Source organism: Arachis ipaensis, chromosome B7 (assembly GCF_059453495.1).
Source record: "Arachis ipaensis isolate K30076 ecotype BB chromosome B7, ASM5945349v1, whole genome shotgun sequence".
NCBI classification, from domain to species: Eukaryota; Viridiplantae; Streptophyta; class Magnoliopsida; order Fabales; family Fabaceae; genus Arachis; species Arachis ipaensis.
In genome coordinates, this window is record NC_142442.1 from 124,646,402 (window position 1) to 124,718,490 (window position 72,089).

The 72,089-nt window shown below is 36.7% G+C and overlaps 3 protein-coding genes, 1 non-coding gene and 1 pseudogene across 4 annotated transcripts; 2 read left to right on the forward strand and 3 right to left on the reverse strand.

Moving 5' to 3' along the window:
- Nucleotides 1-19,962: 19,962 nt before the first annotated feature.
- On the forward strand, nt 19,963-20,070 carry LOC148554009 (small nucleolar RNA R71). Its single transcript, XR_015893057.1, has one exon. It is a non-coding gene; the product is annotated as a small nucleolar RNA R71 (small nucleolar RNA).
- Nucleotides 20,071-43,566: 23,496 nt separating this feature from the next.
- Nucleotides 43,567-44,646, reverse strand: LOC107607603 (uncharacterized). Its single transcript, XM_088494943.1, has one exon. It carries the CDS (start codon nt 44,644-44,646, stop codon nt 43,567-43,569), a length of 1,080 nt encoding a protein of 359 aa, XP_088351069.1.
- A 5,983-nt stretch (nt 44,647-50,629) lies between these two features.
- Nucleotides 50,630-51,076, reverse strand: LOC107607605 (endochitinase pseudogene; annotated as a pseudogene).
- Nucleotides 51,077-51,137: 61 nt separating this feature from the next.
- Nucleotides 51,138-57,770, forward strand: LOC148554010 (uncharacterized). Its single transcript, XM_088494944.1, has 5 exons — nt 51,138-51,143; nt 54,524-55,894; nt 56,156-56,361; nt 56,393-57,245; nt 57,513-57,770. The coding sequence occupies exons 1-5, from the start codon at nt 51,138-51,140 to the stop codon at nt 57,768-57,770; spliced, it is 2,694 nt and encodes an 897-aa protein (XP_088351070.1).
- Nucleotides 57,771-59,182: 1,412 nt separating this feature from the next.
- LOC148554011 (uncharacterized) lies at nt 59,183-60,950 on the reverse strand. The gene is made up of 3 exons (XM_088492772.1): nt 60,191-60,950; nt 59,709-60,118; nt 59,183-59,644 (listed from the first exon to the last, which is right to left on the reverse strand). The coding sequence occupies exons 1-3, from the start codon at nt 60,948-60,950 to the stop codon at nt 59,183-59,185; spliced, it is 1,632 nt and encodes a 543-aa protein (XP_088348898.1).
- Between the last annotated feature and the right edge of the window lie 11,139 nt (nt 60,951-72,089).

The window sequence follows — 72,089 nt, forward strand, 5'->3', positions numbered from 1 at the left end:
TAGCCAATAATAAGAACATATTTCCTCGCAGTTCCTTGAGAAGACGACCTGAGGTTTGAATACTCGGTTAACAATTTCTAAAGGGGTTTGTTACTTGTGACACCCAAAACGTTTGTACGAAGGGATTTTTGTCGGTTTAGAAACTATACTTGCAACGAGGATTTATACGCAAATTTCTAGACCACGCAAAAGTTCCTCTCGTCAAAATGGCGCTGTTGCCGGGGAACTGCTAACGTGTGCCTTATTATTGTTTATTGTATATATTTTTCTTTCGCTTGTTTATTTATTTTTGTTTTTCCTTTTTATCTTTATTTGCTACTATGAACTCTCACCCCTCTCGCTTTGAGTTTGGTTCTAATATTGTTAAAGGAAATAGAAGTTACAGCAGGAATGTGCATCAAGGTCAGACCAATCAAGGATGGATGGAACCAAGAGGATCTAATCAACCCTTTTGGCAGCAACACCCTCCGAGATATCCTGGACAAAGACCATTCTACAGTGCATACCCAGCTGAAAGACATGGTGGACAACCTTGTAACTACCAACAAGCCCCACCCCGTGCACATAAACCATCCTTTCAACATAACCTCGAACCACCACACTCACAAGTTTCTCTTCACCATTCGCCACCATATGATCCATCCTTACCCCAATACCAATCCAATCACTCCCAATCACCACCACTTTCCTTTGTATCATGTCCAAGTCCAACAACCCGAGAAGCAGAGGATCGCCTAAGGGAAACAGTAATTAAATTTCAAACAACCATTCAACAACTGGAGCAAGTGATAATTCAATGGGCTTCTAAGCACTTAAATACACAAGGATCAGCCACAGCTCCATGTGGACAGCCCAATGAAGAGCGTAGCAGGAAGGAGATACCAGAAACTTCAGTTGACAAGACAGAGAATGAATTTGTACTAGAACAATTAGAAGAAGCTGTCTTTGTTCAAGAAGAAGAGTTGGTTGAAGACCTAGGAGATGCTGAACTTCCATGGGAATCCAAAATTGAGGAAAACACCGTCAAGGAGACTACAGTTGATGCTAAGGAGGATATTTCTCCAAGGCAAGTCGTTTATGAAGAATTAGACGGAATAATCCAAGAAGCAAATTCCCTTGATGATGATAATCACAAGTCTAACTCTCTTAGTGATGAACTTGCATCCGCAAGTGAATTCTCTGAGATCGAAGAATCTTCCCCAAGTGAATATGAAGATGATGCAGAGGTAGATTTCTCTCAACCTCCAATCTATGACTCAAGTGATGAGGAAGACATAGAAGACTTTGACCAGGACACAGATACAATTGAAGATCTTTGCAAGAAAGTGGAGGAATTCACAGAAGAGCACAAAGAAATGGAACTTGCAGAACCACCAAAAACACCTACCCCAAGGCCATTACCACCTAATACAAGCTTCAAGTGGGTACAATCCTTAACTTACAATTTTACTTATTCACTTGAATATGGTTTGCTTGAAACAGATGGCCAGCTTAGAGCTCTCTTCGGCTTTAAGAGTAACAGGGAAATGGCTCGTACTCAGAGCTGGTGCACAAGGTTCAATAAGGTTCCACGCTTCACCTCGAAGTACACAGATTGGTATCATGCTAAATTGCATGGATCACGGAAAACGTTTGGTCACCACGGTGAGATTCTACTTTTTAAACCGCCCGGATGGAGACATGTAGATCAAGACGGAGGCGGATTTAAAAGCAAGGCTTGGACCCCTGGACTCTATCCCGACATTTGTCACCCCGGGAGCCTAACAGTCTGTTTGAAGCTACTCAGAAGCTTCACATGCCTAGTTTGGGACCCCGGAGGCTATTGGCATTCCAAGTACTGGTGAAGATTTTTAGACGAATTTAAACATAAGCCACCATAACAGGATACTCCTCCAATGTCCAACTTAAGGACTTTAACTAAAAGTGCTAGATGGGAGACAACCCACCATGGTATGGTCGCTTCTTTTTCAATTTATTTCTTGTTAATTGCTTTCATTTTTCCTTTTTCATTTTAATATTAAACCTAGAATCATGCATAGCATTCATGTTAATCATTGCATTCTGCAAATATATATAAAAAAAGGGGTGCACGACGCGACCGCATGCCCCATGCGATTGCGTCATACTGCGAAAAACACCACCCGCGCGACCGCGTGACCCACGCGGCCGCGTGATATATATATCGGCGTAAGGATCCAACGAACAGAAAGTTAGGCTGGAATCGTGCGGCCCTTGTGCGTTTCGCACAAACTGGCCCACGCGATCGCATGCCCCATGCGATCGCGTCACTTGCACAATACCAATCCCACGCGACCGCGTGAGCGACGCGATCGCGTCGCATAGATTTCACATCACCCCAAAAGGAGACAGAGAGTTGCGCTAAAACGGCGCTGGAGTCGTGCATTTAGCACGAATTCCAGCGACGCGATCGCGCGACCCACGCGATCACGTCATCCCTCTTTCCCCCTCCCATGCGATCGCGCTCCCATTTTCATCCCAACCACGCGACCGCGTGCCCCACGCGGCCGCGTGGATTCGAAAATATAACCCCCCCAGCCCGCGAACCCTATCAGTCGCGCAGCCCCCCACCCCCAACCCTCTTCCCCCTCTCTGCTCCTCCTTCTTCCTTCTTCCTCCAGCACCACCCAATCGCCACCAACGCCACCACCCGGACGCCACCGCCGTCCAGACGCCGCCGCCGCAACCCCCTCCCCTCCCTTCTTCTTCCTTCTTCCTCTCCCCTCCCCTCTCCACCACTGCCCACCGCAACCACCGCCCACCACCGCCGGCCATCAGCCGCGCCCCCTCTCTCCGCCACCCACCGGCAGCCCCCCTTCTTCTATCACTAACCCTAAACCCTCTCCGCCACTGCCCCCCTCAGCCGCCACCGCGACGCCGTGCCCCGCCACCGTGCCGGATGCCGCCGCAGCCACCTTCTTGCCCGTTCCACCCCTCCCGCCTACCAGGTTCCGTAAAACGCAACCCCCTTTTATCCGTTCGTCGTTTTTCTGTAATTTTTTCCGTTTATGTTCATAATTAGGATAGATAGATATGCATGTTGTAGTGGAATTTTTAGGTTGTTAGGTAGCTTAGGCTGTGGTTAGTGGATCTAGGTCTGTTTACCTGCACTGTTCCTATTTATGTTTTTATTATAACTGCAATTCTGCTGTTCCTGTGACCTCGTTCATATGCTGAGACTTCTTGCAATTGCTGATTGTTACTCTCAATTTTCCTGTTTCTATTCATTACTGGTAACTGCAGCATGTTTTTAATTCATATGAACTGCTATGTTTGCTGTTTATTTTCCGGGACATTTCAATTTTAGCCAGAATGCTGCCCAAATTTTTTTTTAAATTGTTTTCATTCATGTTTTGGTTTGGCATTTTTGCACTCTGTTTTACTCTGCTTTACCCAAACCGTTTCATGAATGCTATGGCAGACTTTGTATTAGACATCTTTTGAACCATCTTTTGAACATCTTTGGACGCCTGGTTCTTAGATCAGAGGGGCTGGCCATTCGGCCATGCCTGGATCTTTCACTTATGTATTTTTAACGGTAGAGTTTCTACACTCCATAGATTAAGGTGTGGAGCTCTGCTGTTCCTCAAAGATTAATGCAAAGTACTACTGTTTTCTATTCAATTCATCTTATTTCGCTTCTAAGATATTCATTCGCACTTCAACCTGAATGTGATGAACGTGACAATCATCATCATTCCCTATGAATGCGTGCCTGACAACCACCTCCGTTCTACCTTAGATTGAATGAGTATCTCTTAGATCTCTTAATCAGAATCTTCGTGGTGTAAGCTAGAATGATGGCGGCATTCAAGAGAATCCGGAAAGTCTAAACCTTGTCTGTGGTATTCCGAGTAGGATTCAATGATTGAATGGCTGTGACGTACTTCAAACTCGCGAGTGCTGGGCGTAGTGACAGACACAAAAGGATAGTAAATCCTATTCCAGTATGATCGGGAACCTCAGATGATTAGCCGTGCTGTGACAGAGCATTTGGACCATTTTCACAAGAGGAGGGGATTGTAGCCACTGACAACGGTGATGCCCTTGCATAAAGCCAGCCATAGAAAGGAGTAAGACTGATTGGATGAAGACAGCAGGAAAGCAGAGGTTCAGAGGAACGATTGCATCTCCATACGCTTATCTGAAATTCTCACCAATGATTTACATAAGCATTTCTATCCTTCTTTTATTAATTATTTTCGAAAACTCCATAATCAATTATTATCCGCCTGACTGAGATTTACAAGGTGACCATAGCTTGCTTCATACCAACAATCTCCGTGGGATCGACCCTTACTCACGTAAGGTTTATTACTTGGACGACCCAGTGCACTTACTGGTTAGTTGTATCGAAGTTGTGACAAATTATGAATTGAGATTAGAGCACCAAGTTTTTGGAGCCATTACAAGAGATCACAATTTCTTGCACCAAGTTTTTGGCGCCGTTGTCGGGGATTGTTCGAGTTTGGACAACTGACGGTTCATCCTGTTGCTCAGATTAGGTAATTTTCTTCTTATTTTGTTTCAAAAGGTTTTCAAAAATTTTTCAAAAATATTTTCTTCTTTTTCGTTTTTTCCAAATATATATATATATATATATATATATATATATATATATATATATATATATATATATATATATATTTTCAAAAAAATTAAATAAATAAATGTTTTCAAAAACATACTTTTCTTCAGAATTTTTAAGAATGAATTCTAGTGTTTCATGAAGCATGTTGAAGCCTATCTGGCTGTAAAGCCATACCCAAACTGCTTTGGGATTGGTCTTCAACTAATCACCTCAATGGAGTCATGCCCAATTCTTCTGGATAGGGTATGTCAGGCGTGTCATGTCTGAGTTACATACTAAAGCTTGGCTGGCTATTAAGCCATGCCTGACCCTTTGATTGGAGCTTTAGACTAAAAAGTATAAGATTCCTGGAATTCATATTAAAAATTTTGGAATCCTTATTTTTCTCTTTTCTAAATAATTTTCGAAAAATATAAAATAAAAATCCAAAAAAATTAGAAAATCATAAAAATAAAAAATATTTTGTGTTTCTTGTTTGAGTCTTGAGTCATGTTATAAGTCTGGTGTCAATTGCATGTGCATCTTGCATTTTTTTTTTCGAAAATTTCATGCATTCATGGTGTTCTTCATGATCTTCAAGTTGTTCTTGATAAGTCTTCTTGTTTGATCTTTGCATTTGCATGTTTTGTGTCTTTTCTTGTTTTTCATATGCATTCTTGAATTCTTAGTGCCTAAGCATTAAAGAATTCTAAGTTTGGTGTCTTGCATGTTTTCTTGGCATTAAAAATTTTTCAAAAATGTGTTCTTGATGTTCATCATGATCTTCATAGTGTTCTTGGTGTTCATCTTGACATTCATAGCATTCTTGCATGCATTCATTGTTTTGATCTAAAAATCTCATGTATTGCATCATTTTCATGTTTTTCTCTCTCATCATTCAAAATTCAAAAATCAAAAAAATATCTTTCCCTTTTTCTCTCATCAAATTCGAAAATTGAGTTGACTTTTTCAAAAATTTTTAAAAATCAAGTTGTTTCTTATGAGTCAAATCAAATTTTCAATTTGAAAATCTTATCTTTTTCAAAATCTTTTTCAAAAATCAAATCTTTTTCATTTTTCTTAGTTATTTTCGAAAATTTTAAAAATATTTTTCTTATTTTTGTATCATATTTTCGAAAATAACATCATCAATTAATGTTTTGATTCAAAAATTTCAAGTTTGTTACTTACTTGTTAAGAAAGATTCCAACTTTGAGTTCTAGAATCATATCTTGTGATTTCTTGTGAATCAAGTCATTAATTGTGATTTTAAAAATAAAATCTTTTTCAAAAATAATTTCAATCATATCTTTTCAAAAATATCTCTTTATCTTATCTTTTTCAAAATTTGATTCTAAAATATCTTTTCTAACTTCTTATGTTCTTATCTTTTCAAAATTGATTTTCAAAATTTGTTTCAACTAACTAACTAACTTTTTGTTTGTTTCTTATCTTTTTCAAAACTACCTAACTAACTCTCTCTCTCTCAAATTTTCGAAAAATATCTTCCCCCTTTTCCAAAATTTCTTTTTAATTAACTAATTATTTTAATTTTTTATTTTTATTTTCGAAAATTTCTAACCTTTTTCAAAAACTATTTTGGAAAATCACTAACCCTTTTTCAAAAATTATTTTCGAAAATCCTATCCCTCTCTCATCTTATTCTATTTATTTATTCATCTACTAACATCTCTTCCTCACATCACTCACCAAATTCGAACCCCCTCTATCTGTGTTCGAATTTTTTTTCTTCTTCTTTTTCTACTAACAATAAGGAACCTCTTTACTGTGACATAGAGGATTCCTCTTCTTTTCTTTTTCTCTCCTCTTTCTTATGAGCAGGGACAAAGAAAAAGGCATTCTTGTTGAAGTTGATCCAGAACCTGAAAGGACTCTGAAGAGAAAACTAAGAGAAGCTAAATTACAACAAACCAGAGACAACCTTATTGAAAATTTCGAACAAGTAAAGGAGATGGCAGCCGAACCCAACAACAATAATGCAAGGAGAATGCTTGGTGATTTTACTGCACCTAATTCCAATTTACATGAAAGAAGCATCTCCATTCCTGCCATTGGAGTAAACAACTTTGAGCTGAAACCTCAGCTAGTTTCTCTGATGCAGCAGAACTGCAAGTTTCATGGACTTCCATCTGAAGATCCTTTTCAGTTCTTAACTGAATTCTTGCAGATCTGTGATACTGTTAAGACTAATGGAGTAGATCCTGAAGTCTACAGGCTCATGCTTTTCCCTTTTGCTGTAAGAGACAGAGCTAGAATATGGTTGGACTCTCAACCTAAAGACAGCCTGAACTCTTGGGATAAGCTGGTCACGGCTTTCTTAGCCAAGTTCTTTCCTCCTCAAAAGCTGAGCAAGCTTAGAGCTGATGTTCAAACCTTCAGACAAAAAGAAGGTGAATCCCTCTATGAAGCTTGGGAAAGATACAAACAGCTGACCAAAAAGTGTCCTTCTGACATGCTTTCAGAATGGACCATCCTGGATATATTCTATGATGGTTTATCTGAGCTATCAAAGATGTCATTGGATACTTCTGCAGGTGGATCCATTCACCTAAAGAAAACGCCTGCAGAAGCTCAAGAACTCATTGAAATGGTTGCTAATAACCAGTTCATGTACACTTCTGAGAGGAATCCTGTGAGTAATGGGACGCCTCAGAAGAAGGGAGTTCTTGAAGTTGATACTCTGAATGCCATATTGGCTCAGAACAAAATATTGACTCAGCAAGTCAATATGATTTCTCAGAGTCTGAATAGAATGCAAGCTGCATCCAACAGTACTCAAGAGGCATCTTCTGAGGAAGAAGCTTATGATCCTGAGAACCCTGCAATAGCAGAATTAAAATACATGGGTGAACCATATGGAAACACCTACAATCCATCATGGAGAAATCAACCAAATCTCTCATGGAAGGATCAAAAGCCTCAACAAGGCTTTAATAATGGTGGAAGAAACAGGTTTAACAATAATAAACCTTTTCCATCATCCACTCAGCAACAGACAGAGAACTCTGAACAAAATACTTCTCATTTAGCAAACTTAGTCTCTGATCTATCTAAGGCCACTGTGAGTTTCATGAATGAAACAAGGTCCTCCATTAGAAATTTGGAAGCACAAGTGGGCCAGCTGAGTAAAAGAGTCACTGAAATCCCTCTTAGTATTCTCCCAAGCAATACAGAAGAAAATCCAAAAGGAGAGTGCAAGGCCATTGAAATGACCATCATGGCCGAATCCAAGGAAGGAGGGGAGGACGTGAATCCCAAGGAGGAAGACCTCCTGGGGCGTCCAGTGATCAATAAGGAGTTTCCCTTTGAGGAACCAAAGGAATCTGAGGCTCAAATAGAGACCATAGAGATTCCATTAAACCTCCTTATGCCATTCATGAGCTCTAATGAGTATTCCTCTTCTGAAGAGAATGAGGATGTTACTAAGGAGCAAGTTACCAAGTACCTTGGTGCAATCATGAAGCTGAATGCCAAATTATTTGGTATTGAGACTTGGAAAGATGAACCTCCCTTGTTCACCAATGAACTGAGTGATCTGGATCAACTGACATTGCCTCAGAAGAAACAGGATCCTGGAAAGTTCCTAATACCTTGTACCATAGGCACCATGATCTTTGAAAAGGCTCTGTGTGACCTTGGTTCAGGGATAAACCTCATGCCCCTCTCTGTAATAGAGAAACTGGGAATCTATGGGGTGCAAGCTGCTAAAATCTCATTAGAGATGGCAGACAATTCAAGAAAACAGGCTTATGGACAAGTAGAGGACGTGTTAGTAAAGGTTGAAGGCCTTTACATCCCTGCTGATTTCATAGTCCTGGATACTGGAAAGGAAGAGGATGAATCCATCATCCTAGGAAGACCTTTCCTAGCCACAGCAAGAGCTGTGATTGATGTGGACAGAGGAGAATTGATCCTTCAATTAAATAAGGACAACCTTGTGTTTACAACTCAAGGATCTCTCTCTGCATCCATGGAGAGGAAGCAGAAAAAGCTTCTCTCAAAGCAGAGTCAACCAAAGCCCCCACAGTCAAACTCTAAGTTTGGTGTTGGGAGGCCACAACCAAACTCTAAGTTTGGTGTCAAACCCCCATATCCAAACTCTAAGTTTGGTGTTGGGGAGTCTCAACAAAGATCTGCACATCTGTGAGGCTCCATGAGAGCCCACTGTCAAGCTATTGACATTAAAGAAGCGCTTGTTGGGAGGCAACCCAATGTTTATTTATCTAATTTTATTTTTGTTTTTTCATGTTTTATTAGGTTCATGATCATGTGGAGTCACAAAATAAATATAAAAATTGAAAACGGAATCAAAAACAGCAGAAGAAAAATCACACCCTGGAGGAAGACCTTACTGGCGTTTAAACGCCAGTAAGAAGCATGTTTTGGGCGTTCAACGGCAGAACAGAGCATGGTTCTGGCGCTGAACGCCAGAAATGAGCAGCATCTGGGCGTTTGAACACCAGAAATGCACCCTGGAGGAGAGCTGGCGCTGAATGCCCAGAACAAGCATGGTTCTGGCGTTCAACGCCAGAAATAGGCTACAAATGGGCGTTCAACGCCCAGAACAAGCACCAACCTGGCGCTGAACGCCCAGAGTTGTGTGCAAGGGCATTTTACATGCCTAATTTGGTGCAAGGTTATAAATCCTTGAACACCTCAGGATCTGTGGACCCCACAGGATCACCTCAGGATCTGTGGACCCCACAGGATCCCCACTTACCTCCACTCACTTCTTCTCAACCCTCTTTCACACAATCCCATAAACACTCTTCCCCAAAACCCTTCACCAATCACCTCAATCTCTCTTCCCCATCACCTCTTCACCACTCACATCCATCCACTCTTCCCCATAAACCTACCTCATAAACTCCACCTACCTTCAAAATTCAAAATCAATTTCCCACCCAAACCCACCCTAAATGGCTGAACCTTAACCCCCCCTCCCTTCCCTATATAAAGCCTTCCATTCTTCCTCATTTTCACACAACACAACCCTCTCTTCTCTTCTTGGCCGAAACACACCTCCCCCATCTTCTCCATCTTTTCTTCTTCTTCTTCATCTTTTCTTTCTTCTCTTGCTCGAGGGCGAGCAAAATTCTAAGTTTGGTGTGGTAAAAGCATAAGCTTTTTGTTTTTCCATTACCATTGATGGCACCTAAGACCGGAGAATCCTCTAGAAAAGGAAAAGGGAAGACAAAAGCTTCCACCTCCGAGTCATGAGAGATGGAAAGGTTCATCTCCAAAGCCCATCAAGACCACTTCTATGATGTTGTGGCCAAGAAGAAGGTGATCCCCGAGGTCCCTTTCAAACTCAAAAGAAATGAGTATCCGGAGATCTGACATGAAATTCAAAGAAGAGGTTGGGAAGTTCTAACAAACCCCATCCAACAAGTCGGCATCCTAATGGTTCAAGAGTTCTATGCTAATGCATGGATCACTAGGAACCATGATACAAAGTAAGAACCCAAACCCAAAGAATTATCTCACCATGGTTCGGGGGAAATACTTAGATTTTAGTCCGAAAAATGTGAGGTTGGCGTTCAACTTGCCAAACATGAAAGAGAACGCACGCCCCTACACAAGGAGAGTCAACTTTGATCAAAGGTTGGACCAAGTCCTCATGGACATATGTGTAGAAGGAGCTCAATGGAAGATTGACTCAAAAGGCAAACCGATTCAACTAAGAAGACTGGACCTTAAGCCTGTAGCTAGAGGATGGTTGGAGTTCATTCAATGCTCAATCATTCCCACTAGCAACCGGTCTGAAGTTACTATAGACCAGGCCATCATGATCCATAGCATCATGATTGGAGAAGAGGTGGAAGTTCATAAGATTATACCTCAAGAACTCTACAAAGTGACTGACAAGTCCTCCACTATGGCAAGGTTAGCCTTTCCTCACCTCATCTGCCACCTATGAAATTCGGCTGGGATTGACATAGATGGAGATATCCTCATTAAAGAGGACAAGCCCATCACTAAGAAAAAGATGGAGCAAGCAAGAGAGCCCATTCATGGAGCTCAAGAGGCGCATAAAGCTCATCACCATGAGATCCCGGAGATGCCTCAAATGTATTTTCCTCCACAAAACTATTGGGAGCAAATCAACACCTCCCTAGGAGAACTAAGCTCCAACATGGGACAATTAAGGGTGGAACATCAAGAGCACTCCATCATCCTTCATGAAATTAGAGAAGATCAAAAAGCAATGAGGGAGGAGCAACAAAGGCAAGGAAGAGACATAGAAGAGCTCAAGGACATCATTGGTCCCTCAAGAAGGAAACGCCACCATCACTAAGGTGGACTCATTCCTTGTTCCTATTTTCTCTGTTTTTCATTTTCTATGTTAAGTGCTTATTCATGTTTGTGTCTTCATTACATGATCATTAGTAGTTAGTAACTATGTCTTAAAGTTATGAATGTCCTATGAATCCATCACCTCTCTTAAATGAAAAATGTTTTAATTCAAAAGAACAAGAAGTACATGACTTTCGAATTTATCCTTGAACTTAGCTTAATTATATTGATGTGGTGACAATGCTTCTTGTTTTCTGAATGTATGCTTGAACAGTGCATATGTCTTTTGAAGTTGTTGTTTAAGAATGTTAAATATGTTGGCTCTTGAAAGAATGATGACTAGGAAACATGTTATTTGATAATCTGAAAAATCATAAAATTGATTCTTGAAGCAAGAAAAAGCAGCAAAGAACAAAGCTTGCAGAAAAAAAAAGAGAAAAAAAATAGGCGAAAAAAATATATATATAGAAAGAAAAAGAAAAAGCAAGCAGAAAAAGCCAAAAGCTCTTAAAACCAAGAGGCAAGAGCAAAAAGCCAATAACCCTTAAAACCAAAAGGCAAGGGCAAATAAAAAGGATCCCAAGGCTTTGAGTATCAGTGGATAGGAGGGCCTAAAGGAATAAAATCCTGGTCTAAGCGGCTAAACCAAGCTGTCCCTAACCATGTGCTTGTGGCGTGAAGGTGTCAAGTGAAAACTTGAGACTGAGCGGTTAAAGTCAAGGTCCAAAGCAAAAAAAGAGTGTGCTTAAGAACCCTGGACACCTCTAATTGGGGACTTTAGCAAAGCTGAGTTACAATCTGAAAAGGTTCACCCAATTATGTGTCTGTGACATTTATGTATCCGGTGGTAATACTGGAAAACAAAGTGCTTAGGGCCACGGCCAAGACTCATAAAATAGCTGTGTTCAAGAATCATCATACTGAACTAGGAGAATCAATAACACTATCTGAACTCTGAGTTCCTATAGAAGCCAATCATTCTGAACTTCAATGGATAAAGTGAGATGCCAAAACTATTCAAGAGGCAAAAAGCTATAAGTCCCGCTCATATGATTGAAGCTATGTTTCATTGATAGTTTGGAATTTATAGTATATTCTCTTCTTTTTATCCTATTTGATTTTCAGTTGCTTGGGGACAAGCAACAATTTAGTTTGGTGTTGTGATGAGCGGATAATTTATACGCTTTTTGGCATTGTTCTTAGTATGTTTTTAGTAGGATCTAGTTACTTTTAGGGATGTTTTCATTAGTTTTTATGTTAAATTCACATTTCTGGACTTTACTATGAGTTTGTGTATTTTTCTGTGATTTCAGGTATTTTCTGGCTGAAATTGAGGGACCTGAGCAAAAATCAGATTCAGAGGTTGAAGAAGGACTGCTGATGCTGTTGGATTCTGACCTCCCCGCACTCAAAGTGGATTTTATAGAGCTACAGAACTCAAAATGGTGCGCTTCCAATTGCGTTAGAAAGTAGACATCCAGGGATTTCCAGCAATGTATAATAGTTCATACTTTGGCCGAGTTTAGATGACGTAAAAGGGCGTTTAACGCCAGTTCTATGCTGTTGTCTGGAGTTAAACGCCAGAAACAAGTCACAAACCAGAGTTGAACGCCAGAAATACGTTACAACCTGGCGTTCAACTCCAGAAAGAGCCTCTGCACGTGTAGACTTCAAGCTCAGCCCAAGCACACACCAAGTGGGCCCCGAAAGTGGATTTATGCATCAATTACTTACTTCTGTAAACCCTAGTAGCTAGTTTATTATAAATAGGACCTTCTACTATTGTATTATAAATATTTGGAATCATCTTTGGACGCCTGGTTCTTAGATCAGAGGGGCTGGCCATTCGGCCATGCCTGGACCTTTCACTTATGTATTTTCAACGGTAGAGTTTCTGCACTCCATAGATTAAGGTGTGGAGCTCTGCTGTTCCTCAAAGATTAATGCAAAGTACTACTGTTTTCTATTCAATTCATCTTATTTCGCTTCTAAGATATTCATTCGCACTTCAACCTGAATGTGATGAACGTGACAATCATCATCATTCCCTATGAATGCGTGCCTGACAACCACCTCCGTTCTACCTTAGATTGAATGAGTATCTCTTAGATCTCTTAATCAGAATCTTCGTGGTGTAAGCTAGAATGATGGCGGCATTCAAGAGAATCCGGAAAGTCTAAACCTTGTCTGTGGTATTCCGAGTAGGATTCAATGATTGAATGGCTATGACGTACTTCAAACTCGCGAGTGCTGGGCGTAGTGACAGACGCAAAAGGATAGTAAATCCTATTCCAGTATGATCGGGAACCTCAGATGATTAGCCGTGCTGTGATAGAGCATTTGGACCATTTTCACAAGAGGAGGGGATTGTAGCCACTGACAACGGTGATGCCCTTGCATAAAGCCAGCCATAGAAAGGAGTAAGACTGATTGGATGAAGACAGCAGGAAAGCAAAGGTTCAGAGGAACGATTGCATCTCCATATGCTTATCTGAAATTCTCACCAATGATTTACATAAGCATTTCTATCCTTCTTTTATTAATTATTTTCGAAAACTCCATAATCAATTATTATCCGCCTGACTGAGATTTACAAGGTGACCATAGCTTGCTTCATACCAACAATCTCCGTGGGATCGACCCTTACTCACGTAAGGTTTATTACTTGGACGACCCAGTGCACTTGCTGGTTAGTTGTATCGAAGTTGTGACAAATTATGAATTGAGAATAGAGCACCAAGTTTTTGGAGCCATTACAAGAGATCACAATTTCGTGCACCAGCAAGCGAGGAGATTCCTCCCAGTCCATCATTGCTCTAATGCACGATTCTTCATGGCGGGAGAAGAACTTCACACAGCAGGAAAAAGCTGACCAGCTGCTCCCTGCAAATGATCCCATAAAATTTGTAAATCGGTACTGTGAGCTGAAGTACCCGACTTTTGCAAACTCCAGAAATCTATACCTAGAACGAACTCTGAAGATTCCAGAAGCCCTTCAGCAGTACACCACTAAGCAAATCAAGCAAAGGGGCTGGTTCTTTCTGGAAAGAACACTGACAGAGGTCAATTCCTCTTGGGTACGGGAATTCTACTGCAACTACTATCTCACTACCCTAGATGCAGTGCACCTGAGAGGAAAACAAATTCTGGTCACTGAAGAGGCCTTAGAGGACATTCTCCGGCTCCCAGCCAAGTCCGATCAGCCTGATGGTTATTCAAAGGCTGAGGAGGACATGCGTCAGATGCAATTTGATTGGGATGCCGTGAAGGCACGGATAGCTCTCGACCCGACAGTTCCTTAGGAGATGGGTTAGGACACTAACATGCCTAGAGGGATCAAGAGAGCGTACCTAAATGATGAGGCTCGGTTATAGCATCAGATCTTGAGTAATTATGTGATGCCGAGTACTCACGAGATGGAGATCCCGGCTGCTATGACCACCCTCCTTTGGTGTGTGCTGGAGGGTAAGGACCTTTATCTGCCACGTTTCATTCGGCACTATATGGCCAGGGTCTACGTCCGAGGCACCCTCCCTTTTCCATATCTGGTTACACAGCTTGGCCGTCGAGCTGACGTGCCATGGGAGGATGCCGATGAGAGACCACCAGCGGCGGATTGCAGGAAGATCATTCCGCACAGCCGGAACTTCTTAGCCCTAGGCCACAGACCACCACCATTCACTGCTACTGATGAGTCAGTCCCACCGTCTGCTGGACCCTCTTCCTCCACTGCTGCACCACCTATCACTGCACTTCCACCTGCCACAGAGCCCGTCTATCATCTGGTGCACTGCTTGTTCCGACGACTTGACCAGATGGAGCGTCGCAACAAGCGGCGCTATGAGCACCTAAAGCTGATGATACGATCCGGTGACATCCCCTCCGAGCCCGACACACCATCCGAGGCATCTGAGGAGGAGGCGGATGCGCCCGAGACAGAGACCCATCCCCAGGAGGCAGCACCAGCCGCACCACAGGCAGCGGTCCCACATCAGATTGAGGTTGCGGATCTTGAGATCCCGACCCAGTCAGCACCTCCTCCACAGCAGCCAGACCCTCAGCCCACCACCACCACTGAGACTCCAGCTACTATCCCTCCCAGTGATGACACTCCCTCACACCCGGTTTGATTGAGCATCGGGGACGATGCTTCCTTTTAAGTGTGGGGAGGTCGCCATCTCTGGCGTTTATTTTGGTGAACCACTACATACTTTTCCTTTTATTTTGGATATTTTTTCTGTATTTTTCTTTTTACTGTTATTTTCTGAGTACTTATACATTGCTTTTATGTATTTTTACTCTATTTTCTGCATTTTACATCTTTAGTTCATATTTTAGCCATTTAATTTATTTTAGTTATTTAGTTTAGTTTGCAATTCTGATTTAATAGTGGATTAATTAGTATAGTTTACCCTTTTTAGCATAAGATAGTATAGTTTAAATTGAAAAATATAAAAAGGAAGTAAGCTAGAAAATTGAACATATCAGATTTAAATCCACAAACCTTATATATAGCATTACATGATGTAGTTAAGCTGACAACATTTTATCAAGGAGGAACATCAAAACTTTAAAAGCTACCCTAAATAATTTTTTTATGAGAATAATGGGAATTTTTAACTAAACCTGCATACAATATATAAATGATATATGATGCTTGAGTTAGAGAACACACAGCCTGTGAGTCTTGAGCTTAATTATATGGTTGCATTCAAACCATAATTTTGTTTCTGTGTGTTTCATTTCTTTTTATTCTGATGTTCTTTCCTTTGCTTAAATCTATATGTCCAATTATAGAATATAGAATGTAGACACATACCAAGAGAATGATTGAGGCCATCATTTGATTTTAGCTCACTTACCCCAAAAAAATAGCCTGCCTTTTACAGCACCCTTGTTAGCCCTCTTGAGCCTTTTAAAACCCCTTTATTCTATTTATCCAAATTACTAGCCTTAAGCAGAAAAACAAAAGAAAATCCCAAGTGAATCCTTGGTTAGCTTAAGATAGAAAACTATGAATAGAGTTAAATGTGGGAAACCTTTTGGGAACATGGATGATAGAAACAAAAGGTAGAAAAGTTAAAAGAAATAAAATAAAATTTGGGAAGCATGCTCATGAGAAAAATCTAGGTGATTCAACTACCATGTGCATTAAAAAAAAAAAGGTTTTATTTTTCAGCATTTAAATAAAAGGGGATACAAAAGAAATTCCCCAATGCAAAATAAAAACAATGCACATGGGATAAAAATAAAAAGTGAAAACATGAGCATGTAACAATAAGTGGGATAATATGGGAGAATAGGTAAAGAAGTTTTATCTTGCTAAATATGCATGTTAGGTGAGATCTTAATCTAATTAAGGATTCACTTATTAGCTCACTTAACCCTATACATAAATCCTTACCTTTACCTTGGCCCCATTACAACCTCAATTAAAGACCTCATGACTTTTTGGTATGACTATATTCTATAATTGTTGATTGGTTAGATGAAGAACAAAGCTATAGAAAGTAAGAATAAAAAGAAAAATAGAGTGAATAAACCCAATAAACACTGAGTGACTAGAGAGTAAACACAAAATCCAGTGAGGGTTCTATAACTCATCAACATATATTTGTGCTTATATTTACTAATTGTTTTGCAAGTTTGTTCAATGTTCTTTCCCATCTCATTTGCTAAAATGCTTTATTATTTAAAGGGTTGGCTATATACATATATATATACATGACTCCTTGAGAATGTAAATTAACTTGACTACATGTAAGCTCTATATATAAGTGAATAATTTAGAGTTGCATGATGCATCATCCATTTAGGTAGTTGAATTTAAATTAGGTTGCATTGCATGACATTCCATCACTTTAACCTTAATTATTTACCTTGGATTTAGCATGAGGACATGCTAGTGTTTAAGTGTGGGGAGGTTGATAAACCCATATTTCATGAGTTCTTTTGTGCTTAATTTGAGTTATTTATACAATTCCTCACCTACTTATTCACATTAATTGCATGGTTTTACTTTTCCTTCCTTATTATGTGATGTAAATGAAAAACATGTTTCCTAAGCTTTAAAATTAATTAATTTAATTACCTTTATTTCCATTCGATGCCGTGATTAGTGTGTTGAGTAGTTTCAGATTTCCTAAGGCAGAATGACTTAAAGGATGGAAAAGAAAACATACTAAAATGGAAGGAGAAAGCAAAACGGAGCTTTAAGGAAACTGGTATCCACGCGATCGCATGGATGACGCGATTGCGTGCCAAGCACGAATCAGCAGCGACGCGGCCGCATGACTGACGCGACCGCGCGCCTTAAGCAGAGCGCATATGACGCGGTCGCATGACTGACACGACCGCGTGGCAAGGAAAAGCTCCAAATAACGCGACCACGTGACCCACGCGGACGCGTGACAGAGGCCACGCACCAGAAATTGCAGAAAACGCTAATAGCGATTTCTGAAGCCCTTTTTGGCCCAGATCCAAGTACAGACAGCATAGACCAGAGGTTATAAAGTGTGGGAATGCACCCATTCAAAGAGAGCTCGCAATTTTTGTTACTTTTCAATGATTTAGATTTAGTTGAGAGGGAGATCTTCTCTCTCTCTTTTAGGATTTAGGATTTCTTCTTGTTTTAAGAGTAACTCTGGATCCCAGGTTTAATGTTCTTTTATTTTAGTTTTACTTTTATTTATTTATTCCAACATTTGAATTGATTATTATAATTTGATTTATGAATTATTCCATGTCACAGACTGTTATTTGAATTAATGATAATTGAGGTATTTTCAGTTTATGATTGTTCTCTTTGATTTAAGTTATGATTGCTTCCCATCTAAGGATATTTTTATTATTCCAGCAATTTTACTTTTTTCCCTTTTGGTCCTGGTTAAGACTTCAGTAACTCAACAGTTATTAAATTCAACATAATTGATAATCGTTATCTTGCTAATTGAGCTGAACTTAAGTAATCCCAACCTTTTCTTAGGAAATAAATAGGATTCAAAGGTCAATTTAATTAGTCCCTTGACTTTCCTTTGCCCTAGTACAGGTTGATCAAGTGGAGTTTAGATTCAACTTTCATTATAGTTGAGAGAGATAACTACGTTGGACCTCCAACTTCTCTTACCTTGCCAAAAGTCTGCTTTACAGTATTTATTTATTCTAATTTCCATTTACTTTACTTGTCATTCAAATTACTTGCTTCTCATCTTCTAAACCCCGATTACAACCTTTATAGCCAATAATAAGAACATACTTCCTCGCAGTTCCTTGAGAAGACGACCTGAGATTTGAATACTCGGTTAACAATTTCTAAAAGGGTTTGTTACTTGTGACACCCAAAACGTTTGTACGAAGGGATTTTTGTCGGTTTAGAAACTATACTTGCAACGAGGATTTATCCGCAAATTTCTAGACCACGCAAAAGTTTCTCTCGTCAATGACGGCTTGTCTGAGTCATTTTGGGGCATTTTCAGGATATAAAAATCAATGGGAAACGTGAGTCCCTTAATGCCCACTAATACATCTTCAGCAACTCCAACCACTGTAATAATGCTTTTATCTGCTAACACAAAACGAGCTGCCGACCTTTTTAAGGGAGGGAGCCTCAAAATATCATATATAGACAAAGGCATTATACTCACACATGCTCCTAAATCACACATGCAATCAGAAATTATCACACCACCAATAGTACAATTGACTATATAAGGACCTGGGTCACTACACTTTTCAGGTAAACCTCCCATTAAAGCAGATATAGAACTTCCTAAAGGAATAGTTTCTAATTCATTAATTTTGTCTTTATGTATACATAAATCTTTTAGAAACTTTGCATACTTAGGTACCTGTTGAATAACATCAAATAGAGGAACAGTTACCTCAACCTTTTTGAATATCTCTACCATTTTTGGATCAGGTTCCAGCTGCTTCCTGAGCTTCCTTGCAAGTTGTGGAAATGGAATAGGAGTGGTGTCTTCTGCAGTGTCTGGGCCTTTTAGTGCTTCCGCTCGTGGTTGCACTTCTTCTTCTTCTTCAGCCATGTCCTGTATGTCCTCTTCCTCTTCAACACCTTCTATTTCCACTACCTCTTCAGCTGAAGCGTGTTCTGGTGGGTTTGGCTCCTCTTGATTCCTCTCCTACAGTGTGGTTCCGGACCTCAGGGTGATGGCATTGATGCCACCCTTTGGATTGGGTAATGGTTGAGAGGGGATTCCACCGGAGCTCAAAGGTTGATTATTGGAGTTGTTCATTGATCCAATCTGGGAGACAAGAGCTTGCAAAGTAGCGGTCAGACCATTTAGAGTGGCATTAATGTTATTTTCCATGGTCTGCTGTCTCCGATCAATAGATTGTAGTAAGTCATCATTAGCAGATGAAGAAGGATAGGTAAATTGAGAGGTCTGCTGTAGGGTATTCTGTGGTCCTTGGGATTGCCTTAGGGGAGGTACTCTGTAAGGCTGATTCTGATTCTGCTGCCTGTTGTTGTTGTTATTCCATCTCTGATTTCCCTGATTATCTCAGCCTCCTCTGTTGTTGTTGTCCCTCCAATTCTGGTTAGAATTGTCTTGCCATCTGTGGTTGTAATTGCCACTTTGATTGTACCCTTGGTTGGGGCAGTCATAGAAGTTATGTGTGGCTGCCACGGTGTTGTCTTCCTGCTGGAGCTGCGGACATTCATCAGTATAGTGGCTATAATCAGCGCAGATTCTGCAAACTCTCTGTGGGACTAACTGTTGGTTTTGCTGTGGTGGAGAAGGTTGAGCTTGCTGAACTTGTTGTTGATTCAATTGCATCTGCTTCAGCAAGTTGGTCATTTCACAGATACTCTGAGTTAAAGCAGTAGTCTCTCTGCTAGAGGATACTTCTGCAATGGCTTTTGCACGACCTTCTTTCTGCCTGTGATTCCTAGTAGATTCAGCTAAGTCACTGATCAATTGCCATGCTTCATCAGTGGTCATGTACTTTTTCATAGACCCATTGCTAGCACTTTCCAATGTGGTCTTATCTTGGGGCCTCATGCCCTGTGTGACATAACCGAGTAACACTATCTTATCAATCATATGGTGGGGGCAAGCTTCCAGAAGATTATTGAAGCGCTCCCAGTACTCATAGAGAGTTTCAGAATCATCCTGAACAATCATGGAAATATCTTTCCTCAGTTTATCAATAACTTCAACTGGAAAGAACTTTTCCAAGAATTCTCTTCTCAGTATATCCCAGTTGGATACAATTATTGCTGGTTGAGTGTAGTACCACTCTCTTGCCTTCCCCTCAAGAGAAAACGGGAAAGCTTTCAGCAAAATCGAAGTTTCATCTGCACCATCACGCCTGACAGTAGAACAGGCTGCCTGAAAATCTCTCAGGTGCTTGATAGGCTCTTGAGCATGTAAGCCATGAAAATTGGGCATCAAATTGAGCAGTGCGGTCTTTATTTCAAAGTCTGTAGCCACCGGTGGGTGATGCGCTTGAAATGGTTGCATTGTAAAATCAGGGGCTCCTTCCTCCTGGATAGTAACTCTTCTAGCTGCTGCCATGTTACCTGCACGTAAAACAACGAAATCAGTAGAACGGGGGCTGGTTTCTTTCTCAAGTGACGTTTCAGATCCGCCCTCAGAGAGGACTAACCGACACCGAGCTTGCCTTATTCGTGAAATAGTTCTTTTAATCTCTGGATCGAATACTAGCAAGCTTGGATCAGGAAGCGAACGTGTCATCTAACGAAAGAAACAAGTAGCTCATAGTAGCAAAATAAAATAAAATATAAATAAATAAATTCCAATTAATAACTTTAGCACTCTATTGCAACTCCCCGGCAACGGCGCCAAAAATTGATGTGGGCGGAAATTGGCGAGTTAAGAATGATTATAAAATATGCGTTGCAAGTATAGTTCTCAACCAACCAGAAATCTGCTTATCAATTTAGAAGGGTGTCACAGAAATTAAAATTAAAATACTGAGAGTATGAATCCCAGGTCATCTCCCAACGAGTTGTAGAAAAGTGTGCTATTTTATTAATTAGATGTTTTCAAAAAGGGTTGAGTTGAATGGCAGAAAATTAAATTAGAGAATTTATATAAATTTAAATAAAAGCCTTGACTGGGAGTTGATTAGCTGGAAGCCCTATTCTTGTTGGAGTACTCTTAAGATTAATTGACAATTGAGGGTTATTATGTTTAGTTGTCCCTTACTAAGTAAGGGAAAGTCAAACAAGCTGGAATGCTGTTTCTATCTACAAGTTCCAATCCGCTCTTGGGAGGATTGGTGTTACTGACTAGAGAGAAATCCAACAATAAACCCAATTACAATCTTTCTCTTGAGCATCCCAACTCAAGGGTTCCTTTCAATCAACTCCCCATCAAGTTAGGGAACTACTCGCTCATTGTAAATGTAAAAATCATAACATAATAAAGGGAATTAAAGAAAGACATGATAAATAATAATCAAAAGATTAATTAAAAATAAAAGTGATTCTTGTATTAATAAATGCTAAAATAATCCAACAGTAAAATTAAGTGAATTAAGGAACATGGAAGAGTAAGAGACAAGTAAAGAGAACGAACTAGAAAGTCGAAGTCTTGATGAGGCAATAACTCTTCTCAATATCCCAATGCAAAAACAATGAAAAAAAAACAAATCCTAAAAACTATGAATGTGTAGAGAGAAAACCTAGAGGAGCGAAAAACTAGATCTAAAAACTAAAATTATGCGGAATGAATGTTGTTATTGGTTTCTGCATGTTCTCTGGCTCTAGTATGCTTTTCTGAGCCGAAAACTGGGTTAAAATAAGGCCCGAAATCGCCCCCAGCGATTATGCAGATCGCGCATGTCACGCGGACGCGTCATTCAGGCGGACGCGTCATTCGGCGTTTCGCTTTGCCACGCGGGCGCGTCGTCCATGCCTCCGCGTCACTTGTGCAGTTTCCAACTCGTGCGGTCGCGTCATCCATGCGGCCGCGTCACTGCGATTTCCTCTCTTTCGCGCGGTCGCGTGATCCATGCGGCCGCGTCGCTTCTCGCTGGTCATCTCCTCAATTCCTTGTGTTCCTTCAATTTTTGCAAGCTTCCTCTCCAATCTCCAACTCATTCATGCCCTATAAAGCCTGAAACACTTAACACACAGATCACAGCATCGAATGGAATAAGGGAGAAATAAAATACATAATTAAAAGTCTCTAGGAAGCAAGTTTTCAATCATGCAATAACTTTAGGAAGGAATTATAAATGCATGCTTATTTAATGAATAAGTGGGTAAAGATCATGATAAAACCACATAATTAAACACAATATAAACCATAAAATAGTGGTTTATCAGTATGCATACCAAGGATTTCTGCAAGTTGTACGTACGTACGGGGGTTATGCTACTCACAAGCTAAAAAACCTTTCGGGTGCGTGCGTACGCACAAGGGTGATGCCTACGCACAAGCCTTATTTTCATACTTAAACTCTATTTTTAACTGTTTGGCTTTCTCGGCAAGCTTGTAAACTTTCGTAACCCCTAATTAAGGTCCAACAACTTGTTTTTAGGCTTGGGAATCAGTGTGAACTTATAGATTTGATTAGATTAACACTTTGGATGAGATTGTGGACTTGAGCTAATGAATATTGATGAAAGCCTGTGAATAATGAGTTTACTGAATACCAAATTGAGATAAGACATGAATGATGAGATCGAAGATGACTAAGTATAGCCGGATTGGCTGAGATGGCAAGGTCTAGGTCATATTCCGCTTGTGTATTATTTGAGTATCTATTTATTGGTGAGGTTTGGGTGTTATCCCGCTTGCATGATAAATTGAATAATGAATATTGATTGATATGATTTGTCCCTAGGTAGATGCAAGGGTGTGGTTCACCCCACTTGCTCTAGGTTGAGACTCCCTGGGTAGATACAGTAATTCGCCCCATTTGCTCTGGGTTGAGACTTGAGACTTTGTTGACCCTCGATTTCAAGATGTGGCCGGACACTTATACCTTTCCGGATGATTCCTCCAAAAGATGTGAATTCCTCTTGGGGATGCGCGCACCGAGGGGCTGTCCAGGGTTAGCTACCAGACATGTCGAGTTTGGGTGTATAACTGACAGATGAGCTCATTGGCCATAGGGCAAACATGCATCATTTACATTTGTGTGTATTATTTTGGTGTGCATCTTATTATATTTGGTTTGCCTTATTGATTAAATGTATCTATATACTACTTGATCAAAATACTTTATCTGTTCTCTCTATCTATGTATTCCTTGTATTGTTTTGTTTGTGCTTGCATAACTAAGAGATCCCACATGCTGACGGTGGTGACACTGAGGATTGTTCTGGATGAAAATGTGATTATTAGCAATTTGTGGTTATATGAGTTTTGTCAATGAAATTGCTGAGTTAGAACCATTCTGATAATGAAAAGACATAGGACTTGTGAGAGTAAGTGGGAATCTTAGATAATTTATTAGCTGAAATTTAGTTTCTGATTACCTTGTTTGGTTTAGAAAGGACCCTAGGCATAAAATTTGAGTTGAGTACAGTAGAGTATAGGATCGCCTAATAGGTTCGTGTCATTTTACATCGTTTCTATTTGGAATTGTTATCCTACTAAGAATGCGAAAAGATGATGTTCTCACCCGTGTTGGAAATTATTTATTTTATAGACGCAGGACATGAAACACCTCGTTAAGCATGCTGGATTCTCTGAGGGTTGTGATGATTTCATCTGGAGAATTTTAGATGTCGTAACGCCTCACCACCTCTGATTTACGACTTAAGCGTAAAGTTCTGTTTAGTAGGATGTTACATTATGATATCAGAGCAGTTCGTTTTTGTAGAGCTGGTATGCGAAATTTGAACTCGCACAACTTCACCGGCAAGTGCACTGGATCGTCCAAGTAATACCTCAGGTAAGTGAGGGTCGATCCCACGAGGATTGTCAGATTGAACAAGCAATAGTTATCCTGTTGTACTTAGTCAGGCAAATAGTAAAAAAAGGTTGTTGTTGAGAACACATAAAACAAGATAGTAAAGAAAGCAATAAAGAATTGGTATAGAAACAATAATGAGAAAAACAGTTAAGGCCTCGGAGATGTTTATCTTTCCGGATTAACACTTCTTACTAACTATTTTAATAATGAATGATTCATTCCATGGCAAACCATAAGTGATTAAAGCCTAATGTCTTAGCTAGTTAATGTCTCTAAATCTTACTAAAACGCAACAAACAAGGTCAATTCTTTCATATCAGAGGGTGAAGTTCAGAAATCTAGTTTAGCGCCATAGAAACCTTAATTACGCAAAACTGACAAGATTATATGTCACATATCCCAATCAGCCGCAGGTAACCCTTAGTTTAAGAGGAGTGTTTTCAAGCTGTAGCCCAAGCGAGATAGCTCTGTTGAGAATCACAAGTGCTCATGTAGAATAAGGGTTCATACTGTCGTTCCACCACAGATTCATAGGATTAATAACGAAAATAACACCTTAGAATTGAATCAAACATTAATTAAAATAAAAGAGTAATAAGATTAATCCATAGAAATAAGCAAAGCTCCTAACCTTAACTAGGAGGTTTAGTTACTCATACTTTACTGAGAAAACAAAATAAAAGTAAAGTAAGATCTGCCTGGATCTAATTGTTCTTAAACCTAAGTGATCTTCTCTTTAAATAGTAAAAGCTAAACCTAAAAGATGTTAATTTAAATTTAAAAGTTACAAGGATAAGATAAGATGAGCTAAGGAGAGCTAAAATCCACTTTGGGGCCCACTTTGGTGATTGCTTTGGTTTTCTCTAGCGTTCAGCGCCAATCTGGGCGTTGAACGCCCATAGGGGGCAGAGCGTGCTGGTCCTTGCTTCCTGGCTGGCATTGAACGCCAGTTTTGGGTGTTCAACGCTGGGCTTGCTCCTCTTTGGGCGCTAAACACCATGTTTGGAAGTTTAGCGCCAAATTTAGCAGTGATTCTGGAAAAGAAGTATAAACATCATATATCGTTGGAAAGATATGGATGTTAGCTTTCTAACACCATTAAGACAATGTTAATTGGACCTCTGTAGCTCAAGTTATGCTCGTTGGAATACAAGGAGGTCAGGATTGATAACATCTGCCAAATTTGCCCAAAATTCGCCTAAAATAATAAAAATAACACAAAAATTCAAAGTATCATCCAAAGATGAATTTTGCACTAAATATAGTAAAAGTTAATAAAATCTAACTAAAAACTAGAAAATGCTAGGAAAAGGGGTATAAGATGCTCACGCATCACAATACCAAACTTAAATTGTTGCTTGTCCTCAAGCAACCAAAAATAATTATAGGACCAAATGAAAGAGAAAAATACATTAGGTTTTAGAGTTGTCATTCAAGCTCAGTTCTAATTACTGAATGGGGATAAAAACACTCTATTTCTGAATAGCTTTGGCATCTCACTGTCCCTTAAAGCTCAGAAATATTGGCATCCCTTAGAACTAGAATCCGGATGATATTATTGATTCTCTTCTTTAGGTTTTTCTTGTCCTATTTTTTGAAAACAAAAATTTTTTTTATTATGTTTTTAAACTTGCTAAAGTCATTTATGGTTTAAGACAAGCTTCTAGACCTTGGTACTAAAGGCTTAGCACTTTTCTTTTGAAAATTGACTTTCAAAGAAGAACCACAAACACAACTCTATTTATTAAAATTCTAATGATCTCTGTATTATTGTTCTTGTACATGTTGATGATTATTTTACTAAACCCTTAGCTGAAGATAAATCTTATATTAAGAATTGCTTTGGGTATGTTAAGTGCTTTTGATCTGTTTTAACTACACTAACGAGATTTTTTTAGTTTTTGTCTCTCAGGTTAGACAAAATTTTCTGGATAGATGATGAACAAGTTCAAGGTTTCAAGCTACCATCTTTATATTTCTGTTGAATGATTATGCGATCTTTGCATTTATTTCAAAAACTTTTTCTTACTACATTAAAACAGATTTTATTCAAAGTATTTCCAACATTAATTATCTTATTTATTTTGAAAATCGTTCCTACAATTTTTTAAATCCATTTCAAAATCTTTCCTATTTTATAGAGATTTTATTCTCAATGTTTGTACCTTTCTTTATTTTCCTCCTTGATGAAAAAAGGAGGAGAAAGTAAAGATTAAACTATTAATTGATTAGTGGATATTCATAACCAGGGAGAGCTTGCTGAAAATCAGGGAAGTCATTCTTACTCTCTTTTTCATTTGAAGTTTAATCATGTTTCTCATCAATGAGGATATTGTGGAGTCAAGAATTAATTTGGTTCCTTGTGATGACAAATATAATTAATAATATTCTAATATACTTATTTCTTTTATGAGCATTGTAGCTAGAAATAGGACTTTTTCAGACAAAAATTTCAGACAAAATTTATTCCATCCGAATTACCTTTTAATTTTTGACAAATTTGGGACAAATTTTGAACGATCTTTAGTGGAGGTTTTGGAAGAATATATTATGTCTTAAATTCATCTAAATTTTGTTCTATATTTTGGCGCCAATTTTTTTTATGATGCAAAAATTTTCAAACAGATTAGCAACATATTTTGGACAAAAACTATAATTCGTCCATATTTCCATCTGAATATGTGCAATAACATCAGACGGATTTTGAAAAAAATGTTAGTTCTACTTCAAATTTGTCTGTAATTAGTCTTAAATTCTTTTACTATAGCTAACCCTCAGAACGTAGGGGTGTTCAAAACCGATCCAATCCGAACAAAATCGACAAACCGAACCGAAAAACCAAAAACCGAACAAACCAAAAAAAATGATATTTTGCAGTTTTTTTGCGGTTCAATTTGGTTTTCAATTTTGGTTGGAAAAACCCTAAGCGAACTGAACCAAACCGGTTCTCTTAAATCAAATCCCTAAATTAAAACACACCTCCCCTAAACATTACCTAGTCGCAGCCCAGTGAGCCCACTAGTAACCCTAATTCCATCTCCTCATCCCTTCATCCCCTCACACTCTCACATGTTGAAACTCCACTCTTCCCTCTTCTCTGCCATCGACGCTGCCAGACAGCACCCTCGCGGTGGCCTTTACTCGTCGCGCTTCCCTCTTCTCGGCGCGGCCCTTTCTTTCTCTCCCTCCTTTCCTCGTCGAGCTTCCCTCTCCTTAGTGCGGCCCTTTCTCTCCCTTCATTCACCGTCATCCTCCAAGCACAACAGCTGCCGCCTCCTCCACGCACAAGCAGGGGCCGTCATCGTCCACGCCGTCGTCCTCAAGAATAGAGCTTCCGATTCAGGTATTCAATTTCTATTTTATGATTCTATTAGTGATTTTATTTTGTTGTGCTTCTGCTTTTGGTTTTCTATGATTATGAGTTTACTTTTTTATTTTTAATTCAGTTTTATGATTCTGTTAATGATTTTTTTTGTTATGCTTCTGCTTCTGTTTTTTTTATGATTTTGTTTTTACAACAGTGATTTTTAATTCTGCTTTTTTTTTTATTTTGTGAATTTTGTAATTATGCAGTTTGTCAAGCACTACATCCTGCTGATAGCTTCGCCGCCGCCTCTGTCTATGCTCTGCCATCGCTCACTGATTTTAATATATGTTTTGATTTTTAATTGATGAAATTACTATGGTTTGAATTCTGTTAATGTGAAATGGGGTTTAGGTTTAGGGTTTAAATTCTTTTAATTGATAAATTTGGATTTAGAGTTAGATTCTTGTTGTGAATTTGAGTTTAGGGTTAATTGGGACATTGGATTATAATAATGAGTTTAGGAATTGGACTTTGTTAAATGTAAATTATTTTTTCTTTGTCAATTTTTTTGTTTTTTTAAATATTTTGAATTAATTGAAAAATCGGACAAACCGAACCAAACCAAACCGACTTCAATGAGTTTGGTTTGGTTTGGTTCAGATGGTCTCAATAAAAAAACTGAACTGAAATTTTAATAAACAATTGGATCAGATGATTTTTTTCTAAATAATCGAACCAAGTCGCACTGCGAACACCCTAAACAAAAGTAGCCAAAACTTTTTTCCACAAATTTGGGACGAAAATAACATCATTTGTAAATTCTATATAAAAGTACATCAGTGTTTCAAACGGATTTCAAACGCTTATTGAAAAATACTAACATTTAGTATAAAAATATTGTTTATATTTTAAATTTGTCTATGATTTGTCCCAAATACTTTTACTATTCCAAGATCAATTTTTTTTCTAAAATAACCTTAATTATGTATTATTTATAAAAGGCATATTTTTTTAATCCACACAAAAAAAAATAAAAGTAAAACCAAATGAAATTCGATAGAATACATATGCACTATCTAACGGTCATAATTTTTGCTATTTTAAAGAACATTATTTTTTTAATTTATCCTTTTATTTTTTTGTTAGATTTAATCATATTCATGAACAACTTTTTTTTTATCTTTTTATTCTTTTATTTTATTATACTTAATATCAAATTTCTGATACAAATTATTTATAAATACACTAATACTTTTTTATAGATACACACAAACAAAAATAAACTAAACTCAAATTTTCATTTTAATTTGAGGTTTTGCACCAAAAATTCCAAACTTAATTCAAAGTCCCCTCTCTACTCTCTACCAAAAACCCAAACTTTATTTAAAATTGTCCGTTTTCTTCTTTCAATTTGTGATCTCCTTCATTCGCATTCACAGGTTAGTGAGGCTATAGCTCTCATCACTGCTCTAACGCTTACACTACTCGATCTGCCTCCTGCCTGAGGCTACCTCCTCCGATCTCAAACCCACGAACCGCTAGCCATTGACCTCGCACATCAAGCGACCTCCACCATCGTGCTTCAGACTCACAGCTCACAACTCTGACTCACTCACACTGCTCTGCCTCCTGCCTGTGGCTGCCTCCTCCAGTCTTAGACTTGCACCCCTGCCAGCCTCCAACCTCGCACCTCAGGCGACCTCCACCCTCATGCTTCGCGCTCACAAGCTATAACACCCTACCACACAGAGCTTTACGCTTAAGTTCGTAAATCAGAGGTAGTAAGGTATTACAATCTCTAAAACAAAAATGCGTATGTAGGCATATATAAAAAGATGTTTTACTAGGAGCTTTAAAGAAAAGTTGAGTAAAACAAAACTCGAAACTCGCATCACACTCGAAACGGTTAAGCGTAGAATAATAGATAACAGCGTATAAAATAACAAGCTCCAAACTCGAGTGTGTGTGTGTGTGTGTAATTACAGATCCGCAATTAGGCAAGCTAAAAACAAATGCATACTCAAACAAAACATATAAGTGTATATGATGCATGTCTGTAATACAGCCAAACCCGACATGTCCAGTAGCAAATCCTAGACAGAACACCACATTGCAGAGCAAGTGGGATTAAGCCACCACCCTTGCATACTACCCGCTTAACCCAGAGCAAATAGAACGAACCACTACTCCTGCGAACTACCCAGGCGAGTGTTTACAAACTCAATCCGGAGCAAGTGGTACGAACCACAATCCTTGCATATTGCCCAAATGTCTCAAACATTAATCTTAACTCATTATCACTCAATCAACTTCATTCGTTCTCATCTCCCAACATCATAAATGTTCTTAAATACACACCTAATCACCATCACCATCATCTCATTAAACAATATCATAATCATCCTCATCACATAACTCGTTTTGCATTATTAGCTCATCTTTAACTCAATTCTTCACTTCACAATTTTCTCAATCTCAATTTAACTCCCTCAACATGTCCGCACTTACTCCGAAGCCTAAAATCTAACTATCGGACCTTAAACAAGGTTTACGGAGGTTTGAAAAGCTAGATGAATAGTTGAAAACTAAAAAATAGCAATTTTTAGCAAAACAGGGGTCATGTGTATGTGAGCTTCCTCTCGCATACGCGAGAATTCGCAAAAAGACAGTGTTGCATATGCATGCATTCTCCGCGTACGTGAGTATTTTTAGTAGAAGAAAGGTTCTGCGTACGCATACACGTTTCCGCGTATGCATGAGTGTGAAATTGAAAAAGTTGTGTATGCAATCGTGTTTTGCGTATGCGAGTGTGTGGCGGAGCCTAAAACTAGCGTCGCGTGACATTGTCGCGTACGCGACCATATCAGATTGCCCAAAAAGCTATTAAGTTAAAAAAAAAATCAGGTTTTCACACCAAACTTCCGACGTGCACAATTTTTCATTAAAAATTATTTTCATTACGTTCTTTGAACATTATAAACTCCTCGGACCCAATTTTTATTCAAAACAAGTTTCACAAGATTTGAGGGTTCCAAAGCCAAGTTATGGCCCGCCGAATTTAGCCAAAATTTCATTTTTTACCAAAGATTCAAAACCTCTAATTTTCCAAAATTCTCAATCCAAAACCAACCAATTCAACACGAATTATTCTTGCACAATATCACATACTCAATATCTAATTCACAGTCACTTCAACACCTAAATTCATTAATTCTTTTAAGCAATTTTCATACATATTTCTACCAAATTCACCAATCATCATCAACATCACATTTATACAATTTTAATCCGCCAAATAAAATTATTCCGAACATTCAAGCCTATCCTATGGCAACTAGCCTATGATTTCACGTAACATTATAGATTAACTACAGAAAACCAAAACTATACCTTGGCCGATTTTCTCCCAAGCCACAAAACACCTCAAGACCTCGTTTTCACAAGTTTCCAAGCCTCCAAATTCCACTTAACAAACTTCCAAACACCAGAGTTCCAATTCAAACACTCCAATTCACCAATTTGACATCAACTTCACATATATTCAATCTAATTTCATATAATTTCATACACACACAATTTCAATACCCTAATCTCATATAATTGAAAAATTCAAAGGGGATAATAGTTTCTTACCTTTACCCACAGAGCAATTGGACAAAACCCAGCTATAACTCGCTCTAGAGTACCCCTAAACGATCAAAATTACACAATTCTCAATACCCAAGAAACAAAATGGTAAAATTGAATAGAGATAAGGGATAGACGAGAAATCTCAAATTTGTTACCAATTTTTTTGGATGGATTTGAAGAGCTCGACGAGGCGATCACGTGGCCACAAATGGTGCAGCGATCAGAGTTTCGGATTGAAAATTACAGAAAAAAGAAGATTGAGTTGGGTGGAGGTCAGGGCTTTGCATTTTGCTTCTCTTCCTCAACATGAGTTTCATGAATGAAGGTAAGGAGTGGCTGTTATAAGGTTATATATGTTGGGCCTTGGGCCCAATACAGACTCGGTTCAACTGTTTTGGCTTGTTGGTATGGTTTCGAACGAAAATCTTTAAAATTAGTGTTTTAATACACATTCTAAATATTTTTACTTTTCTAAAATATAAAATTTAATTTTCTAATTTTTTGGGCTCATAATTAATTTATTAGTTAATTATTTATTAATTTTTAAGATTTTATACAGGCCAAAACGCTCACTCACTCACACTGCTTTGCCTCCTGCATGTGGCCGCCTCCTCCGATCTCAGACCTCACACCCCCGCTAGCCTCCAACCTCGCACCTCAGGCGACCTCTACCCTTGTACTTCACTAGATTGCCCTCGCAACCTCGCGTATTTGTACGTCCTCTACCAAGTCTTAATTTTTTGTAAGTAGTGATTGTCACTCTATTTTGTTTCATTGTCGAATTGCTTGTTAATGACAGTTCTCTTTGTCTAACTATGGCTAGGAGATTTATCAATGGTCTTTTGGTCTTTGGATAGGAGTTCTACTCTCTTCCGTTTTCCATCCTTCATATGTGTTTTATTACTTGGTCTGTGATAGAAAATATTGTGAATGGTTGGTGAATTTACAAATTATTTTGGTTACTTTCTGCATTGTTAATCAAAATTACAATTGAGTGATAAGAAAATTGTCATTCGAAAACTATAGGGGTATTTGATGATTTTGCATTCAGAGATTATGTAATATATACTTGACATGAGACATCTTACTCTACCCAAAAAGAAAAGAAAACTCTCCTTTTGTTACAATTACATTACAGTGATTCTCCCTTTTCTTTTTTGTTGCCTTTTTTATTGTATCTTTTGTATAGTTTCTTTTTAGAAAAATGGGAGTTGATAACAAGCTCTACTGACTTCAATTCAAAGATAATCAGGCCATTTATAGAGACTTATGACAGTTTACAATTATCAAAAGGGTAAGAATTTTTTTCGAGGTAACATCTACACATACTTTAGTGAAAACTACGACATAATTATAAATTTCTTTGAAGAAAGGAGTAAAAAAAGTACTTTATGACTTGGTATTAAGGATATCTGCATTAGTTGGAGAAATGCATACAACTTTAAGTTATTTAAGTTATCCCAATGAGATGCTGGTGTGTAGATTTTTGCTTCATACTCCCAACTGATTATTTACATGATGGATTATTTGTCAATACTCAATATGATATAAGGCACGTAGTTAGTTACCCATTGGCCATTTTTATACATGGGAAGCTATGCACCTATTCCTTGGTTTCATTTACCACAAAATGGTGTCAGTACCATATGAATTGAACATTTTATGTTGTTTTATGGCCCCATACATATGAACGACAATATAGCACTCTAATTGGAATAAAAACTTATAAGTTACTGCCTTCTGTGATGTATTACATAACACAAGTTTGATTCGAGAAACACATTTATTGGTGATGTTGTTACCTACATTGAGTTCCTTGCTACCTTTCTTCTTGTTATTCTTGGCAAATTGTTGAGTAATAAATTCAGGTTTTATACCCCAAGCGTCCAGGGACTTATAGTACCAGATATTGATAGTTTATTATTTGTGCATATTTTTAGATTCACATCATTCGTTGGAAGAATATGAAAATTGAGTTTCAAAGCTTGTGCAGAGACATTCAAAAACAATCTAAATATTGCGCAAAAACTTCACATGTGAAAAAAAATGGTAAAGGAACAAGAAATGATCAATAAAGAGCAAAATATTAAGTTGGATGGTCCTAAACAAAAGATAAAAGATCAAGAACGTTAACTAAAAGTTCAACAGAAAAATATTGGTTTTATTAAAAAGACACTTCATACTTTATATAAAATATTGAATCTCCAATTTTTTTTAATTTTGTCTATTTTTGCAAAAGATGAGCTTAGAACAAAGTTTAGTGATAATGAAGATGATAACATAAGTCATTGATGTTAGAAATTAGTTAGTACATTTTAATATATTCATGATTTGTGACCTTTTTAAAGACTTTTTTTATTTTAGATTAATTATTTTTTCCTTGTTTTAATTTGTTTACATTTATGGATATAAGTATTTTAATAATAAGTCTTTTATTAAAATTTTTTTTGTAATTAATTTTTTCATGCCTTTATATGTTTTTAACTTTAATGATATAATATGAAAAAATTATTTATTATAATAATCTTAATATAAAAAGCATATCGTATACAAAGTTTTTAATAAAATTATTATTTTTTAAAATATTTATATTAAATAGTAAATTATTTTGTATGATAATTATTTAAAAAATTATATTAAATTTGTAGAAAATTTTTGTAAAAATAATTTTTTGTTTTATATGAGATTTGTTTGAAATACGTAAATTATATTGAATTAAATTTGTCTGAAATTTAATCAAAAAGAAAAATTTAATTTGTCTAAAATTTGTTTGAAAAAATATGTTATATTTGACTCAATTCATTAAAAATTTGTCTAAAATAATGTATCTTTTTTGTTTGAAATTTGTCTAAAATAAAGTATTTTTCGTTTGAAATTTGTCCGAAATATATTGTCTTTATGTTGACTAATCCATCTAAAATACATCATAATAGTTAGAAATCTGACAAACAAATGTCTATTCAAAATTTGTTACAAAATTGTCTGAACTAAGTTTCAAACGAAATTTTAAACAAAATATAAATTAGCAACAAGGGTTTTTGGGACAAAAATTTTGTCTAACTTTTGTTCGAAACAAAAATTTTATCTTTAATTTGTTCAAAATTTATCCCAATTTTATCTCAAAATTCATCCAAAAATTACTGATTTCTAGTAGTGTCGCCAATTGGCAATCAAAGATCACAATAAAGTAATCCGTGATTTAAGCAAAAACAACACATGATTGATTCTTTAATTTATAAGCAAGAATAAGTTCATATATGGATTGAATAACCGCTGCATTTTTATCAAGTTAAACAAGGAATGGATTCTCATTCATTGCCAACGACCTCAAGCATAAATTGTACAACGGCTAGTTGATGTAAAAGAAAAATTATTTTTACATTAAAGAAGAGATATGAAGTTCTATATATTGATGAATCATCAAGGAAAAAGGTAACTATTTTCGTGCATATTAAAGACTATAAAAATAGCCTTTTTCTTTATTTTTGAGTGTGTTTTTACTTCTCTTTTGTCTAGATTTAAACTTACTTTAAAAGATACAAAAGATAAATAAAAAAAGTAGTGCACACAAAAGTCATTAAACCTTTGATTGAGAGTTTTGATTTTAAAAGTGTACTAGGTTAGAGTGCACTTGATTCTCCTTAACTAGCTTGGGTTAGCACCTAGGTTATTATTTACTAAGTTTGGGATAACTTAAGTAGGTAGTGTACTAGAATATGAATCTCTTGGAATTAGAATTTGTAATTAATCTTTATTATAATAAAAATTCTACCATTATTGTAGTAGAGACTAAACGCATGTCACATTACACTTCATAACCAAATTAGAATATATGGTGATGTTACTCTTCTTTTTTTCCAAAATTTGTAACTTGCCTTTTAGTTTTATTCTCCTATTGCGGAATGAGACAAAAACAAAAATAATCTTTTATTTATCAGTTTTGTTGCATAATAAAAAAAAATATTTATCACTTGTATTTTCTTGAGTCAACCCCATTCTCAACTCACTTGAAACTTTCACAAACCTTCACCTCCATCTACTACCATTGCCACCTAATCCTACCCCAACCCCACCTGAACTAGCCCAACCACATAGCCACTAAGCCACCACATCAATGTCAACGCCCTTCGCTCATTGTCACCCTCGTCCAACTTTTCACAATCAATCATTAACGACAACATCAACCATTTTTATAAACAGAAATAAATCAATTTCATAAATTAAAAAGTTTAACAAACACTCGAATTCTAGACAAGAAGTAAGAAGACAAGAGTCCGAAAATGAATATAAAGGCAGAAGAGGAGCTTGAAGACAACAGCAAGGAAGAGGCAGAAAAAGAAGGCTTAACAATGGCAGAGTTAGATATAACAAGTGCCATTGAGCTTGAAGGCAAAGAATGAAAGCACACACTAACCTAGAGATGGAGGTCAGCGAGGCAAAGGCGATGGCAGTGGCACCAACCACATGCCGGAGGTGATGGCAATAGCGTTGTTGTTGATCTGGAAGAGAAAAAGGGAGGCTTTGGGGAAAAGGAAAGGTTATAGGAAGGGGATGATTCGGAGGATTATACCATGCTTACTTTTACCAGCAAGTTGGTTTGCAGGTGGGTCGGAGGTGGAGTCGAATTAGAGTTTGAGATCGTATAATTTGAGAATTTTTGATAATTTTTTAGAATTTAAATAATTTTATCTATTGAAACCTATTTTTTAGGATTACAACTTAATTAGTCAAATTTATAAGCATTATAATTTTTATCGGTCAGCTTTACTACTTTAGTCTTTTAGTCGTTACGCTATTTATTAACTTAAATTCGACCATGTTATGTAACTTTGAAAGACGATGTTCGTTGAAAGTGCTCTTGGTAGGTCGTCGCCCATAACCAATTACAAGGACAAAGTTTTCAAACAAATTATTATTAGACGCACTACTTTATTATCCATAATATTCAGTCACAAAAATAAATGCATTCTATATTCATGCACTACTATCACATGGACCAAATTTTTTATTCAATTATCTACTTTCTTTTTCTTTTTTACTTTGGATTCGAAAGATGTTAAAATATACACTAATTTGAGTATGAAAATAATGTTTGAAAAAAACAATATAGCTCAACTATTTATCATGATTTCTTATTGTATAATTAGATGGTATAGTGGGGACAAGGAGCGGTGGGAATTAGGAGTAGTAATAAGTAGAGGCGCCGGTGAGAAGTGAATACCTTAATGCAAAAAAGCAGAAACATATTAGACACGCCTATAAAGTTTGGTGGTCGGTTGGTGCTTTCATTGACATTCATAATAAATTATTATTCTTCTTCCTGTGCCGCAACCAAACACGCCCCAGTTTTAGGATATATGGCAAACCCATCATTAACGCGAATCCCTTTGTTAAGTACTAAATTAATCAATACGGTAGTGGGTGTGGACTTGTATGCTACAACTTTTGACTATTTTCCCTATATAAGTACCAATAAGCTGACTATTATTATTCAATGTAAGTCGTAACGTAACTGTATGTTACATTTTCAGTGTGGTAAGGAAATTGAAGAAATTAAAAGCAACAAAACAAGGGATGTGTAGCTTTCAAGTGTGGATTGTGTTTCTCTTATGGTTGTTACTCTTCAATTCATGTGCACTAGTCTACTCATACCCCAACACCATTTACCCTAACACTCCTCCACTGCACCCTCACCACCGGGCACCACCACCACCACCTAGGTGCCACCACCGCACACCGCCGCAGCTGCCTCCAAAACATAGGCCTCATAAGGCTCCACCACCGCCGCCGCCACCCCCGGCCGCATTCTACTTCTTCTCGCCGCCACCTCCCAGTCCACCACAACCACATTATCATTATCCTAAAACACCAAGATCGCCACCATCACCGCAACCACAAAGGTATCGGCTATTTTGATTTGGTCCAAACAACATCGATCACTGAAGGAGAGTTGCTTAAACTATGGTTCTAAGTTTTAAGTCCTAACAAAGGCATGGCCGGTAAATCCATGTTAAAGCTATATATACAATACACACTAGTGTAGTGTGATGAGTAGTACTTTAAGCTTAGACTATCTTGAATTTACGTTACTGTTCTGCTCTGTCTTTGTAAGATTAAATATTATAATCAATTAAGTAAATTCCTAGTTTTTACCTTAATTCGGAAAGCTGGTGTAAAATCGTAATTCATAAAATTATAAAACAAAACATAAATATAATTCATAAATTATAAAAATATAAAAAATTTGAGAACATGAAATTAGTTTTATGAATAAGTCTTAAATAAGTCAAATCACACATAATAATTGACATAAATCATCACAACTCACAACTCAATAGTTTATACAGTACAACAATATTAATTAAAGAGGAATGCTAGCAACTTTGTAATTTGTAGTTATCAAATAGTCATCAATGATAGTTTTAATGGTATGAGATGGGTGTGAGATTTTATCCAATGGCTCACTTTTCTTTGCTGGTTACATGCTGGTCAGAATTTAACAAAATTGCTGGCCTCTAGACTTTTCCTTAATTAAATTCAAATAACAAATAAAACAACTAAATTACTAGATGTCATTCTTCACTCCAACTAAAATTTGTATTACAAATATATTAGATTACAGATCTAGACACCACGACAAAAAAAATCAATTATTCAAGCATTTTAGAATAGAACAAAACAAAGTACAGTATAGCAAATTTAAAAAAAAATACATTCCAAAATCATATGTATTATGTATATTATATGCTAATTGGTATAGATTCATAACTAAACAAAGAAAATTAAAAATATTAACAAAACACATTTAAACACAACAAAACTTAGAAGTTAGCACAAACACAACATAGGAAATAAGGTGGCAGCTAAGGTGAAGTAGTCGTCGACATTTAGGAGAGGTCAGGAGAGTTGCAGATCTAAGATTCCAAAGTTTAAAATTAGCATTGAAAGCAAAAATGAAAGCACTATGTCAATGTAGAATTTAAAAACACTAATAAGATTTTTAGTAATTTTTGGAACATGCAAAAAATTCTTTAAAGCAGGTATTATGAGTAATAGAATCGGATAAAAGAGAGTTACCAGAACTAGAAATTGAAATACCTAATCTATTTGCAATATATAATTGACTAAAATTAGGATACAATAGTAGAGATTCAATTAGATGCATCATGTGTAAGATGATGTGAAGCACCAAGATACTAAAAAAAAAAAATCTGAAATGCAAAAAGGTGTAGCAAGGTAAGTTCTTGATGAGAGTTTAGTGGAAAGATGAAGAAGAAGGAAGTGAAATAGAATTCTGAACTAATGAGGTAGAAGAATTAGCAGCATTTAGAGTTAGACCATGATAATTATGATCATATCTAAAAAAGCATTGAAGAATTGTGTGTCCCATTCTTTGGCATAATTGGCAATATGGTCTAGAGTTTAATTGCCAAGCATTGTGACCAACACGGCCAAATCTTCCACCTCTTTCTTCGGCCACCAAAACCATCTCTATTCTGAAAAGGTGAATTTTGAAAAGAGAATTGAGCATAGTTTAATTTTCTTGAGCAAAGCCAAGATTTGCATTATTGAATTTTTCAAGCGTTTCTTCATGTGAAATTAGAATAGTTTTAACTTCACCAATAGTATAGACTTTTTGTTTCACTCTTACAGTTGTAATAATAAAAGAGAACTCTTTTAGAAGACTTTTGCACATAGTTATTGAAAACGAACCGGCAATATGTGACACTACTGGATCACTAAGTCATTGGCTCAACCGGTGAGTTATAAATTAAATCAGTTAATCAAATCATAATTTAATAATTATATAAAATTTAACTTTTTTTATAATAATTTTTTTTTATGTTAAATTAACTTAATTTTAGATTTTAAAGGTAAGGCTTTGGATTTTCAAAAATTAAATAATAAATTATTTACGATTTATTTTATTTAAGAGAATATTTTTTAGAAAATTTTTTATTGGGCAAATCACTATAATAAATAAAGGAGAACAAAAATTTACACAAATCTGCCAAACTAGATTCTAGTTCAAGAATCTACCAAAGCATGTTTGTATGTAGTTTGAAACAGTGTCATTCGAACTCCAAATTCATATAATTCGAATCATGTTGATTCGAACTACGTTGACATGCACACACTCATGTAATTCGAATCCATCTGATTCGAATAACACACTAATAGTAATTCGAATACCGAGTGATTCGAATTACTCCCTAGCACACAATCTTAAGTAATTCGAATTTGACTGATTCGAATTATTCATTGTATAATTTGAATTATGCTGTTAAAAAATTAATAATTTATTAAAAAAATTAATAATTTAAAAATTAAAAAAATATATATATATTTTATTTCATATATTAAAAAAAAGTTAACAAAATATTTAATTACGAGATTTCTTTAAAATATTAATGAGCTATCAATTCGAATTCCATGCAATACTCTTTTGTCCATTTTTAATAGCTCATGAATATTTTTAACAAATTTTTTTTAATAAATTTATTTAAATTATACTACAAAAAATATTTTATTGTATGCAAAACCATTTTTAAAAAAATGGCTTAAAAAATATTAGGAGTACTATAAAAATTTGTAATGTTCTAATGACTTAGGTAAATACATGCATGTACTCAAATTTTAAATAAAATACTCTACATAGTCAATTTTAATTTAGAAATTAAAAAAATATTTTATTCCATACAAAATAATTAAAAATATATTTTATTCTATACAAAATAATTTTTAAAAAAATAGCTTAAAAGATGTTATGAGTACTATAAAAGTTTGTAATATTCTAGTGATTTAGGTAAATATATGATAAAAATATATTTTCTTTTATTTCTAAATTATTATTGACTATGTAGAGTATTTCTTTAATGTCCTAAGTCATTAGAACATTACAAATTTTTTAATAAATTTATTTAAATTATACCACAAAAAATATTTTATTCTATGCAAAATAATTTAAAAAATGGCTTAAAATATGTTAGGAGTACTATAAAAAATTTTAATGTCCTAATGACTTAGGACATTAAAGAAATACTCTACTTAATCAATAATAATTTAGAAATTAAAGAAAATATATTTTTATCATGTATACCTAAATCACTAGAATATTTCAAACTTTTATAGTACTCATAACATCTTTTAAGCCATATTTTTTTAAAATTATTTTGTATAGAATAAAATATATTTTTTAATTGTTTTGTATGGAATAAAATATTTTTTTAATTTCTAAATTAAAATTGACTATGTAGAGTATTTTATTTAAAATTTGAGTACATGCATGTATTTACCTAAGTCATTAGAACATTACAAATTTTTATAGTACTCCTAATATATTTTAAGCCATTCTTTTTAAAATTTTTTTGCATAGAATAAAATATTTTTTGTAGTATAATTTAAATAAATTTATTAAAAAATTTGTTAAAAATATTCATGAGCTATTAAAAATGGACAAAAGATATGGAATTCGAATTGATAGCTCATTAATATTTTAACGAAGTCTTGTAATTAAATATTTTGTTAGCTTTTTTTAATGTATGAAATAAAATATATATTTTTTAATTTTTAAATTATTATTTTTTTAATAAATTATTAATTTTTTAACAGCATAATTCAAATTATACCATGAATAATTTGAATCAGTCAAATTTGAATTACTCAATTGCGTGCTAGGGAGTAATTCGAATAACTCTGATTCGAATTATTATTAATGTGTAATTCGACTCAAATGGATTCGAATTACATGGGTGTGTGCATGTCAACGTAGTTCGAATCAACATGATTCGAATTATATGAATTTGGAGTTCGAATTGCACTGTTTCAAACTATATAGAAACGTGATTTGGTGGATTCTTGAACCAAAATATGGTTTGGCAGATTTGTGTAAATTTTTGTTCTCCTTGGCTTATTATGGTGATTTGCCCTTTTTTATTAATTGAATATTTTTCCTATTTATGATTTAAAGTTATAGTAATTGGAGAATACTAATAATTTTATACACTTTAATTTGAATATTTAGATTTTGAATCTTATTTATGATTTTAAAAGAAATTAATTTGATTATCTCTAATTTTTATTGAATTAGCATTTATTTAAAAATAATTTACAAGTTAGTAATTAAATGGTATTTCAAAGATAATTAATTTATATTTAATTTAATTTTAATTATTATTTTACTCTATTATTTTTATTAAGATTTTTACTCTACATAAACCCTAATTTAACACAATAAAATCCTAACCCTAACTATACACAAAAACATACTTCACCCTTTTCTTTTCTTATCACAGCCACCACCCCGAATCAAAATTACCCACACGCAGAAAAAAAAAAAAAAAAAGAGAGGAGGGAAGAGAGAGAGTTGATCGAAGAAGAAAGGAAGATAGGGAGGAAGGAGGTCGACCAACGTCAGAGACACCAACGTCGTCGCCGTCCACGCTCGTCACTGCCAACGATCGCCGAACTGCATGCACTGTCGTCAAGGTCTTCATTGCTGTCAATGGAGGGTTGTCGCTGAGGAGAAGAATACGACGGAAAAGGGAGCAGGAGATGTTGTCAAGATTTTTATAAGCATTTAAATGAATTTGAATCATTGGAATTGATCGGCGAAATGAAATGAATTAGTTTAGTTAATTTTAACATAAAAGTTATGTTTTGAATAATTTTAGAGAAAATTAAAGTATTGGAAATAAATTAGAAATTTAAGTTGTTTTGGTTTGGTTAACTTTGAAAAGGATTGATGTTTTGAGGTGTTTTAAGCGAAAAATAAAGTGATATAAATGTGTATTTAAGAGTGGAAGAGTTTTCGAGTCTTTAAAGGAAAGTTTTGAGACATTTTAGGAAAGATGAAGTATTTAAATTTGATTTAGCAAAACAGAATGATTTTCAAGCATCTTTGGAATGTTTTTGTTCTCGCTGAATTTGGCTGGTGTATAGCTCGTCCATCGATGAATATCTTCAAATTTCTCGTCGGGATGAGTTATACGTCGGCAAGGAAAGAACAACGAGGTGTGTACCTGCAAAAGACACTCCGAAGCTCAAGTCAGTAAGTGTTTAAGAGGTATAAGAATAATTCTATGAATATAGAATGTAAGACATGAAATAGAAGCCATCATGTGTTGTATATTATAATAATTCTATGAATATAGAATGTATATAGAATCTATCTAGAATATCTCTAGAATGTCTCTAAAATGTCTAGTGTATATAGAGATTGGTGCCTTTTATAGGCATAGAGTTGATGAATACAGTTGATGGTATGACCGTTGATCATTAAGTCAGAATAATGGTCATTAAGTCGGTAATGAAGGTGTCGGTTACAAAATGAATGATAATTAAGGCCGAGTTATAACTCATAATGCACAATAAAGACAGAGTTATAAGGTGATGGATCAGTTTTGAACTTAAGGATGAAATTGAAATCAATTTAAGGATTATCCTTGTGATATTGTGAACAGAATGTCTAACACCCTATCACACAAAGCTTTACGCCTAGGATGTAAATCAAAGGTGGCGAGACGCTACGACCTCTAAAATAAAATGTATATACATAGATATAAATGAAGGAATTTGTAACTAGGAGCCTTGAAGGAAAATTTGAGCAAAATCGCAAAAAAAAAAAAGAAGCACGTCGCACATGTAAACAGAAAGCCGGATAAAAGAAAGGGGTAAATAATATACATAAAGAGTAGAATGCCAAAATATAAAGAATATCAAGCTCCAGGCTCTACCTACGAAACCAAGTCCAGCCGGAGTATATATATACATATATATACAACCCAAAACTATCCCAACACAGAAAACCAATAACCTGTTTCTCCAAGTCAACCTCTAAAAAAGACAAACATAATGTATACAAGGTGGAGAATCTATATACATATATAAACATAAACAAAGTACAACCCTAAGTCCCAATAGTTCTTCACTTCCACAGAGTCTCCAGAATGATCAGTGCGGTGCCTCGCGTCCTTCATCTGAAAATAACAATATATGTATGGAATGAGAATCGGAAGTTCTCATCATGGTAATGGTGCCCGCATAGATAATATATAAGGTCTTGGGAAAGCCAGAGGCATTCCTAGAACATCGACACTCAGATTTTTAACTTAAAAGAATACACTAAGCCATGAATTGGGTAAATTATCTAAGGTATGCACATCCTAAACCTAACCTAAACTCAACACTTTAGTTTCCGTCTCTTCCAGCCCTCCAAACACCAGTGGAACCACCCTCATCACACCTCCACCAAATGAGGGGTCTCTTAGTTGCAAACACAAACAATACAATCAAGAAAAATCACAGTTATGGATAACAAGTACAGCAGATAGGACAAGTAGCAGTTAATTACAGTTAAATAATTAGACAAGCCAAAACAAAGCATTCTCAAACAAATCACATAAATGCACAAGATGCATGCCTGTCCTACTGACCATGAGCTCACACGTCGGTTAAACTACTAGACGACACACCCGGTAGCTAACTCGGATATGGTCTCTAGGTTGCGTATCCCCAAGACATTTAAGTCTGCTAAGCTCCACCCAATAGCCTTCTTGTTCTTCCTCAAGACATTAAGCAACTTCTCCTCTTGGTGGGATGAGAGCTCCTTAGCAACAATTACCGGGTGCTTTTGGTCATCTTCAAGGAAGGCATATTTTAGGTGGGACGGGAGTTGTTTCAAATCTACTTTTTGTTCGTGACTTGGCACTTTGTCATCCGGTGACATTGGAGGTGATAAGGCATCTCCTTCACACACGTGGGAACTCCCCACACTTGGATCTTGAATCATACTCTTTCCATCAAAATCATCTTATTGAACTTGGACCACAACATTATCAATCGAATCACACCGGAAAATAGAGTGATCCTCCGGTGGATGTCTCATGGCTTCGTCAAGATTAAAGCTCACTTCTCTTCCATCGATCTCAAACGAGTAGGTACCTGAAAACGCATCTAGTTTGAACCGGGAGGTTTTCAAGAAGGGCCTCCCAAGCAAGATAGATGAGGTCCTCCCGGAATCACTAGGGGGCATTTTGAGAATATGAAAATCAATCGGTAAGACCAACCCCTTTATACTCACTAGAACATCCTCCGCGATACCAACTACAGAAATTATGCTTTTGTCTGCCAAAACAAATCGGGCGGCCGACCGTTTCAACGGCGGAAGCTTCAAGACCTCATAAATGGATAAGGGCATAATACTCACACACGCGCCAAGATCGTACATACAATCAACAAATTCGACTCCATCTATGGTGCAAGTTACTAGGCAAGGGCCGGGGTCGCCACACTTCTCCGGCACATCATCCATTAAAGTAGAGATTGAGCTTCCCAATGGAATAGTTTCTAAATCATTAAGCTTCTCCTTGTTCATGCATAGGTCCTTTAGAAATTTGGCATATTTAGGTACTTGGCGGATAGCATCAAAGAGATGAATGGTTACCTCAACTTTCTTGAACATCTCCACCATTTTGGGGTCCAACTCAACTCGCTTCTTGGTCTTCCTTACCAATGTGGGAAATGGGATTAGAGTAGCATATTGCAAGACATCCCCATCCTTAGGTATTCCACCCCTTGGTTGAGCAATCACTTCTTCGACTACCTCTTGGGCTTCATCCTCCTTTTCAACTTCTTCTATCAAAACCACATCCTCAACCTCTATTGGACTTGGCTCTTCATGACTCCTCTCTTGTAATTTGGTGCCGGACCTCAAGGTAATGGCATTGATGCCACCCTTGGGGTTGGGTAGAGGTTGAGAGAGTGAGGCACTTGAGCTTGAGGGTTGAATGGTACAGGTAGAGGTAGAGTTTGAGGGGGGTTCCATGTGGGAAATAAGGGCTTGGAGTGTAGAATTGAGACCGGTAAGGCTTGCGGCAAGTGTTGTTTGCATCTCCTTTTGTCCTTGGAGGATGGAGCGGAGTGTCTCATCTTGGTTGGAAGAGGGAGAAGGATAAGTGATTTGGGAGGCTTGTGGTTGGTTGGGTGGCGGTGCTTGCCTTTGATGAGGTGCTTGGTAAGTTTGGTAGGCTCTTACTTGGTTTTGATTTTGGTATGGAGGATTTTGTTGGTATCGGTTTTGTTGGTTGTTGTTGTTGTTGTTCCATCTTTGGTTCCCACTATTGTCCCTTCCTCCTTGATTATAATTGTCTCTCCATCCTTGGTTGGAGTTATCTTGCCACCCTTGATTGAAATTACCCCTTGGTTATAGTTTCCTCCTTGTTGATGATAACCTTCGTTTGGACGATTGTAGTAGGCGTTAGTGGCCACCAAGGTATTATCTTCTTGGAGGTTTGGACATTCATCGGTGTAATGGGTGTAACAAGAGCAAATTCTGCACACTCTTTGGGGGACCATTTGTTGACTTTGTTGTGGTTGAGGAGGTGGAGGTTGTTGATTTAGTTGGAGTTGCTTTAAAATATTTGTCATTTCTCCTAAGGTTTTGGTAAGGGCGGCGATCTCACCACTAGTAAAAACTTCATTTATAGCTCTTGGATGGTTGTTTCTTTGTCTAGCGTGTTGGGTGGACTCGGCCAAATCGGTGATTAATTATCATGCCTCCTCTGCCGTTCTATATTTTGTCAAGGAGCCATTGCTTGAGTCATCCAAGAGGATCTTGTCTTGTGGTTTCATTCCTTAGCAAAAATAGTTTATCAACACTAGAGTGTCAATCATATGGTGAGGGCATGAGTCAAGTAGTCTCTGAAACCTTTCCCAATACTCGTATAGAGTTTCCATTTCACCTTGGACAATGCATGAAATTTCTTTCCTCAATTTATCTGTCACCTCCAGAGGAAAGAATTTATCTAAGAACTCCTTTCTAAGCAAATTCCAATCACTAACAACCTCATCGGGAAAAATGTAGAACCACTCTTTGGCTCTTCCCTCTAGAGAGAAAGGGAAGGTAAACAACCAAATAGCAACCTCATTGGAACCCTCCCGCCTAGTTGTTGAGCATACACCTTGAAAATCTCTAAGGTGTCTAATAGGGTCTTGGGCGGAAAGTCCATGAAACTTGGGTAGAAGATGAATCAAAGCGGTCTTGAGTTCAAAATTAGCATTTAACTCCAGATAACGCACTTGAAGCGGTTGAAGAACAAAGGCCGGAGCACCGGCTTCCTTAAGAGTAACTCTCCTTGGAGCGGCCATCGGTTCGGTACCTAGATTGATAGAAGAAGAATTAGTAGTATCGATGGAAGAATAGATGGTTTCCTCCTCAAATGACATGTCCGATTCACCCTCGGATACGGTTGGTGAATTGGTAGAAACTCTTTCACCACCTCTAAAAGCCAACTGTCTCCTAGCTTGCCTAAGATGAAATAAAGTTCTCGCAATTTTGGGATCAAAAGTGGCTAAGCTTGGATCCGGTAGTGATCGCGTCATTCAATGGAAGAGGCATAGAGCTCATGACAATAAGATGCACTAAACAAAGATTAATCCTAACTAACAATTGAACTATCAAACAATCAATGAAAATGAAAGTATTCACATATCCACATATTTACACTAACCAACAACATGGCACACAATTGCAACTCCCCGGCAACGGCACCATTTTGATGAACTATATTTTGTCGGTATAGAATTTTTCAATAGGATTATGTCGTGAGTATAGTCTAAACCAACAAACTATAATGCATCAAACATAGAAAATGTGTATCCACAATTCAAATCAATAACCGAGAGTATTAGTCTCGGGTTGTTCTCCCTAGGAGTTTCCCTAAGATGCACATCATTGGTTAGGAGTTCTCTTTGGTGTTTGAGGTTGAATGCAAGAAATGTAAACAAGCTTGCATAAAAGCAATGAACAATTAACAAGTAAGCTAATGGACATAAGAAATTGAACTAAACAAGTGTGAATGACAATCAACCAATGTAAAAGCCTTGGCTAGGGTTGAGACTTGGAAGTCCTATCATCATTATCTCCATCAATTGTGACATCAATTGGTTATTACTCCACTTAGTTAACCTCTAACTATGAAGGAAAGTCAAGTGAAGATAATCAATTTGAGTCCACAAGTCCTAGTCTAATCCTAGGGAGATACTAGAGTTAGTGTCATTCAAATCAATTAGCAAATTCTAATTGTCAATCAACAAAAGACCTTAATAATTCAAGTGTTTCCAATTACCCAACCCCTAAGCCAAGAGTGAAGAACTACTCCATAGCTAAAGTTGACATTTTATCAAGCATTTGGTGAGCAATAATGGAAGACATCATAAAATTAGAGAAAGGAATTGAATTAAAGCTAACTATTACAAACAATTAACAACAATCAAACAATTAACAACAATGAAAATGAAATTCCTTAATGCATTAATGGAAACCAAAGTAACAAGGTCTAGATCCAAGATCTACAACATTAGAGTGATAAGAACACTAAATTGAGAGTAGAAGAAGAAGATCTACAATCTAGAGCAATGTAAAATTGAATCAAATTTAGATCTCACCAAATAATCCAAGTACAATTGGAATTGACAAGGCCAAAAACCTAGAGAGAAGTTAGAGTTTCTCTCTCTAAAAGTGTAACTTCCAAAAGTAGCTAACTAAAAAGTGTCTAAAAGATGTGTTCTCCTTCAATCCTTGGTTCTTTTAATCTTTTTTCACCAGAATTCCTCTCAGAATTGGGCCTGAAAACCATCTGAAATCGCTAGGCACGTTTTCACTAAAGAGGTCACGTGCGCGCGTCCATGCGTACGCGTCGATGAGAATTCTCGCAAACCACGCATATGTGTCCCTTTTCGCACGCCAATCTAGGATCCAGCTCCCACGGTTACGCGTGCGCGTCAATACCACTGCTCCAAAACTCCATTTTTCATGCTCCTTCCACTTATGCATGCTTCCTTCCCCTTTTCTAGACCATTCTTGCCCCTATAAGCTTTGAAATCACTTAACAAACAGATCACGACATTGAATGGTAATAAAGGGAGATAATTATATAGCTTATTTAGGGTCTAAAAAGCATGTTTTCAACCATTAAGCGAAATTGGGAAGGAAACACAAAACCATGCATTTTATATGGATAAGTGTGATAGAATGTTGATAAAATCATCTTAATTACGCACAAAATATACCACGAAATAGTGGTGCATCAGTGAGCTCTATCTTCTTTTTATCTTCATCATTCTATTCGGCTTCAGTCTTGGGAATGACAACTCCATCTGCACCACTTTTGGTAGGGACTTGAGGACCGTTCATGATAATTTTCCATATGTTTTAGTCCACCGATTGAATAAATATCTTCATTCTTTCTTTCCAATAATTGTAGTTTTTCTCGTTGAAGAATGGAGGTCTATTGTTTGATTGTCCTTTTGTTAGAGTGTAAGCCACCACGTTGGAACCATTGTTGTTTTCCATCAGGATCTTTTCTTCAAGCTGCAAAACTTGATCTCTTTGAGACCAAGCTCTGATACAAATTGATGGTTATCAGTGGCTAAGAGAAGGGGGGTTGAATGTTGGCTTCCTTTTTCTTCAGCTTCCAACCTTGCATTCTGTAGTAATTCTATGAATAAAGACAGGAGAGACTTTAGTTTTGTCTCCTGACGCGGTAGGAGCCAGAACCGTGTCACTTGCAAGGAGAGTTGTAATGAAGTGAGGCTAAGTAGAGAAATCAGGAGATAATTTATTTTTGTCTCCTTTAGTGCTGAACCAAAAACAGAGAAGAAAATAGAGAATGACACACAGATGTATCCTGGTTCGGCTACCCAGTGCAATGTAGCCTACATCCAGTCTCCATCATAACTAAGATAGAATTTCACTATCTTTTCAAAAGATTACAAACACCAATTCTCCCAAAGATCTACCAAATCCTATTTGGAACAAGTCTAGATTCTAACCTAACCAGAACTTGACTAGGACTCACCCTAGCTTTCAACTGCAAAGTGCTAACCCAACTTGCAAGGGAATTCTCTCAAGATCATGACAAAAAACAGAAAGACTTACAAAGAATTTCTAATATAACTATGGCTTTTTCTCCAAGTCTAGCTCACTACTGTCTTCTTTTACTCATTGACTTTTTCTTACAAACCTCACCATGTTTGTCTTTTTTCCAATAAAACTCAGATAGACTAAACTGAGAAAAAGAATTACAAAATAAAAACTATGAAGGAGAAAAATAAGAACAGCTTAGGGAGCTATGAAAATCGAAGCAAGTGCTCTTTCTCTCTTACTCAATCCTTGGTCGTTCACCCCTATTATTGAGGAGTGAAGCTTCCAAGGTTTGAATCAAGTTCAACACTTGTATTGTCTTCTTCTCCAACATCAGAAACAGTAGTGGCATGGTCATAGGAGAGAGAAAAGGCTGAAGCAGTGACATGCAACCTTACCATTCTCTTTCATCATTTTTCTTCAAGCTTCTTGAATCTGGACCGTGTATTCTTTCTTTGGCCCCAAGTTTGATTTTTTATCATTATTGTTGAGCCACTGAGCACTTTTGACTTGACTGTCTTCATAGTTGCTTGAATGGTGCTTCATACTCAGAAGATTTCTTCAAGGATTCTTGTTGAAGCACAAATAGAAAACCACCTTCTTGTAATCTTCTGTACTTGATAATCTTCCCTTTATTGTATCCCTTATACTTTCTCTTCTTGCTTGAAAATGGATGCTAGCTTTTGATTCTTCTTTATGCCCTAGTTTTAGATCTTTTCTCTTTCTTCTTTCTTGATTTAGAGATTGATGGGATTAAGGAAGAAAAAGAAGAGAGAGAAGAGAGAATTTGTGTTCGGTGGAAGTGAAAAGGGATTCAATTGAGTTGAACTTTGTTTACCCAGTTAGTAACTTTGTTGAAGTGAGATGGATTTGGGTGTGGTCACCAAATTGGGCTTGAAGTGGGATATGGGCTTTCTTTCTTTCTTTTCTCATGGTTTGGCCATCTAACCTTCTTAGATCAAGTTTAGAGTGAATGGAGTAGTACAGCTGAGATTGGTATAAGGCTATTGTGCTTGAATGAGCCAGTTTCAATCTTTTTGGGCCAATTGGATCAAATTAATTTTCTGCATAACAAATAAAATGCATCACACAACCAATTTGCTATTAGTCCAATAATGTTTGGTCAACACTTTTAAATGTATTTTATTTTTCCAAATTCAACAGGTGTAAAGTAAGAGACAGAGACCAAAATAAGAATGAAACTCTAATTTAATTTATACAAAAGATAAAGCTGAAATTAATTAATTGAAATGGAGGTATTTTAAGTATAAAATGTTATTAAAATTTCAGTTTTCGTCCCAAAAAATTTCAGTCTTCTGTGTTTTCATTTTTTAGAGGTACTGAAATACTTAAATTTTGGAGATAGAGTCTGAAATTTTAGTACCAATCTCTAGATCAACAAACATGATATTGAGTCTCAATCTTCTAGTCTCCATTACATTACCTCAAAACAAACGCTACTTATATATTTTTAAAAGATTGTGACTTCTTGCAATGAAGTTGATGTAGATATGTGTAGAATTGAAATTGAATAGGTGTCTTATTATCAGCTCCATGTAAATCTAATCTTAAAGATTTCAATTCAAAAGGAACATTATTGTTTCATTATGTATGATATAACATGTTTCTTTTTTTAATTAAGCAACAATTAAGATATATATATCATAGACTAAAATTCTCTTTAAATTCATAAAATCTAATTTATAGACCTTAGTTAAAAGAAATAAGTTTCAAATGACTCGAGCAAAGTACCAAATTAAAGTATTTAATTTCTTTTAGTACTTATTATAAATATATCACATAACAAATGCGAATTTTTTATAGAGCTTTTTAATTTATTTTATGTTAATTTTTTAAACATTAAAAATTTTAATTATAAAACTTTTAATATCACGTTATGAAATAATTTAACCTAAAAATTTAAACAGTTATATAACAATCGAGTTTGAAATTACAATATAACCTGTGGTTTTATGAGAGGTTTGAGCCAAAAAGCAGCAACCTCCTTCTTCTTGGTGGCATCATCGCCGCCGAAAGAGCGAGCAGCAGCAATGAAAGTGTTATAGGAGTAGAATCCATTTCCCTTACACCGTGGATTATTCCGGTACTTAAGCATTTGATCAAAGATTGAAGATGTTACGATCTTACCAACATCACCACTAGCGAAATTAGGTGGTGTTGTTGGCGTTGAACTTTTGCATTGGCTTTGGCAACCGTCACCACAATAATCATTTGTGTTACCACAATAACCAAATTTGCTACAACATAGGTTGTTTGGGCACAATGCTCCATCTGCTTGTTTTCCACATTGTTCAGCTACGGTGGTTCCAATTAGCAATGTGAAAGCTAATGATGATATTAGGGTTAGCATAAGATAAGAAATTTTTGTGTAACTCATTTTTGTGAGTGGGATGGTGGAGAGGATTTTGATGTGTGTGATGTCTTGGTTTCATAGGATAATGAAGGTATTTATAGGTGAGATTTGAAATGATGCTTGAGATAATGTTTTAGGGGTGTGTATATTTTTAAATTTGGCTGTTTCTACTATATACTTATTGTATACTTTGTTTTATCAGTGGACTTTTTTTTTATTATTTTATTTAACAGAGTAATAATCTTGAATAAAAATTCTCAATACATAGTAAAAATTAATTACTATTTATTTGTGTTATTTAATTTTTCAATTAAATAACTAAATATATTATAATAAAATAATCAACTTTATTTACATCTAATAATTATTTTTAGTAAAATATTAAATATATACTTCTATACACAGTGACTTAGTTAATTTTCAGTATATTCCTAACATCGTTGATCATGAATTATTATTTATTAACATATAATTGTTTGGTTGAAGTGGCATAAGGAAAAAAATTCATGTCTCCTTTAAATTAAAACTTCTATAAATAGAGTTAAACCGATCAAATTCTTGATAATAATGTGTCTAGTAATCCGACAGATTTCACCAAAAATAATATTAAAAAGATTAAATAATACTTTGTCTGTTGACAAGTATAGACTTAGATAAATTGATATATTTGCGGTCTAATGAAGACAGTTAGACAAAGGAATAAGCTAACTAATTGTTATGGTGTTGGATACATTCTAATGTTACTGTATATTTAGATTTATTCAATTTTTTAAGTTAAAGCTAAAAACAAAAGAGAAATAAAATTTTGGTGAAAAGAACATTTTATTACTCAAGTGTTTGTTATAAATAACTTACCCACATAAATTCTAACTTTTACTCTTATTTATAACCATCCATCTCTTTAATAAGTGACTAGGATTAAATCTAATCAACAGTCCAAATTGATTATCTAAAATTTTTATTACAAATATTTATCTTATTACAACTTTTTAAATATATATTTTTAGATTATTTTATATTATTCTTCATACTTTTATATATATTTACACTCTTTTAAAATATTCTATGACTTTTAAGAGTCTTCTATAATTTTTTAGAATATTCTAAGACTTTCTAAAACATTCTAGAATATTTCGAAACCATCTAAAATATTTTCAAACACTTTAAAAAATTATACAAACATCATTAAATTTAATCTTCTAAAATTTACTTGTGACATAATGGTATGGATGCCACATGTTGAACCCTAGGAAAAGAAAATAACACGTATATATTTCAATTGAGAAATGATATAATAACCTCTTTATAATTCTCTTCGACATTTGTTTAAATATCAAATAAAAAAAGATATAATTAACATTTCCTTTTGCTAGGAAGATTGATTAAGAAGATAAATTAACTATCATTTGGGGTTAAAGAGAAAGAATGGGGAAGAAACGAAAGAAAGATTGAGTACTCCACTATAAGATTAATGAGCATTTGTAATTGTTAGTGCAAATAATTATTTTAGCAAAAATGCTATGTTTTAAATACATTTTCTACCGTCTATAATATTTTTTAATTATTACAAAAAATTTGTTCAAAATATTTATTGGCGATCAATAATATAGTTGTCAATTAAACAACCTTTTCAATGGTATTTTTATTGACATTTAGTTTATCGCCAATTAATACAAAAATAAAATATATATTTTTTTCTAACATTTACGATCTTTTTCAAAAATACTTTAGATAAAATAAAATTAATCATATTAGAAAACTAGTCTAACTTTTTAGAAAAGAAAAAAAAAAAAAAAAAACACTTGTATGCCAATAAGAAAATCTTTATTATTTGATAATTATATATGCCGGAGGGAGTAGTCCATGTTACATTGAAGAAGTAAAAGCCGAAGAATTAATTGATGAACATGAGATCAACAAAGGATAAACACAATCTTTTGGATCGATGCTTATTCTATATGTTAAGACAAATGAATGCCGAGCCAATCGTGCCATAGTTTGCGGGCACAAACTAGAAACTATCTTCTTTAAATTCCAAAATCTTTGATGTTGGATTCGTGAAATCAAACATTAAATCTTACTTTAATGGGCATATCAATCGTGGCACGTATTTATAAAAAAATAATTATTAATTTGTGATTGTGCATAGAAATATATTGAATTGGATATCTCAAATTTTTTTTAATTTTTATGATACTACTGAAAGTATTATTCGTTTATGACTAGTTTAATTATTTTGGTATAAAATATTTGATTATTTTAGTAATTGATTATTTAGTTAAAAATATATAAATCATATAAATATATAATTACTAATTTAAAAACTGATTTTTAGTATATATCAAACATTTGTTATTACCATATATCATATCAATCAGCTAATAAAAGAAAATTACACTTTTAAATTTTTAAATTTATAACTTCAAAATCTAAAATCTATACAATCAAAATTCATGATAGAGAGAATTGATAGTTTTTTTTTTTTTTTAATTATTATACGAATTTATCCGTTACTACATTTGGAAAAATAACTAGTTTCTTTTGCCGTGTTTTAAGGGTGGAATTGGAAACTGAGGGTCTTTGAATTTTCTTACGGTTGAAATTATTCTGTAGCTGTCAATTCCTTATTTCCTACGTAACCAAACATGACTAAATAATACTAAAAATGTACTGCTAATTCAAAATTATTGAAGTATTCAACGATCATTTTCTAATCTCTCTCACACACGCATATATGAGAATGACATTTATAATACGAGCTATAACTCGGCCCCATAACCGTTACTGACCATCACCATAACTCGACATTTTGCCGTTATTGCTCGGCCCTTATGAGCTATAACTCGGTGGCGTTAATATTACCATAACCGACGTCCCAAACGGAAAGATAAAATCGGTTACGAAACCGATTTTATCACCTACAATGTAACGGACGAACATATTTCTATAAAAGGAAGGTAAAATGTCTTTTTTGATATCTTTCTCCTGAACTTAACACCATAACTGACTTAAGCATTGGAGTGCCTTTGCAGGTACAACCTACTCCCTTTGTATTGCTCGTACCTTCACATCTACAACAAACATAAAGAGCTCGGACTCTGAGGAGCGGACGCCCAACCTCGCAGCACATAGCTCGGCTAACCTCGAGGAGTGGAAGCCGACCTATTTCCCAGGCAAGATCAATTGGCGCCCACCGTGGGGCCGAGGAAATCATATTTTTTCTTTTGGTCCCATCACTTCCATCTGCATGCAATTAAAAGCGGCCTCCGACCCGGGAAATTCCAGGAGACGATCGCAGTGGCAAAACCGAAGACTCTAGCAGAATTTCGAGAGAAAGCAAAAGGACAAATTGACATCGAGGAACTCCGACAAGCTCGGAAATCTGACAAGTCACACTTCCGCGAAGAAGATAAGAACTCAACCACTAAGAAAAGTTTTAAACTAACACCTCGATTTGATTCTTATACGCAGTTTAACACTAAAAGGGAAGACATAATCAAGGAGATCTTGAACTCCAAATTAATCAAGCCACCAAGAAAGGCCGGCACATACCAGGATGCAAGGCATGTAGACAAATCAAAGTACTGCGCTTTCCACCAAAAACACGGCCACAATACCGATGATTGTGTGGTCGCCAAAGATCTCTTAGAACGACTAGCAAGACAAGGCCACCTAGACAAATACATTGGTGGTCACATCCAAAAACGTGGCCCCAGTTCCACAACAAACGACCTCTCTGAACAACACCGAGGAAAAGAGAAGGCATCCTCAAACCAATATGAAAGACCACGAGGTATAATCAATTGTATTTCAGGAGGATACGCAAGTGGGGGATACTCAAACTCAGCAAGGAAAAGGTCATTCAGAGCAATATGCTCAGTAGAAGGACCAAAGCAAGATACAGCAATCAATAACCCACAACCAGAGGTCACCTTCACACAGGCCGACTTTAACTCCAACATACAAAATTTGGACGACCCTGTGGTAATCACCCTCCAGCTAGGGGATCTATTAGTGAAAAAAGTACTCTTGGATCCCGGGAGCAGTGCCGATGTTCTGTTTTACTCAACATTTCAAAAGATGAAGCTCAGCGACAACATGCTACAGTCCACAGGAGGAGACTTAGTCGGATTCTCGGGAGAACGCGTTCCAATACTCGGTTCAGTGTGGTTACAAACCACACTGGGTGAGCATCCTCTTTCAAAAACTAATGATATTCAATATCTAGTAGTTGACTGTTTCAGTCCATATAACCTTATCCTTGGCCGACCTTTTTTAAATAAGTTCGGCGCCATTGTCTCTACCGTCCATCTCTGTGTAAAGTTTCCATTGCAGGATGATCAGGTTGCAACAATCCATGGAGATCATAAAGAGGCCCGACAGTGTTATAACACCAGCATGAAGTTCCAAAACCGCTCAACACAACAAGTCAACAATGTCGAACTCAAGCAAAACGAAGACACACTAGCTGACCTCGACCCAAGAGCCGATTTTCTCGAGCGACCAAAACCATCCGATGACCTGCAAAAAGTGTATTTTAATAATGACCCTAAAAAATTTACATATGTAGGTACATCAATCAACCCAACTGAGTTACAGGCCATAAAAACGTTTCTACAAGAAAACGCCGAGCTTTTTGCCTGGAAACCTACAGACATGCCCGGCATTGATCCACAAATTATCACTCATAAACTAGCAATAAACTCGGCAGTCCGACCAGTACAGCAGAAGAAACGAAAACTCGGCGAAGAAAAGAGGAGAGCGTCACTAGAAGAAACACAAAAACTCATCAACGCTGAATTTATCAAAGAGATCAGATTCACTACATGGCTAGCCAATGTGGTAATGGTAAGGAAACAAAACGGTAAGTGGCGCATGTGCGTCGATTTCACCGATTTAAACAAGGCATGCCCCAAGGATTCTTACCCCCTACCATCCATAGACTCTTTAGTAGACAATGCATCAGGTTACGCTACTTTAAGTTTTATGGATGCGTATTCAGGGTATAATCAAATACTCATGCACCCCTCCGATAAAGATAAAACAGCTTTTATCACTGATTTCGGTAACTATTGTTATAAAGTTATGCCATTTGGATTAAAGAACGCAGGTGCAACTTATCAACGCCTTATGGATAAAGTGTTCGCCAAACAAATCGGCAGAAACATCGAAGTTTATGTCGATGATATGGTCGCCAAAACAAAAACCGGACATAATCACATCAGCGACCTTACAGAAATATTCGGCCAGATCCGCCAGTACAACATGCGCCTCAACCCCGAGAAATGTGCCTTCGCCGTTCAAGGGGGGTAAGTTTTTAGGTTTTTTACTAACGTGCAGGGGAATAGAGGCAAACCCAGACAAATGCCGAGCAGTGTTGGACATGGCCAGCCCCAAAACAGTAAAAGAAGTTCAGCGTCTCACAGGACGCCTTGCCGCACTTTCCAGATTTGTTCCCTGTTTAGCTTCAACTTCTATTCCTTTTTTCCAAACAATTAAAAAGAAAAACAGATTTGAATGGAACGACGATTGTGAGAAAGCATTTTCCAAATTAAAAACAACTCTCTCACAACCGCCAATTTTACAAAAACCCCTACAAGGGGAGGACTTATTTCTATATCTGTCAGTCACTGATTGGGCGATAAGCTCAGCCCTTGTATCAGAGAGAAACAAAGTGCAACATCCGATATACTTCGTCAGCAAAACTCTCCAACATGCCGAGCTCAATTACCCAAGGATTGAGAAGCTCGCACTGGCACTAATATTCTCGGCACGACGTCTCCGACCTTACTTCCAGAGCCACGTTATCTACGTCAGAACAGATCACCCACTAAGACAAGTGTTACACAAACCAGAAATCGCAGGACGACTCATAAAGTGGGCAGTCGAACTGTCTGAGTTCGATATCAGATACCAATCCAGAGGACCGATCAAGTCACAATTTTTAGCAGATTTCATCGCCGAGTTTACTACACCATCTGAGGAAGATCATGCAAAACAATGGATCTTATATGTGGATGGATCTTCCAATAATGGGGGTTGTGGAGCAGGAATACGCCTGGAAGCCGAGGACGGATTCATACTTGAACACTCAATACACTTAGCTTTCAAAGCCAGCAATAACCAATCCGAGTATGAAGCACTGCTCGCTGGACTCCGACTCTGTTTAGATCTCCAAATCTCGACGATCAAGGTATATTGTGATTCTTTGTTAGTAGTACAGCAGGTAAACGACCTTTTCCAGGTAAAAGATCCTCTACTCTCTAAATACCTGCTATTAGTCAAAAAATTATTAAAAAAATTTGTCAAATTTGAAATAGAACATATACCACGCGAACAAAATCAAAGGGCAGATATCTTATCAAAGCTCGGCAGCACCCAATCCGAGTTATCCACACTGCAACAATTCACAATAACATCACCCACTGTTACTCTGACAAATGTGTTAAGTGTTACACAGGTAAAAGATTGGAGGGACGACTTTATACACTATTTACAAACAGGTAATATACCAGAAGGGGTCGAGAACGATAAAAAGTTCCGACGGCAAGCATCTTCCTTCACAATACTCAACGGAACATTATATCGACGTGGATATACTCGCCCCCTACTAAAATGCCTCAACAAGCCAGAAGCTGACATAGCATTAGCAGAAGCACATGAAGGAATCTGTGGCACACATACAGGAGCTCGGAGCCTAGCATCAAAAATCCTCTGAGCTGGATTCTTCTGGCCGACATTGAAACAGGACAGCCAACAAAAAATCAGGACATGCCAGAATTGCCAAAGACACGCACCATTGATACACATACCTGCCGAGCAAATGCATCATTCAGAAATCAGCTGGCCATTTAACCAATGGGGTTTGGATATACTCGGGCCGTTTCCTACGGCACCGGGCCAGGTAAAATTTCTTATCGTCGACATTGATTATTTCTCCAAATGGGTGGAAGCCCAACCTTTAGCAAGAATAACATCTCAACAAATTATTTCTTTCGTTTGGAAAAACATAATTTGCCGATTTGGCATACCTCAACATATCACAACTGACAACGGTCGCCAGTTTGCCGACCAAAAGTTTCAATCTTTCTTGCAGAATCTCAAAATAAACCAACACTTCGCCTCCGTTGAACACCCTCAAACGAACGGACTAGCTGAGGCTGCAAATAAGGTCATCCTGCATGCACTAAAAAAGAAACTAGATGACGCCAAAGGACTCTGGGCCGAACTAATACCTGAAGTCCTTTGGGGATACAACACCACCCCACAAACATCAACAAAAGAAACGCCATTCAGACTGGTATATGGATCGGAAGCCATGATCCCCCTAGAGATCTCCCAGAACTCAATCCGAACTTACATGGACAACCAAGACGAAGCTCGGAAATCCGAGCTCGACATCATTGAAGAAATCAGAGACATCGCCGCCTTGAAGCAACGCGCGGCGCAGCAAGTAATTGCTCGACAGTACAACAAGTCGGTCAAAAGCAGATCATTCGTCAAAGGAGACTTAGTCCTCCGCAAGACCGAAACTGCTCGGAAACCACCAACACATGGAAAGCTCGCAGCCAATTGGGACGGTCCATACCGAGTATCAAACGTACTCGGTCAAGGAGCATACAAGCTAGAATCATTAGATGGTAAACTCATGCCTAGTACATGGAATGTGTCTTCCTTAAAGAAATTTTATAGTTAAAAGACAGGGACAGGCTTGTACTCTTTTTCCTACTGCCAAGATTTTATCCCAAAGGGTTTTGCTTGGAGAGGTTTTAACAAGGCTAGCCTACCTGCACCTTTGTATTCAAAAGGTTCATAAAAACTCCGAATATATAGGAGACAAATATCATCTTCTTTATCAAATAACTATACGACTAGTATTGTCGATCAAATATAACCCTATCAAATACAGCTCAGACAAAGCCTAATATATGTCTAAGCTACAACCTGCCATCATCAGATAACCACAGCAACAAAGATAGCAATAAGCTCGGAACACTTTCCGGCAAATATCAAACAGCTTTTATAAAAAGCATCACATTCAAAATTCAAACAAGTCAAATTCAACAAAGTTCAAACAAACTAACTATCACATATGCAAAATAAATTCAAACACGTTTCTAACAGAACACACTAAACATTATCGGCTTCATCTTCTGCATCGCCATCATCTTCGATCAGTTGACCATCTCGAACTATCTTTCCAGGATCCATACCAGAAAGATCGGCATCTGGAACCAAAAACTTAACCTGCAACCTCGCCCTTTCAAAACCTTCAACAAAAGAATCTAATATCTCATCCGCCTTTTTCTTCTCCATCTCCTTAAATTGAGCAGTAACCTCAATCAAACGAGTTTGTATGTTCACCAGATCACTTTCCTTTTTCTTCAAATCTTCCACATCTCTAGAATAACTTTCTTTAGTCTCCTTCAACAACTTTTCGGTCTCAGTCAAACGAGCTTGAAGCTCAGCAGCAACACTCTTACTCTTCACCAACTCCTCCTTCAAAACAGAAACCTCTCCTTTCTCTGCAGAAACCCTCTTATTTTTCAACTTTTGGCTACGCCCAAGACTTGCAAGACGAAGACCAACAACCTAAAGAAATAAACTCATAAGACTCCCAAAAGGAAGAGTAAAGAAAAACCAATAAAATCATTACCTGCATATACTGCCCAACAGCCATGTCCCCGACTTCCTTTGCAAGAGTAACGTCAGCCGACGACTGACAATACTCGTCCACCACAGCCATATAGGGATACTCCTTTCCCCACACCGAAAATGCCTCACTTTGTTCCGAAATTTCATGAAGCCTTTTTTGATTGCCCATAAAAGCCTGTATCTCTTCAAGAGGAACCCCTATCTCCTTATCGTCAGAATCATCCGACAAATCAACAAGGTCGGACTTCTTCCTCTTCTTCGCAATCACCTTCCTCCGACCTTGACGAGGCTGCGTAACCTCGCCGACACCAGCAACTTTCTCAGCATTAGACGACGATACCTCTTTCTCCAGATTCTTATTTTTGAAACGCGTCCTCAAAGACGCAGCTGAAACACCAGGATATTTACCACCTGTGAAAACAACAAACACATCAGACACACGACAAGAAGCAATAAACACCTTATAAAAACCCTATGACTCACCCAAATAGGCTACCACAGCATCTTTATCCTCCTCCCACTTCAGAAGCTCATACATTGAAATTAAGTCTCCCCGACCGATATTTTCAACAAGAAACTCAATCACACAAACGTTCCTCGGAGAAATAACCTCAGGACCAAGTATATTCTGAGGTTCCGAGCACCAATACAATGGGAACTTCTCAGCCAGATTTTCATCCACGAAAAACGGAAAATCTTTTTCCAAAGCCCTAACCTTTAAATACATCTCTTTAAAATCTTTAAAAGAGGATTTGTACAATTTGAAAATGCCAAAACCAGGGGTGCTATTGAAGTTTATCCAACCACCTTTCCACACCCCTTTGGCTTGAAATAAAGAAAAGAAAAGGTCAACAGACGGCACCACTTCCAGAAACTCCATTAAAATTTCAAACGAACGGAGAAACGCCCACCCATTGGGATGAAGCTGCGACGGAGCACAGTTTAACTGCCTCAACACCTGACATTCGAAATCAGTGAAAGGTAATCTAACTCTCAACTCCTCAAGAACACAGCTGTGCATATAGAAAAATTCAAAGTCTCTCCCCCGGTGATAAACCCTATCATTAACACTACAGGGGAGCAACTCAACCCCAACCCCAGAGTTCCGCCTCACCACCCTACTAGCATCTACTTCCTTAACAGCAGCTTCATCACAGAACAATGACACCCGAGACCTCACGTCATCCCCTACCCAGTCATAAGACCAATCTATTTCACCTTTCTTCTCCTTCTCAAACCCCATTAGAAACAGTAAACAAACATGCAACCAAGAAATACAAAGAGTTGAGAGAAGAAACGAATTAGAAGAAGACAAACGTGACCATACCTCTCTTGCTCATTCTCCAGACAAGAAGCAGAAAACCAAAAACGCCCAAAATTCCAATCAGCAAAAACAATTAATCACAACCAAAAAACGTTCCAAATATCAAAACTCCCTCAGTCACATCAAACGACGAAAGAAGCATTGGAAACCATCAAAACATTAATGAAGCACCCACTCCTTCTCTCTCCTGAACAAAAAACACGCACAATTTTCCACGTGGCGCAAACGGGAAGTTACTTTAATGAAGTACGTTGAACTGGGGGCTCACTCAGTAACCCACTTAACCGAGTTATAACTCATTACAAAAGCTCAACCTGCTTCATTAAAAAACTTTCCTCAGGCTAAGCTTGGGGGCTGTGATATGGTCACCATTAATACGAGCTATAACTCGGCCCCATAACCGTTACTGACCATCACCATAACTCGACATTTTGCCGTTATTGCTCGGCCCTTATGAGCTATAACTCGGTGGCGTTAATATTACCATAACCGACGTCCCAAACGGAAAGATAAAATCGGTTACGAAACCGATTTTATCACCTACAATGTAACGGACGAACATATTTCTATAAAAGGAAGGTAAAATGTCTTTTTTGATATCTTTCTCCTGAACTTAACACCATAACTGACTTAAGCATTGGAGTGCCTTTGCAGGTACAACCTACTCCCTTTGTATTGCTCGTACCTTCACATCTACAACAAACATAAAGAGCTCGGACTCTGAGGAGCGGACGCCCAACCTCGCAGCACATAGCTCGGCTAACCTCGAGGAGTGGAAGCCGACCTATTTCCCAGGCAAGATCAATATATATATATATATATATATATATATATAACATTTACTTTTTTCATATATCTTTAGATAAATGTATTGCTTCTTTTTTATTTATTTTTTGGTCAGACCATATAATAATACGAGCTCAATTATACCAAGCAGTGATTCTGGCCCAACAAATAAAGTAGGGAGTGAGATTGAAGCAGTTGGGCCGAATAACCAAGCCCCAGAGCAGAGAAGAATTAGAGTAAGGAAACAAGGAACAAGGATGAAAGACTATAAAGTGACGGGTATATCGAAATTTGCAATTGTTTTCTTATATATATATATATATATATCAATTTTAGCTCTATGAAAGCAATATAGGAATAGAATCCACTGCTACGGGGCTTAAGCATTTGATCAAATATATTCGAATTAATAATATTTGCAACGTCGAGTTTTGTGTGTCGGTTTTGGTTGTGAACCTCTATTTGTTTGGCACAATACGATTTGTGCGATTGTAGATTGAAAATTTGCTTATTTTTTGTCTATTCGAATAAATTATTTATTAGAAAAATTAGCGAGATTATATATCAAGGAGATAGTGAAGTTGCACGGTGTGCTAATCGCTTCTGTATTGATATGAATTCAGAGGATCAAGCGTCTTAAATTCCGAATTGATAGTTAAGACAGCGGAAAACAGATCAAGCAAATTCAAGTTAAGATTCTAACTAAGCCGACAGAAGAGTTATGCGAATAAAAGAGGAGAAAACGTAGAGAATTTGAAAAAAAAAAGTTAGGTGTTTTGGAAGGCTATTCCAACAACTGAGATCGAAAAAGCAATTAAAATCAAGAAGTTGAAAATCCCCGCTATATTGGTTCCTCCCAAATTCTGAAGAGGATTGGTGGCAAGTGGCATATCAAAATAGTTTTACTGATATATCTTTCAAACCTGCACGACGTACTCTACATTTCGCAGCTTCAAAAGTACACATATGATGCAACCCATATCTTATAACATGAATCAGTTCAATTGAAAGAAAAGTTGATGTTTTAAGTGATTCCAGTCAAAATTGATAATGTCAGTATAAAAAATCTCCAAGAAAAAGAAGTCTCGTTAGAAAAGGTTGTTTGGAATTAAACTGGAATCGAGGAACATATGTGGGAACTTGAATTGGAGATGAGGAAGAGCTTACCGCACTTATTTTCAGATGATTGAATTTTGGGGATAAAATTCATAATTAGGTGGATAGGATATAAAACCCTGTAAATTAATAAATAAATAACTGATAAATTAATTATGAGCTACAGAAATTAAAAAATTAAATTTTATAATTTGAAGGAGTAAAAATATTTAAAATACGAATTTAAACACTAATTTTAAAAATTTTGACCCAAAATTAGGTCAACGAGCTAAATCGGATAAACCAGCCCAAGTGGACCTAAGCCCACATAACCAACTCCAACATAAGCAAGCTTTCAGCCTCTCTTCCCCCTTTCTTATTGTGTTCCACGGAGAAGAGAAATGAAGGGAGAACAAAATTCTTATACACTATTCACTCCAAATTTCATTTGCTCATAACTTTCAATTTGAAGTTCCGATCGCTGCATTGTTTACGGCCACAGGTTCGTCTCATCAAGCTCTTCAATTTTATCTGAACAAAGTGGTAAAAATTCCTGAATTTTGTGCCTAATTCTCCATTCCCTTCATTTGTGTGAATTTGGTTTGGGTATTGAGATATTTTCATGATTTTGGTAGTTTAGGTGCAATTTAACATTGGGTGATTGTTGAGTTTCACCCCAATCATCGGTGGGTAAGGTAAGGAACTACTAAACACTTGTAAATTGATGAATTAGTAAATCCTAGTGTTTGATTTTGGTACATTGTATGAAATTAGATTGAATAAATGTGAATTGGAGTTAAATTAGTGAATTGGAGTACTTGGAATAATAAAGCTTTAGTGGCTGGAACTTATTGGATTTGATTCGGAGTCTTGAAAACTTGAATTGTGGTTTTTGATTTTGGAAAAAATTGGCCAAGGTATGATTTTAGTTTCTTGTAGTTAATATATAATACTTTGTGAAACTTAGACTAGTAGCATTTAAGATAGGTTTGAATTTCATGAATTGGTTAATTGATGAATGAAAATTGTTGAATTTGGTATTGAATGTGTAAATTGTGAGTTTTTGATTTTGTGAGTAAAATTATTGAATGAGGTTAATGTTAAAGATTGAATTTGATAAAGTGAAATTGGATGTGATGAATAATGATTGTGATGTTATTGAATGATGATGATTTTGATTTTTAACGATGATTGATGAAAATTTTGGTTAGAATTTGAATGGTGGATTAAATTAGTTTGAAAGTGAGTGTTTAGGTTTGGGTTGAATGAGTTGATAATTTAAAAATAATACTTGTTAGGTGTTTAAGGGTTGAATTTGGTATGGTTGATATTGATTTGGATGTAGTTGGGTTGATTTTGAATTGAGAGTTTTGAAAACTAGAGGATTTGACAATTTTTGGTAAAATTCTATTTTTAACTAACTTCAAAAGGTCATAACTTAGTTTCTGGACTCCCAAATCTTGTGAAAATTATTTTGAATAAAAATTGGGACCGTGAAATTTATAATGTTTGAAGAGCGGACTAAAAACAATTTTTGACAAAAAATTTATGCACGTTTGTAGTTTGGTATAAAATATTGAATTCTACAGCAAACAACTTTTTAGGAAAACTGGTATGTGTGCGTACGCGAATAGGGTCTCACGTACATGGTACTGTCTTTTTCAAAATCTCGCGTACGCAGACAGGGTCTCGCGTATGCGGCACTATTTTTTTTAGTCTCGCGTACGCGGCAGGTGGCTCGCGTACGCATGACCCTTGTTTTGCTGAAATTGTAATTTTGAACTTTCAATATTTTCTCTAACTTTCTAAACCTCCGTAAACACTGTTTAAGATTTCCTAACTAGTGCTTAGGCTTTGGGATGAGCGAGAGAGTGTTGGGTTGATGAGCGGATAATTTATACCCTTTTTGGTATTATTTTTACATAGTTTTTAGTATGTTTTAGTCACTTTTTATTATATTTTTATTAGTTTTTATTTAAAAATCACATTTCTGGACTTTACTATGAGTTTGTGTATTTTTCTGTAATTTTAGGTATTTTCTGGCTAAAATTGAGGGACCTGAGCAAAAATCTGATTCAGAGGCTAAAAAAGGACTGTAGATGCTGTTGGATCCTAACCCTCCTATACTCGAAATGGATTTTCTCGAGCTACAGAAGCCTAATTGGTGCGCTCTTAATTGTGTTAGAAAGTAGACATCCTGGGCTTTCCAGAAATATATAATAGTTTATACTTTGCCCGAGAATTGACGGCCCAAACTGGCGTTTAAGTTCAGCCTAAAACTTTCTGGCGTAAAACGCCAGAACTGGCACCTTTTTTGGCGTTAAATGCCCATTCTAGCACCCAGAGTGGCGTTTAATGCCAACTATTAGGCATATGCACGTGAAAGCTTGGAAGCTCAGCCCAGACACGCACCAAGTGGGTCCCGTAAGTGAATTTCTGCACTATTTGCACTTAGTTACTCATTTTCTGTAAATCTAAGTTACTAGTCTAGTATAAAAACTACTTTTAGAGATTCATTTGGGAACTCATGACATTTTTACATTTCATATTGTATCTTTGACGGCATGAGTCTCTAAACCCCATAGGTGGGGGTGAGGAGCTCTGCTGTGTTTCAATAGATTAATGCAATTATTATTGTTTTCTATTCAATTACGCTTGATTCTATTCTAAGATACTCACTCGTACTTCAATATGGAGAATATGATGATCCGTGACATACATTATTATCCTCAACCCTATGAACGTGTGCCTGACAACCACTCCGTTCTATCTGAGCTCAACGTAGTCATTGGGCGACAGCTTGAGTGCGTATCTCTTGGGTTTCTAATCCATGGACCGAGTCCGGAGGTTAGAACCTTCGTGGTATAGGCTAGAACCAATTGGCAGCATTCCTGGGATCCAGAAAGTCTAAACCTTGTCTGTGGTATTCTGAGTAGGATCCGAAAAGGGATGACTGTGACAAACTTCAAACTTGCGAATGTTGGACGCAGTGACAGTGTGCAAAAGAACAATGGTCCTATTCCGACGTTAGCGGGAACTGACAAATGATTAGCCGTGCGGTGACAGCGCATATGGATTTGTTTTCATTCGAGAGGATCATACAGCTTGCCATTGAAGGAAGCCATTCGTGTTTGGAGAAGAAGACAGTAGGAAAGCAGAGATTCAGACGACAGAGCATCTCTGGAACCTTAGCCTGTTTCGCATTACTGAATCACAAGTACTATTTATTTCATGTTATTTATTTTTCATAAATACAATCATTGTTATAATTATTCTCCTGACTAAGATTTACAAAATAATCATAGCTTGCTTCAAGCCAATAATCTCTGTGGGATCGACCCTTACTCACGTAAGGTATTACTTAGACGACCCAGTGCACTTGCTGGTTAGTTGTGCGGAGTTGTGAAAAGTGTAATCACAATTTCGTGCACCAAGTTTTTGGCGCCGTTGTCGAGGATTGTTTGAGTTTGGACAACTGCGGTTTATTTTGTTGCTTAGAGTAGGAAAAGTTTATCTTTTTGGTTTAGAGTCACTAAATTTGAGTCTTTTATTATTGTTTTTGTTAAAATTTTGTTTTTTAATCCTTATTTCCTTTTTCTAGATTGTTTTTGAAAATTTTTAATAAATAATTAAAAACCAATAAACTAATAATTGAGTTTAGTTTCATGTTTTAAGTTTGGTGTCAATTGCATGTTTTTATTTTTCTTTCAATTTTTTGAATTACATGTTCTTAGTTCTTTATTGATTTTCAAGTTGTTCTTGTTTATTTTTCTTGTTTGATCTTTAGTCTTTCTTGTTTTGTGTTTTCCCTTGTTTTTCTTGTGCATTTTCGAATTATTAGTGTCCAAAATATAAAAATTTTTAAGTTTGGTGTCCTTTGTGTCCTTATTTCCTTAAAAATTTTCAAAATTTGTTCTTGGTGTTCATCTTGATCTTCAAAGTGTTTTTGGTGTTCATCTTGACATTCAAAGTTTTCTTGTTTGTTTTCTTTGTTTTGATCTAAAAATTCTTAAGTTTGGTGTCTTTTTATTGTTTTTCTCTTTTCTCATTAAATTCAAAATATCTTTTCCCTTTATTTTAATTGAATTTTCGATTTTTACTTTTAAAAATTCAGATTTTTATTTTAAATTTTTTATTCTATCTTATCTTAGTTTTAAAATTTCAAAATTCAAATCTCTTTCAAAAAAATTCATATCTTTTTTTTCAAATATTCTTTTATTTATTTAATTTTTTTTACAAGTATCTTTAATTTTAAGACATATCTTTTTCAAAACTCGCTAACCACTTTCTCTTTCTCCAATTTTCGAAAATTATATCCAAAAGTTTTCAATTTTTTTAATTAATTAGCATTTTAGTATTCGAATTTCTTTATTATTTATTTTAATCTATTTTATTTTATTTTCTTTTAGTTTTCGAAAACTTATTTTCTAGTTCCAATTATTTTATTTTCTTTTCTTTTCTTTTGAATTCGGTTATCCCTAATTAAATAAAATAAAAACAAAAATATTTTGATTTTCCTTTACTTTATTTCTATTTTACAATACACACCATCTCCCTTTCTCCATCATGGACCTAAGTGGAATTGAACAGTCCAGAAGGACTTTGGGGTCCTATGCTAACCCCACTAATGCTTCCTCTGGGAGTAGTATCTGTATACCCCCCCCCCATCAGAGCCAGCCATTTTGAGCTAAACACTCAGCTCATTATCATGGTGCAGCAAAATTGTCAGTATTCCGGTCTTCCTCAGGAAGAACCTACTGAGTTTCTGGCACAGTTCTTACAAATTGGTTACACAGTACGTGATAAGGAAGTGGATCAGGATGTCTACAGATTATTACTGTTTCCATTTGCTGTAAAAGATCAAGCTAAGAAGTGGTTAAATAACCAACCCACAGCAAGCATAAGAACATGGAAACAATTATCAGACAAATTCCTGAATCAATATTTCCCTCCAAAAAGGATGACACAGCTAAGGCTGGACATCCAAGGATTTAAACAAGAGGATAATGAATCTCTTTATAATACCTGGGAGAGGTATAGAGGGATGCTAAGGAAATGCCCCTCTGAAATATTTTCAGAATGGGTGCAGTTAGACATCTTTTACTATGGGCTTACAGAAAAGGCCCAGATGTCTCTAGACCACTCAGCTGGTGGATCTATACACATGAGAAAGACAATTGAAGAGGCTCAAGAGCTCATTGATACAGTTGCTAGAAATCGCACATGTACTTAAGTAGTGAATCCTCCATGAAAGAAGAGGCTAAAGCAGTATCCACTGAACTTAGTCCTCCAGAACAAGTTGCTGAACTCAATTAGAAATTGCTTTTTATAACAAAACAGTTAGCAGAATTTAAAGAGATGCTACAAGACACGGAAAAGGCTAATAAGAATATGGAAGCACAATTGAATCAAACAAGATAGCAGTTATCTAAACAGATAACAGAAGAGTGCTAAGCTGTTCATTTAAGGAGTGGGAAGACATTGAATGTCTCAACTCAAGGCAGCAGAAAGCCAAGAAAGGAACAGCTGACAGAGGATGACCAAACCACTGCCCAAAATCCCTCTGAAGATAATAAGAGCCCAGAGAGAAAGGATTCTAGCGTTCAAACACCAGAAAAGGGTAAGAAATTGGCGTTAAACGCCCAGTGGATAGCCAAGTCTGGCGTCCAAACGCCAGAAAAGGGTGGCAATCTGGCGTTAAACGCCCATACAGCACCCAATTCTGGCGTTCAAATGCTAATGGGGGATCAGACACCTGCAAGTGCTGATAACAACCCCCTTAGGCAGGCTTCTCCAACCACTTCTGTAAGAAATAAACCTGTAGCAACTAAGGTTGAAGAATACAAAGCCAAGATGCCTTATCCTCAGAAACTCCGCCAAGCGGAACAGGATAAACAATTTGCCCGCTTTGCAGACTATCTTAGGACTCTTGAAATAAAGATTCCGTTTGCAGAGGCACTTGAGCAAATACCCTCTTATGCTAAGTTTATGAAAAATATCTTAAGTCATAAGAAGGATTGGAGAGAAACTGAAAAAGTTTTCCTCACTAAAGAATGCAGTGCAGTCATTCTGAAAAGCTTACCAGAGAAGCTTAAAGATCCCGGAAGCTTTATGATACCATGCACCTTAGAGGATGATTGTACCAAGACAGCTCTATGTGATCTTGGGGCAAGTATCAACCTAATACCTGTATCCACTATCAAAAAGCTTGGTATGACTGATGAAGTTAAACCAACCCGAATATGCCTCCAACTTGCTGATGGCTCCATTAAAATCCCATCAGGCGTAATTGAGGACATGATTGTTAAGGTTGGGCCATTTGCCTTCCCTACTGACTTTGTAGTGCTGGAAATGGAGGAGCACAAGAGTGAAACTCTCATTCTAGGAAGGCATTTCCTAGCAACTGGACGAACCCTCATTGACGTCCAAAAAGGGGAGATAACCCTGAGATTCAATGAGGATGAGTTTAAGTTGAATGTTGTCAAAGCTATGCAGCATCCAGACACATCAAAAGATTGCCTAAGCATTGATATTATTGACTCCCTGGTGGAAAAGGTCAATATGACTGAGAGTCTCGAATCAGAGCTAAGGAACATTTTTAAAGATGTTCAGCCTGATATGGATGAACTAGAGAAAATAGAAGAACCTTTGAAGACTCCTCAGGAAGAGGAGAAGCCTCCTAAACCTGAGCTCAAATCACTACCACCATCCCTGAAATATGTATTTTTGGGAGAAAATGACATTTTTCCCGTGATCATAAGCTCTGCTTTAGAGCCACAGGAAGTGAACGCACTAATTCAGGTGCTAAGGACACACAAGACAGCTCTTGGGTGGTCCATAAGTGATCTTAAGGGCATTAGTCCAGCCAAATGCATGCACAAGATCCTATTGGAGGATGATGCTAAGCTAGTGGTTCAACCACAGAGGTGGCTAAATCTTGCCATGAAGGAGGTGGTGCAGAAAGAGGTCACTAAGTTACTAGAGGCTGGGATTATTTATCCTATTTCTGATTGCCCCTGGGTGAGCCCTGTCCATGTTGTCCCCAAGAAGGGAGGAATGACAGTGGTTCATAATAAAAAGAATGAACTAGTTCCTACAAGAACAGTTACAGGGTGGCGTATGTGTATTGACTACAGAAGGCTCAATACAGCCACCGGGAAGGATCATTTTCCTTTAAAATTCATAGACCAGATGCTAGAGAGACTAGCAGGCCATGAATACTACTGCTTTTTGGATGGCTATTCAGGTTACAACCAAATTGCAGTAGATCCTCAGGACCAAGAGAAAACAGCATTCACATGTCCATCTGGAGTGTTTGCCTACAGAAGGATGCCATTTGGTCTGTGCAATGCACCTGCAACCTTTCAGAGGTGCATGCTCTCTATCTTCTCTGATATGTTAGAGAAATTTCTGAAAGTCTTCATGGATGACTTCTCAGTATTTGGAGACTCATTCAGCTCCTGTCTTGACCATCTAGCACTTGTTCTGAAAAGGTGCCAAGAGACTAACCTAGTTTTAAACTGGGAGAAATGTCACTTTATGGTGACTGAAGGAATTGTCCTTGGGCACAAAATTTCGAACAAGGGAATAGAGGTGGATCAAGCTAAGGTAGAGGTAATTGAAAAATTACCACTACCTGCCAATGTTAAGGCAATCAGAAGCTTTCTGGGGCATGCAGGATTCTATAGGAGGTTTATAAAGGATTTTTCAAAAATTGCAAAACTTCTGAGCAATCTGCTAGCTGCTGACACGCCATTTGTCTTTGACACAGAGTGTCTGCAGGCGTTTGAGACTCTAAAAGCTAAGCTGGTCACAACACCAGTCATTTCTGCACCAGACTGGACATTACCATTCGAACTAATGTGTGATGCCAGTGACCATGCCATTGGTGCAGTATTGGGACAGAGGCATAACAAGCTTCTGCACGTCATTTACTATGCTAGCCGTGTTTTGAATGACACACAGAAGAATTACACAACCACAGAAAAGGAGTTTCTTGCAGTGGTTTATGCCATTGACAAGTTCAGATCTTATTTAGTGGGATCAAAAGTGATTGTGTACACTGACCATGCTGCTCTAAAATATCTCCTCACAAAGCAGGATTCAAAACCCAGACTCATAAGATGGGTATTGCTTCTGCAAGAGTTTGATATAGAAATAAGAGACAGAAAGGGGACAGAGAACCAAGTAGCTGATCACCTATCCCGGATAGAACCAGTAGCAGAGGCATCCCCTCCTCCTACTGAGATCTCTGAAACCTTTCCAGATGAGCAACTCTTTGCCATTCAGGAAGTACCTTGGTTTGTAGACATTGCAAACTATAAAGCTGTGAGAATCATACCCAAAGAGTACAGTAAGCACAAACATTATCTTGCAGGCAATATTGAGCAAGAATGCTCAAAACTGAGACTAAATTAAAAGCTCAGTAAAAGTCCAGCTAAAGACAGTAAAGAAGCGCTTATTGGGAGGCAACCCAATCTTATTTATACATGATAATTAATTTTTCATTTCATTCTCCATTGTTAGTTTATGTTTTCTTTAGGTTGATGATCATGTGGAGTCACAAAAACAGCTGCAGAATTAAAGTGGAATAAAAAATAGCATAAAAAATAGCACACCCTGGAGGACAGGCTTACTGGCGTTTAAACGCAGTAAGGATAGCAGAATGGGCGTTTAACGCCCATGCAGGCAGCATTCTGGGCATTTAACGCCAGAAATGGCAGCATTCTGGGCGTTCAGAAAAACGCGCAGTAAAGAAGAATTCCTGGCGTTTAACGCCAGTCAGGGTATCTGGCTGGGCATTAAACGCCCAAATAAGCAGACAAGTGGGCGTTAAACGCCAGAATAGATAGCATTCTGGGCGTTTAACGCCAGGATGACACAAGGGAGGTAATTTTGTTTCCAATTCGATTTTTTTTTCAATTTTTCATGTTTTAATTCATAATTTTTTGCATCAAACATATTTTAATCTTTCATCTTTCAATTTCTATTTTCAAAAATTAATAATCTTTCCAATTCTTTTTTTAATTCTGTTTTTAATTCTTTTCAATTCCTTCCAAAATGTTTTCAAAACTTACATATCTTTTCAAATTCTTTTCAAATCTTCTTAATTTTTCTTGTATACAGTAATAAGTTTTCAAAATTAATTGTATCATTCTTCTTCTACTCCCTTCTATC

Coding starts and splice junctions, on each gene's coding strand:
- LOC148554011 (XM_088492772.1), bottom strand. CDS start 60,950: ATGGGGTTTGAGAAGGAGAAGAAAGGTGAAATAGATTGGTCTTATGAC. Junction 60,119..60,190: donor TGCTGTGGTAGCCTATTTGG/GTGAGTCATAGG, acceptor TTGTTTTCACAG/GTGGTAAATATCCTGGTGTT. Junction 59,645..59,708: donor CTGTTGGGCAGTATATGCAG/GTAATGATTTTA, acceptor TTATTTCTTTAG/GTTGTTGGTCTTCGTCTTGC.
- LOC148554010 (XM_088494944.1), top strand. Junction 55,895..56,155: donor CTACATGGCTAGCCAATGTG/GTAATGGTAAGG, acceptor TTTGGATTAAAG/AACGCAGGTGCAACTTATCA. Junction 57,246..57,512: donor TCCAAATCTCGACGATCAAG/GTATATTGTGAT, acceptor AGTGTTACACAG/GTAAAAGATTGGAGGGACGA.
- LOC107607603 (XM_088494943.1), bottom strand. CDS start 44,646: ATGCAAACAACACTTGCCGCAAGCCTTACCGGTCTCAATTCTACACTC.